Below are 69117 nucleotides of genomic sequence, written 5' to 3'. Positions count from 1 at the left end.
TGTGAGAAAGAGTATGGGTGTTTGTGCCGTGGACTATCACTCACCTGGTGTGTGGCCTGGGGGCAGGGGGGGTCAGCTCTAGGGCCTCCGCGGGAGAGAGGACTGCCTCGCAGGTGCTGGGAGGAGAGCTGACAGTGGGACCCACAGAGCACCACGCCTTCCCTGAGCACACCGTGGTGCCAGCGCTGAGCTGACCCTTCCTGCAGGAAGCCCCCAAAGCCTCCTGCTGCCATCACACCTGCAGGGCACCCAGGGATCCGGGCCTCTGGACCAGAGCAGGAGAGGCCCAGGCCACAGGGTGTGTGGCTTAGGGACAGGACCTCAGGGCAGCCTGTTCAGTGTGGCCAGCACACCCAGCGTGGGCTCCCCAGGCGTCCCAGCCAGGACACAGGCTGCCTGTCAAGCAGAGCGGGAGGGAGTCCTCCCGCCAGCTCCTGGAACCCGAGCACAGACAGAAGTTGTGTATACAGGATTTTAGTATTTCCTCTCCGGCTCCAGCCCCAATTTGAGGGCCTGTAAAAGCTTGAATGGCGTCCAGTGCCGAGTGGTCTGCCCGAGCCGCCCGGCTGAGTCAAAGCAGCCCACACAGGGATGGCGCCTGGGGAGGGAGGGGGCTGCAGGGAGGGGCAGGGAACCCCTGCGTGGGGGAGGGGAGGTGGCCTGTTAGATGGGTGGGGGCGGGGCGGGGGCCTGAGGAGAGGTGGGAGGAGAGCCAGGCGTCAGCTGCGGAGGGGGTGCTGGGGCCAGGGGACTCGGGGTGTGGAGCGGCAGGCGCCACACCCACATCCAGGCTGTGCCTGGCCTTCCAGCCCCGTGGCCCAGCTGTCCCTCTGCCACCACCGAGCCAACCTCAGGAACCGGGGTGCAGTCCTGGGGAGGGGAGAAGGCGAGGAGGGAACCTTCCTGCCCTGAGCCTGGGAGCCTCTCCCACTTCCTTGGGGTGGGGTGGGGACACTCCCTGCAGCTGGGAGGTTGGTCCATATGCTCCCCTGAGGTCAGGAGGCTTCTAGCCCTGAGTTTGATTCACGCCCCCAGCACCACCCTCCCTGATGGAATCCTGGTTCTGTGAGCTGTGTGAGTCTGAGAGCTCCGTCACCCTCTCTGGTTTGTAAAACTCAGGATGCCCAGGGGCTACATCTTTCTGCCTGCCAGTTCCAGCTCTTGGAGTCTGAGTTGCCAGAAGCCAGGCAGCTGCAGCAAGGTGCACAGCTGGGTGGAGGGAGGAAGGCCAGCCCTCTCTGGGACACAGCGGCCAGTGAAAGTGGAATGTCCCTCTCTGGGTCACGGCAACCAGTGAAGGTGGAATGCTTCAGGGCTCACCTGAGCCGGGTTTGGGGGAGCTGGGTGTGAGGGATGGCCACGGGCCTCCAGGGGCTGCTCCGACTCAGCACGGAGGCCTCTGTGGACCTGGCCCAAGAGGCCCTGGGGCTCAGGTGGAGCCCCTGCAGCTGCTGGCCACACAGCTGCTCCTCAGCTTGGAAACCAGCTGTGTGTGCTTTCCTGCATGTGTGCCCCTGGGACCAGATCTGACCCCCTCAACTCATCAGTGGCTTGAAGTGACACAGACATGTGGGCCTGTCTCTGTCCCCAGGGGAATGGGTGTGCTTGAAGTTAATAATGATACTGGTGCGTTTAATGATGGAGGCGCCTGGGCCCTGCTGGAAGCGGGCTGTGTAATCAACCCACAGCCCCATGACTTTTCAACCTTCCTTAAGTAAAACCAAACTCCAGCATCCTGGCCCCAGGGGTCTCCAAAGACAGCTGTAAGCCAGCAGGAACCATGGAGTGGCAAAGCTCAGGAGGTCCTGCCTGCATCCCCTACAGGTAGGGGACCTGCAGCCTCTCAGCCCAGTTTCTGGAGGACTACCTGGGAGCACTAACCACGCTGGGAGCACTTGCAGGACCAAGACTGCAGCTGGTGTCTGGACACACAGATGCTGACGTGCAGGCTGATGACCAGGCACATTTCTTCATGGGTGACCCGAGGGATTTGTTGTTCTCTTATTTTGAAATAATCATAGATTCACAGGAAGGTGCAAAGAAATGAGCAGGGAGGGCCCCGTGTGCTCCTCATTCCTCCCGGAGTCCCGCAGCGCCAAGGCACAGGGTTAAAACCAGGGAAGGGGCGTGGGTGCAGTCCTGGGGTTGCATCTCGATGTCCACTCTAAGGATCCAGGTTACCTGTGTTTCCTTTGTGGCTTGTGTTTTTGGAATCAAGCATAAGAGCTTTGCTGAGCACCAGGTTCCATAGACTTTCCTCTAATGCTTTTTCAAGTTGTTAGCTTTGCATCTAAATTTGCATTTAAATTCCTGATTCATTTTGAGTGAATTTTTGTGTTGAGGTTTTGGGGTTTTCTTGCCTCTGAGTATCCCGTGGCTGCAGAGATTCTGAGCCATTTTGGCCATACCCAGTTTTGGCCCTTGGGTGCTGCTGGTGGAGGGAAAGGAGGCCTGCGGAACGGTCCCTTCCCCACAATTACTGTGCTGTCCTCAGCGCCTTGCATGTCACATTCTGGGGTGGGGCGTCTGGATGGCATAGTGAGATGCTCCAGGATTCTGTCACAACAGCAAGGGGCAGGGGGTCCCAGAGTAGAGAGGGAGGGAGAAGCGTCTGTGCCCCCTCCTGACTCAGGATGAGTCATTACAAGGAACAAGCACCTGGCATTAAAGCCATCGCCCTCTCAGGGCCTATTTAGGATGGGAAAGCACCATGTGTCTCTCCTCCTCTCACAGCTGCTCCACAGAGCGCTTCTGACCCCAGAAGTGGTGGTGCGGGGGCCCACACACGGACACCAGCTGGGTGCCACTTCAGCTGAGGTCTGCAGATGTCCCCACCTCAGGCGCCTGGCCCCACCTCCGGGTGCTCTGCCTGGACTGCAAGCCCAGTTCTTACCACGACTAATCTGGAGCTCAGGAAAGCACTTTGCCTATATTCACCCACCAGTTACAGGGCCGCTAGGAAGGGTCTGGATGCACAGCCAGAGAGATCATAGGGCAAAGCCTGTGGAAGGGGCCAGCACTCTTGTGACCAGCCTGGGCACCACCCTTCAACCAGGAGCTCTACTACCTGAAGCTCTCTGAACTTTGAACCTGTCCTTTCAGGGTCCTGTGGAGGCTTCACCCTGCAGCATGACCGAGTCCATCATTGGCTGAGGCAATCAACTCAGCTTCAGAAACTGAGTGGGCTAAAGCCCCCACTCTCTCCTGCCTGGCCTTCCTAGTGGGCGTCCTCATCCTGTGGCTCTAGGCTCCAGTTGTTAGTCCTCTCCTTAGCATACTTAAGACCCCCCTACCACGGGGAAACCCCACGGTTTAGGAGCTGGTGCCAGGAAACAGCACCATTTGCTACCACAGAGTCCCCTGTCCTGACTGATATAGACACCAAGTGGGATATTGGAAGAATCCAGGTCCCCAGGCTTGGACGGGCAGCACCATGCTAGACTCTTCCCATCACCTTCCTGCCTGTTCTCACTACCCTTGCCAAGAGAACAGGACAGCAGGGGCCATAGCTGGCTCTACCTGAACCCTCTGCTCCAGCAGCAGCTCGCCAGGCCCTGCACCCATGCATCTGGGAAAGGCCACCAAGGCCTGCATCAGTGCACCTGAGAGAGGCCACCAGGTCCTGCACCCGTGCACCTGGGAAAGGCCATCAGGCCCTGCACCTGTGCACATGGGAAAGGCCTCCAGGGCCTGCAGGCACACCTGGGAAAGGCCACCAGGGCCTGCAGGCCACCCCGAGCTGGTCTGCAGGAGGTGGGCATCCCAGGCCACGGCACAGAGAGCCTAGTGGCCAGCTCCGAGGCCTGTCACACGCAGGATGGCAGGAAAGCCAGGGCCAAGGCCAAGGCCAGGGCCAGAGTCTGGTCAGCAGGTCGAGCTGCAGGCCAGAGGAAGGGGACTCCAGGAAGCAGTTCTTGGTCTCAGGGTAGCCATGCAGAGAGCATTGCCCAGGGACCACAGGGCAGGGGCCACCCGTGGGCTACAGCCCGGGGGGCCTGGCTGGCACCGGGCTGCCTGTGCTGGCTCCTGTCATGAAGTGTGGCCGGGATCCGACCTTGAGTGGCATCTCCGACCTGTGAGTGTCAGCTCCCTGAAGACTGCACTTGCAGGGGATAGAGTGGTGTGTGGCCAGGCCCAGATGAGGGTGGCCCCTCGCCACTGCCCCCGCTGCCCTCCCGCAGAGAGGGAGAGTTGCCACAACCCCACCCTTCCTTGGCGGGTTGCAGCCATCTCCTAATGCGGCTGCAATCAGAAGAACTTCCTAACTCTAAGTGCTTTTCCACCTGGCATCCAGCACGAGGGTTTTCCTAAGATTGTTTCTCAATATCCTTAAAAAAAAAAAAAAGTGACACAATTTCATTGTAGAAAATACAGAAAACCAACCAGAAAAAGAAAGAAAAACTTTAATTCCCAAACCCACGGGGGACCCTGGAGCTCAGCAGCAGCAGACTGGGAGGGCACGGGTGTGGGCACCACCGCACCAGCCTCGCCCTCAGAGCCAAAACAGCCTGGACGCTCTTGGAGACCACTCGTGAGTTCATCAGGAGAGGTCAGCCCCCCTCCTGCCCCAGGACCCAGGAGTGGCAGAGGCACTGAACGAGGCCATTCACAGAAACTCAGGGGCCAATAAAGGCGTGGAAAGTGTGCTCCATCCGCCAGGAAGATGGGAATCCTCCCCCACCCAGGAGCCTGGCAAAGAGTCAATAGAGACCATGGCAGGCAGGGAACCGGGCAGGGAACCGGGCCGGGAACCGGGCAGGGTCTCCCGCGGCGGCTGACTGAAGTCAAAACGCTCCTGTCACTTGTGGCAGCCCCCCTTTCTGGCTCCCCCCACAGCACCAGGAGGTAAAGGAACACACAGGACATGTCCCCAGCACCCTCTCTGTTCATCCAGTATTTAAGGGCCGTGGACCAGGCGTCCGCACGCAAGCACTAAGTCCCCCTCCCAAAGGCGCCATCCAGAAGGAGGCAGAGGCCTAGCTGTTCACATGGTGATGAGTACCAGGAGAAGGTCAAGCAGGGGAGGGGACCCGTGCAGGGGACCTGGGGGGTCCAACTATGGGTGCCAGGGAGGGCCCCAGGGAAGGTGGCACTGGGTCAAATCAGGAAAGGTAAGGCTGAGAGCCCTGGGATGTTCCTGGAAGAGCGTCCCAGGCAGGATCAGCCGGGCAGAGGCCTCGGGGCAGCTGGGTCCGAGGTATTGAAGAACCAGGAAAGGCTGCGGAGGCAGGGGTGGGCGGGGGAAGGGGCAGGGACCGGAGCAGGCAGGGGCAGGGGTGGGCAAGGAGAAGGGCAGGAGCTGGGGGGGAAGGGGGAGGGGCAGGAGCAGGAACCGGCAGGGCAGGGGCGGGGACAGGAGTGAGCAGGGGCAGGGCGGGCAGGGGCAGGGGCAGTCATGCACAGGGGTGAGGTTGGGCAGGGGCAGGGGCCTGGGGCCCCGGGGGCCTCTCCAAGGACTTGATAATACCCAGTCAGGTCCAGCTGCGTGTGGGCAGCAGGTAGGCATTGGAGGCCATCAGGCCGCAAGGGGAGTGGCCCCCAGGATACAGGCAGAGAACCACCAGGACAGCAGGGTAGCCGAGCAGCTAGGAGGGGCCAAGCAGGGACAGGCCCCAGAGCCCAGGACCCACGGACCCTAGGAGGCGCCTGTGACCACCATCCATGAGGACAGGCTGAAGGAGAATGCTGAGCCCTGGCCCTGGAGAAGGACTTCCGATCCCTGAGGGTGGGAGTGCAGAACTAGAGGGCCAGGAGGAGCCAGAGAGTGTGATGGGCCCCAGCAGCTGTGATGGCAGCTGTTTCTCAGGGAACAATGGGCCGCCCCGACTCGCGCTCCCCAGCAGGCCTCTCACGGGGCTGGGAGAGCTGAGGGACCCCTGTGTTAATCGATTACTCCACAGCGTCCAGTCCTGCCAGGGCCTGCCTGCCTGAGGATGCCCAGGCCACAGGGCTGGAGTGGGCTCCTTGGAACAGCACTCAGCCCAGGGAGGAAGCCAGGCCTGGCCAAGGGCCCGGCCAGAGGAAGGCCACAGCCCTGGGAGGCGCCCAAGGGCCTGGGGAGAGGACAGGCCAGCTGAGGCCAGTGCAGAGCGAGAAAAGCAGATGGGACGGAGTGTCTCCTCCTGTGCCCTGTGCGGGTGACGCCTGGGAGGAGAGAGAGCACGTAGATTTCTAACTCGGCCTGTGGTGGGGACAGAGGCCTCTAGAGCAGAATCCTACAGCGGGGTCCTGACACTCTCCCTTCCTCCCACAACCTTACAGAGGGACAGACTGAGACCCTGCCCCCGGTCAGTGAGTGGCCTCGGCACCAGCGACAGCTGTGTCCATAGGGCTCCCAGGCTGTTCCCTGGAATCCACATGTGGAAGCCAGGCTGGGAGGGCAGGCAGGAGAGGTGAGGCAGGGTGGCCCAGGATGGAGGAGGAGGAGAACAGAGGGCTTGGGCGGAGGAGAAGACCAGCCAGGTGGGCCAGGAAGACGGCTCCATGGGAGGCAGGCCTCAGGCAGGCCCAGGACCCTATCGCCTGGGACATTCTGCTGTAATGCTCCAAGGGCTGCAGCTGGAGGGCGCAGGACCCAGGCCACATGGTGTGCTCAGCCAGCTCCAGCTCCCAGCTCCTGCCCCAGCCCACTGCCCTCCTGGCTCCCTGTGCAGGACCACCCAGGAGTAGGAGGACAGGACCCTGGGGGCTTGCCCTGGGCAGAGGCCGGGAGGCCTCAGGGCCTAGGTAGCAGATGCCAGGGTCCTACCCTGGGGGACAGGCTGTGCCCTGAGGGAGAAGGGGCACCCGGAGCCCTCGGGAATGGAAGTGAGACCAGGGCCTGGGGAGTGGGCTTCGGGCAGATGTGAGGGAGCACTCATCTGTGACTTCTCTGGGGATACTCTGTTGCTTTTGTTTTTTTTAACGATTCTGGAATGTCCCTGCTCCTCAAATATTTCCCAGCCTCACAAGCCAGTCTCTCAGGAAGAGAGTGAGGCCCTCTCTGTGGGGACAAGGTGGCCTCGGGCTCAGTGGAGCAGTCTGCGCGCAGTTTTACTCTGAACTCGGGTGCTCAGGCAGCACAAGGCAGTCTGGGGACTCAGGGGGACGCTGCCAGCCGGGGGCCTCGGGGTCACAGGGCCATTGCTTGTACTCCCAGGACTGACGACCTCCCAGCTGAAGCCTGGTGGGGTCCCCTGCTCGCGTGACACTGGAGGCTCTGTCTGGGTGTTTCCTCGCCAGCCTGGGTTGGGCGTCCAGCCAGGGAGCACCACTTAGCCGCTGCCCCTACCCTGCCTGTCCCCAGGAAGGAGCTCTAAGGGAGGTTCGGAGGGCGGGTGGGGAGGGCTTCATCAGAACAGCCCGTCCAGGTCCTCCTGGGACCTGGACCTCTGAGCCTGCCAGAAGGGGGCCAGGGCCTCCAGCCAGCTGCTGCCCTCAGGCTTGGCTCCTGTCCAGGTCTGTCCTCAAAGGCAGGGACGGCAGCCCCAACAGATGGCACCAGTGCCGAGGAGCTGCAGATCTGCCGGGGTGGGGGGCCATGCCTGGTGGGATGCGGAGGACGTCCTGCCCTGCTGCCCCGCGGGTGGCCACACAGCCCTTGCCCTCTCAGGGCACTAGCCTCCGCCTTGAGTTTGAAGACACCGCAGCCCTCTGTGAGCTGGGCAACACCAAATCCAAACATGCTGCCAGCTCCAGGAGCCAGTGGTCCCACTGCGTGTTCCAGGAACCCCCTTGGTGGTCCACGAGAGGTCCGTGGTGACATTAAGAATAAGCACTGGCCATTTACAGGGTGAACAAGACAAGGCTTGTCCACTCAGAAAAACAGGCTGTAAAAGGGATGAAATTGTGATGCCTGCCACACCAGGGTGGACCTTGTCCTTGTGCCCAACAGAGAAGGACAGACGCATTGCGCAGTCCACGCACAGGTGTCTAAAAGAGGCACGATTAGGGGCAGAGGGCAGTGTGGCCTTGCTGGGGTGGAGGGAGAAGGGGACCACTATTGAGCGGGCACAGTTCTTGTTTCTGATGACCAGGGTTGGAGAGGAGATGATCACATGCCACGTGAATGTCCTGACTGCTCCTGAGACACAGTTACAGATGGCTGAATTGGGGCTGATTGGAGCTCTGTGGTGAGCACTTGCCCAGCACTTGGGGGGCACTGGGATCCGTCCTCAGCACCACATAAAGACAAAGAAATAAACAAAGGTGTTGTGTCCATCTACAACGAAAAAAATATTTTTTTAAAACAAATGGCTCAACTGACATTATCTCATGTGTATTTATTTTACCATGATAGAAGTTTTTAAAAAAGACTATGCACCCCAATAAATTTGAGAGACACTGAGTCACAAAGTTAAGTGAGCGTCCTGTGGTGGGAATTTTTGGGGCCTTACAAAGGGGATGCTTTGCTCTGTGGGACCCCATGAGAAAGTGCGGAACCCTGTGTTCTCAGCAGGCGTCCCCCTCAGTGCTCCTCCCCAGAGCTCCGGGGGGCCTCCTGGGCACCTGGACAAGGCACCGAAACTTTGTCCAACACTTGCCCTGATTCTAAATGTTAGAATAAAGGTCATAGCTATCCCAAAGCGTTCCTAAAAACTTGCTTTTTTGTTCTGTCTTCTCCAAAAATAGAAATTTCTCCATTTGGGGACTTGGCAATATTTTTAGTTCTTTATTAAAAAAAAGAAAAAGTGTGTGATAATGTGTGTGTGTGTGTGTGAGAGAGAGAGAGAGAGAGAGAGAGAGTCTGTGTTTGTGTGTGTGAGCATACACATGTGTACAAGAGGTCTTCTCCAGAAGCTTCTGGTATCAAGGCTGGAGGTGAAGCCCGCCTGCTGCCTGCCCAGGGGCTGTGGAGGTGCCAGGCAGGGACCTGGCCTGCGGGTGTGGCCCGAGGCACACTCTGCTCCTCCTTCCCAAGGCTGCCCCTCTGCTGCTCTGGATCACTGCTGGTGCTACTTGTTGCCCAGGACACCCAACTTTCCCGGAGCCCCAGCAGTTTGCCCGGCTGGCCATTCTGGCTGCTCCTCACCTGTCCACTGGCCACCACCGCTCACAGGCCTGGGTTCAGTGGTGACTAGGGAGGGTGTCAGAATGAAGGACAGGCTTTGAACACCAACTGGGAGCCAACTTGGGACTAGGTGCTGCCCAGAAGTGAGCTCAGGGACAGGAACATGCCACGAGCCCCAGGTTCCCTGCTCTGTGGGTGTGGACACTTACCAACTGCGTCAGCAAACCCTCCACACACCTCTGTCCTGTGCCGGGTGCTTCGGCAGAGAGCTTCGGGTCCCCTCAAGCAGACAGGGCAGAGAGGGATGGTCACCAGCAGAGGGGCGGTGACACTCTGAAAGTCCAAGCCAGAGCTGTGGGAGGCCAGTCCCCAGTCCTGGGGCTCTGGGTGGGTGCCCACCTTCTTCCCTCGGGAGTGGGGTAGACATGTTTTTGTTTATATGAGAAAAGGAAGGATGATCCTTAGGTCCTGGGCCTCGGTCACTGCTGTGGGGTCAGGCAGGGCTTCTCTGTCCTCCCCAGAGCCAGGGAGCTGGTTGGGCCGGAGACTGAGGCACTGGGCCGGGGCAGGGGCCTTGTAAACAACCTGCCCTGGCCTGGGGGACCAGGGGCAGAGACAGGAGGTATCCCCATAGCCGCTCATGGGCCTTTGACCACGTCCCTATGGTGTAACCTCAGGAGCCATGAGACCAGCTCAAGGCCATGCTGAGCAGTGGCCTACAGCATGGGAGGGTCCAGCAGCAGGGGGCCCCTGGAAGAGCTACCGCAGGGGGCTGCAGGACGCAGCTGCAGGGGCAGGGCCTGAGCCCACCCCGCACTCTGGATAACCAGGAGGCTCCTGAGCAGGGTGACTGTCCCCTGTAGAGATCAGTTCTCAAGGCCCAGCTGCGGAAAGCAGAGAGTCCCTCCCACACGTCTCCCTCCCACTTCTACAAGGCCACCTGCCGGGCTCCTCTCTCAGGGTTTGGATGAATGAAGCATTTGGTGATATTTGTGGAAGAAAGGAAACTCCCAAGTGAGTGAGCTCCGTAGTTTCCATCCTTTAATTCACCATCCAAGAGCAAAAACCCAAGCCGCTTCCCAAGGTCCGCTGGAGGGCTGGGGATGCAGCTCAGTGGTCTTGTCCAAGTTCCAGCCCCAGTCCCCAGACAAAACCAGACACGAGGTCCTTCCGAGAACTTGGAGATGCATGGACCCATCTTTTCCCTTAGGACTTCTTACTACATCCGGGATCAGACCCGCGTCCATGGGTCTCTGAAAGTCAGTACTTACCCATCGGGGTTCCCTGGGGAGGCTGGCTCAGGGGAGGCAGTCTGTTGGTTCCCAGGGACCAGCAGGGGGACCCAGAGGAGGGTGAGACCTGCAGGGCACTGGGCAGGGCCCTCTGTGCCTCCCTGGGGCCAGGCTGCAGAAGGCATCAGGATGTGGGCATGGGCGAGGACCTGGGGACAGTCCCCTGGGTCTGGCTCTGAGAGACCAGGCTGCGTGTCACCTGGCTGCTGGCAATGGCCCTCTGTGGTCAGGAAGCTGCCTAGGAGGAGGGAGACCAGTGGAGCCTTTGTCCAGCCCCTGGCAGGTAAGTGTGGCTGACCACTGCAGTCACCTGACTGGAGTCTGCCCAGGACCAGCCCAGCCCTGGGGCAAGAAGGGCCGTGAGTGGCTACAGCTCCCTGCAGAGCCCTGTGGCCCCTGGGACTCACCCAGGAGTAACCCCCCCGGCCTGGGGGAGGGCAAACAGTGAGAGTGGAGTCACCTGGGTAAGACTGGGACACAGGGGGTGGCAAGATACAGGCACAGAGCACCCGGAGGCAGCCACCTGCTCCAGGACGCAGCCCTCTCTCTAGGTCCTCCCAAGGCCCAAGGTGAGAAGCAGCCCAGGGCAGCCCAGCATTGGGGGCTGTGAAGCTGGCTTTCAGGGGCAGCTCACTCCCAAGGCGCTCCTTCCTGGCCTTGGGGTTGGGGGCAGGAGGCTGCTGTGTGCACAGGTGGGCTGCTCGTGGACACACCCACAGAGGCCCTGTGGGCTCCAGAGACGGCCCTCGACCCCATGGCCTGTGCCTGATGGCCCAGAGCAGACGTGCACACACACACAACAGATGCTGAGGCCAAGTCCTCAGCCAACTGGAAATGCCCCTGGAGGCCCAGGGAGTAGCTGGACTTCAGTGAGGGTCAGCCAGCGTGGCTGCATGCCACTGCCCCTGGCCCCACCTCCCCTGGGCAGTCCTTTCCTATATCGCACCTCGGTTCCCTCCTTGCGGTGGGCTTTCACTGTCTGGTCTCAGGCCACCCAAGGAGGGTGGACTGGGCCTGGCAATAGGACCAGGAACGGTTTTCGAGTACAGGGTCCTAAGTGAGGCCATCCTGATCTGAGGACGGGCCCTGTCACGGATTGGCTGGTCTCCTGGGCTCAGTCTCTAGCAAAGGACCCTCTGAAGGTTGCAAGGCAAAAGCGTGGGGCTCCTCACCCGGGTCAGGCATCCTGCCCTCCTGACACTCCTGGCCAAGGCCACGTGGATCCTCTGCCCTCATGCTCCCCACCCTCGGGCCCTCCACCTTCAGATGAGGCCACCTTGTCCCCAGCTTCCCAGCCACAGAATCCGCTGAGCACAGCAGGAGTGTGCTTTACATGTCGGGCTTTTACTTCAATTTGAAGCAGATGGTTGAACACATGTGAGCAGCTTTGGCCTGTGAGCTTAAGAGGGTGCTGGCCCCGGCCTAGGTACCCTCCCTACGCGGCCATCGCCTGGTCCCGTCGTCCTCCCCCTCCCACCTGGCCTGCCACAGACCACCGGCCTCTGCAGGCCGCCACTCGTTGCATCAAGGAAGCCTGGGGAGATGGCAGGGCCACCAGCGTGCATGTCCCCTGGGCAGGTGGCCTTGGGCTAGTGCCCGGCTAGAGCATGCCACCTCTCCCCAGCCACTCCTCAGGGCCAGAGTCTGGGTGGCCAGGGTGGGGCAGCAAGGGAAGGGACCTTGGCCCCTTCCCTGCCTCCCTCCCAGGCCCAAGAAGGCTTCTCCTGAACTCGCCAGCCCAGGGCCCTGTGTGGACCGCACTGGCTCTGTGGGCCAAGTGCTCTCGAGGGTCACCCTGTCCCTCTGTTTCTCAGGCTCCCGGTGGAATTGCTGGCTCATCTTTGGCTTGAGACAGGTGGACTCTGGCAACAGGAGGGACGAAGTCCACAGAGCCACAATGTGGCCTTTGGCTGCTGGGCTTCAGCCCCTTGTGCTCGGTGTCTCTGTTGAATCTTTGGCAATGAACTTCTGCAGCTGAAGAGCTTCCAGACCTGAGCGGGAGGAAGACTGGGCCTCCCACAGGCAGAGGGCAAAGTGCACTGTGACCGCCAGGCAGAGGGCAGGAGGGCGGGGCAGGCTGCCCAGCCTGGACAGCCCTGAGGGGCGTGGGGGCCGACCCAGAGCATCCTGCAGAGGGACGAGGTTGGCTTCGTGTGTCCACCTTCTCCTCACTCTTGGAAGAGGCCACCACGGTGTCCCAGCTGGTCTGCAGCCAGTCACTCCTGGAAAACACAACCAGTGGTCAGAGGCACCTCCCTGACCCCACGCCAGGTGCTCAGGCCTCGGCTGACTAGGGACTCAGGCCTCTGGTGGATGGGCCAGGGACTGCTCCATGGGGTAAATGGGGAGCCTCCAGCACCCACCTCGTGCTCTCCCCACTCTGGCCTGGCAGCCCTGAATGCAGCATGCTGGTCTGGGTGAAGGGAGCCAGAGCCCAGAGCCCCAGGGATCAGGCTGTGCTGACCAGGATCCCCAGGACACGCCTCCACGGTGCCTGAGTGGGGCCGTGCCGCCCGGTGGGGCTCCCCTGCAGGCCCCACAGGAATGGCCAGGGGCTCCTCCCACACTGTTCATGCAGGAGCCCCCACAGGGGTCAGAAGACCCACCAGGGGTGGTCAGCTTGTGACCTCATACACTTCCTGACGTCTCCCCCTCTGTCAGACGGCACAGCTGGGGCAGATCAATACCCCCCAGCTTTCTTCTGAGCAGGAGAAACGAGGTCTAGCCTGTGGAGCCCTAACCCGGGGACAGGCCCAGAGCCCATGGGCCCTCCAGGGAGGAGCCAGGGGCACCTGAGAGCCAGCAGCCCTGACCCCCGGCTCTCCTCTCTGCAGCTGGACTTAGTACTGTCAGGTGCCTCATCACCAAGAAGGGACAGGAGGAGGGGTCTGGGCTACAGGCCTCTGGGGAGGCCAGGGCCAGCAGGAGGCTCTGCCAGGCTCCAAATCCACCCGGAACCCAGAAAGAACACCCTGTGTCCCTCAGGGCACAGCATGCCCAGGCAGAGCTGCACAGAGACAGCTTGCCACAGCCCTGAGCACAGGCCACGTGCCTGTGGGCAGAGCCTCTGCACAGCCACATGGCCGCTTCTCAGGACCCTCAGGTGGCACCACAGGCTCTGGCAGAGGTGCCGGCCTGGCAGCACCAGGACTCGACCCTGATGGGCACTTGGGCTGCCCTGCTGCAAGAAGGCCACGAGCACAGGAGGAGCCGCTCACCACAGACCCTGGACAGCCTCTCGGAACCTGCAGGCCACAGCCAAGCTGGGGCCCAGGAGCCATGCGAGTCTAGGCCAGGCGAGAGCCAGGGGGTGGAGGGGCAGCGGGAGGGCAGCGGTGGCTGAGGCTCCTGGCTGGCCCCACAGGACTCTGCTTTCTGGTTCTCTGTCTGAGGGGGAGGATCAGGAAGCGGAAGGGAGACCCGCGGGGATGGCCCTGGTCTATGCTCCACGGGATTTGCAGCTGGCTGCCTGGGCGGGCTCCCCTGCGTGCGGTTCCAGCCGCCTGTGGTCTGGGGAGGAGTGGAAGGCTGGCCGGTTGGAGCCGGGCGCCAGCCGCAAGCCCTGGTGGCGCAGACCCCGCTGCAGCCAGGCTCCACCCGTGAGGGAAGGCGGCCAGCCTCGGCTGTCCGCCCGGGGCCCACCCTCTCTCTGGTGTCTGCGTTGGACCTGCCTGGCCAGCTCCTGCTTCCACCAGGAACCAGCACAATGTCCACCCAGGGAGTCTGAGGTCAACTGAGGCGTGACAGGAAGAGCACGCGAGGCCTCAACCCCAGGACCTTCTCTGCAATTAACAATTAACCTGCTGCGTGACCTCGGGTAACCCACTCCCCTTCTCTGTGCATTAATGCCCTCCTTGCACAGCTGGAGGGAGTGGGAGAGTGAACTGCAGATCGCCAGCCAGGGGGCATCCCACGCGTCTGGGCACCACGGACCCCTGCCCATCTTGGGCGGTCACCAGGCATAATATCACAGGGAAGGCTCTGGAAAGTCCTGCAGTGAGGACAGGCAGGAAGGTGCTCTTCAGGACACAGTCCTGCTGCTAAAGTCAACTGTCAGCCGCCGCATGGCTGAGCCTGGACCCCAGCCAGCCAAGCGATGGGCCTTCACCCGGGAAGCCTGGACCCACCTGTGCACTGGAGCATTCTGCACGCTGTGCGCTGTCCCTGTCCTGCTGATCCCTCACCACCGTGGGCTCGCCCAGGTGGGGCGTAGATGTGCTGCTCCCCTCCACCTGGTCGATGCATCGGAGGCAATTCCACCACTTTGTGGGCATTTAAAAACTAGTTGTCCTGTCTCCCATGTGATGTAACCTGTCCCCTGTTCGCTCCACCCATCTCAATCTGGAGTCAGCCTGTGTATGCTGGAAAACACCCGGGGCCAGAAACCCTGAGTCTTCTTCTTTTTTTTAATTGGTCTGTCCCAAAAGAGCAGTCAGATCTCAAAGGAGGTTTTACAACTAAAACCTAATAGAAAATCAGGGAGGGCATGGGGACGGCTCGGGAGCACTGAAGGTCCTTCCGCCTCCACCTCAGCACAGCCACAACTGGGCCACAGAGAGGTTCAGGTTGGCGCTGAATGCCGCTCATGGTCCAAGAGGCAGCTTCGGGGCCTTGGGCAGGCTGCTGGCCTCTCCAACCAAGCCTGGTTTCTCATGTTTAAAACAGGCCCGGCAGGAGTGCTCCCCGGTCAGCGGCAAATACATCTACGATGGTCAAGTCACACCCTGGTGTGACTTGGTGTGGGGGCCTGGTGTGCCGTGAAGTAGAGAACTGGACCTTCCTCCACCAGTTGGCTTTCAACCAAGTCTTTTTAAAAACATGAATACAGCTTTAACCCAGGTGTAGTGGCCACACCTTTAATCCCAGCAGCTCAGGAGGCTGAGGCAGGAGGATTGAGAGTTCAAAGCCAGGCTCAGCAACTCAGCGAGACCCTGCCTCAAAATAAAAATATAAAAAGGGCCAGGTTCGTGGCTCAGTGATTAAGCACCCCTGGGTTCAAAATAAATAAAACCCACAGTTTTAAAAAGGCCGCAGGTGGTACCCAGGAACCCACGAGTGGGTAAGCAAGATGTGGCACGGTCACCCCAGGGAAGTGCTGAGACGCACCTCAGCGTGGGTGAGCTGTGAACAGTGTGCAAAGCAGGGGCAGCCCAGTCCCCATGGAGGGTCCCCACCTGGGACGTGCCCAGCAGTGGAACTCCTCACTTACTGAGGCCAAGGCATGTGGCCAAAGCTCCGGGTCAGGTGACAGAGGAACAACCCTAGCTGGAGGTCCAAATGCCACTCAGATGGGGCTGGGGCTGAGGGTCAGTAGCTGCAACCTCCTGTGCTGAGATGCGGCCACTGAGCACCCACACTTCCCACGCTGTCCCCGAGCCTGACTGGAGGCCCTGCCCACCGGCATGTGGTGAGGTCCCTGCTGTCCCAGCCAGGACGGTGAGGGCCTGCTCCAGCCCAACCCCCAGCTCCTGCTGGAGAGCACTGTCCTGGTCCCTCCCATGGCCCCCCCTGCTGAAGTACTGTGCTGTGACTAGCGGTCCTCCCGCCTGCCCCCCCCTGTGCCCCCAAGGTCCTCCCAGGGCCCAGGGACAGAGTGAGGGAGTAGTGCTCAGAGCTGCCACTTCTTGAGGACGCCACGCTCACTTGCTGGCTCATGCTGACCTACAGGGTCCCTTGGCAGGCCGCAGAGGCAGGCCCAGCCCTCTGCTGGCCACACGGGCAGCCAGGGGGTGAGGGCAAGTCTGGAATCTGCTGTGTAGGTCAGCAGAGGGGAGAATACATCCCCCACCACCACCGCAGCCCCCTCCAGGGCTGGCCAGCAGCTGTTCCTGGAGCCTCCTCTACCGAAGGCTGCACCTGAGGCCACCGGACCCCGATAGGACAGCCCAGAGGCTCGGGCCGGGCCTTCAAGAGAGGAGACAAGGGGTGACCGTGCCCAGCCCTGTGACTCTGTGACCTCAACACCTCTCCTGCCCCTGGTAACTAGCATGCCCAGGAGGTGTGGCCTGAGAAATCGACAGGCATGGGCACTCTGTAGTCTGTAAAGCACAGTGCAGAGGCCAGACCTGGCCACCTGATCCTGTGACCTTGACACAGGCAATGAGAGAAGGCTGGTGGGGACTGAGCAGCTGGCAGGGGGGAAAGACCACCACCTGTTGTATCAGGGCCACCCTCGGGAGTGAGCTTCGTGGCTGCTTTACCTGCTCTCCTGGGCTGTTTCTCTCAGGTTCAAGGGCAGCATCCCTTCTTCAGGGAAGACCAGGAATATCTGTGCAGGACTCATGCCCTGGAGAAAGGAAATGCTCCTCCCAGCAAGGCCCCACCCTGATTCTGGATGTCCCTGGAAGATGAAAGCCCCAGTACTTTGGCAGCCACTGTGCAGTCACAAGGCAGAGCAGGAGAGGCCTGAGGCCTCGGAGCTCAGGGTGAAGCCTCTCCCTTCAGGTTTCTGAACTATGAGGTGTGTGGGCCCCCGGTAGACTCAGCTGGTGCTCAGGGTTTGTTATTTGAAACAGGTTTTTTTTTTTTTTTTGCTAATTCAAAGGAACAAGGGACAAGCAGGGGGCCTGGGGACTTTTTGACTGGGTGACACCCCTAACAATCCCCTACAGCCTTGCCTTCAGCACAGGGACTGGGGGCTGCAGTGGGAGGACAGGGGTCACTGGTGCACTGAGCCACCAGCAGGCAGTACCATGGAACAGGCCACGTGAGAATCCCAGGACAACGTCAGAACGCACAGTGAGCTCCGGGAGAGAGGGTCTCATAGCACACACACGCCACCACACACGTCCCTTCCACTGGGGCCCACCGGACCCTGTGCCCACCGCAGGTCCCCCCACTGGACGTCTGTGCTAACCTCAAGTCCCCCTGCTGGATCCTGCACACCCCTGTGCCGACCCCAAGTCCCCCTTGCTGGACCCCTGTGCCGACCCCAAGTCCCCCCACTGGACCCTGTGCTGATCCCAAGTCCTCCTGCTGGATCCCTGTGCTGACCCCAAGTCCTCCCTAGTGGACCCACACACCCCTGTGCTGATCCCAAGTCCCCCTGTTGAACCCCATACACCCCTATGATGACCCCAAGTCCCCCCTGCTGGACCCCTGTGGTGACCCCAAGTCCCCCCCGCTGGACTTCACATATCCCTGTGCTGACCCCAAGTCCCTCCTGCTGGACCCCTGTGCTGACCCCAAGTCCCCCCAGCTGGACCTCACACACCCGTGTGCTGACCCCAAGTCTCCCCTGCTAGACTCCTGTGCCAACTCCAAGTCCTCCCTGCTGGACCCACACACCCCTGTGCTGACCCCAAAGTTCCTGGCTGGAGCCCCGTGCTGCCCCCTGGCCCCCGCTAGGCCCGTACACCACCGTGCTGAGGCCCACTGGCCCTGTGTGGTCAGGGAGGGAGCCACAGGGTCAGGGAGGGCTTCCAGGAGGAGCCGCACCTCCCAGGAGGAGCAGAAATTCACAGACAGATGGGGCGACGAGCACAGAGGCCCAAAATAGCCCCTCTGGGCAAGGACCTCGGAGTGGCCGGAGGGTAAACTGGGACACAGGAGTGACCAGCTGGGGCAGGTCGCTCAGGGGACTGTCAGGTGTCCCAAGAAGTCTGGCCCCATCGCGCCTGCTTAGGGACCCTAAGCAGACGCATGGGGCAGGAGCCCCTCAGCAGAACTTCGGGTGGGGGTCAGGGGGATCAGTGGCCTGTGTCCTGGGAAGAGTGGAGGGCCCTGCAGGGGGATGCACAGCTACTTGGCCTCTAGGGTGCTCCCCAGTGGGCTGGGGCAGGCTATAGGAGAGGCCAGCTGGAAGACTGGGCAGTAGGGCCTCCCACCACCAGGTAGGGGCTCCAGGCTCCAGGGGAGGCAGCCCTGTCCTTTCACCATGCCATATCCCTGAAAACCTCAGGACTGGAATGCGACTTTGTGTCACCAGGCCAGCACTATGCTGTCCCAGGGTCTGGAGGCCATGGCCACTCCTCTCCCAGGTCCTCCTCCCTGAGGCCCGTGGAGACCAGCTTCTCAAGGAGCAGGCGTAGATAGCCCAGTGAGCTCACAGTCCATGCTTTGAGCCACTGGTCCCTGGGCACCCCCAGGAGCTGGCTGAACAACCCTCAAGGAGTGAACAGGGCCCCTGAGGTTAGGACCCTGGGGCCAGGCACCTGCCCCGGGCACTGCTGAGAGCCACTGCAGACTAAGCCCAGAGGCTGCTTGGGCCCATGGCGGCAAGACCCTCAGCCTGAGGTTGTGCTAAACATAAACATTTGGACATGCAGGGCTGCTGGGCCCCCAGGTGGACCTGGGAGCAGAGAGCAGGCAGGAGTGGGCATGGGCCTGAGCACAGGGCGCTTCCTGCACTCCTGGGGTAGGGGGAGCGGATGGTGGGGAGCGGCCAGGGGCGGAGAGGGGCAGGGGCTGAGGAGGAGGGGAGCCCGGTCATGCCCCGCCTGTGCCCACCCACCTCCAGCACCAGGAGCCTCCCCCTGCACTGGACCTGGACCCCCAGGCCAGCTCCCAGCTGCCAGCCCTGCCCAGGACCCTGGAGCCAGGACAGACAGCCCATGGCTGTCCAGGAGGTGCCCAGACTCCAGGCCAGGTTCCCAGGAGTGCTGGCGACAGTGGCAGAGCCGGGTCTTAAAAAAGGCTCCGTGTCATGCTGCAATCAGCCGTGGCCTCTGTGTCTGTGCAGGCGGCCATTCTCTGGGGGCCAGTGGGGGCCGCACCTCCCCACCTCAGCCCCCCTGTGTGTGGGGGGTCAGGGTGCTGGGTGGACACATCTGCCACCACGCTGCTTTCCAGGACCTCGGCCCCGATGGGCAGCCCCACCGTGGCCATCAGCAGGCACATTCTGACCTGCCCGTCCCCTCCAGCCCAGCTCTGAGGACACCCAGCCCTTCCACCAGCTCTGAGGAAAAGGAGGGGGAGCCAGGCAGCAAGCAGCAGAACGACAAGGTGGCCCTGCCACCAGGGAGGAGGGAGTCACACCTGGCGTGAGAGAGAAAGAAGAGGGTTGGAGCAGAAATCAGAGCCAGCGCAGGGGAGTGGGCGCCCGGAGGACGCCGCCCGCGGCTCCCCAGCAGCCTGGGCTCACAAAGGACCTTTTGCACGGTTTTCCCTGCTGCTCCAAACCAGCTGCTCGCGCTGCTGGACGCTGAGTGACGACGGCTCTGAACGGCTTTCTGGGAACAGATGGCCGGGGAGAGCTGGGGAATGTGCCAGCGCAGGCCGGGCAGGCTGCCAAGGCCGCGGTGACGGAGGGCCTGGGCTTCCAGCTCGCGTGCTTTCCCCTGCCCTCTGCCCTCCGTGGCGCCAGCAGGCCTTCCCAGCCAGCGCTGGAACATCTGGAGTCTGGGCTGCGGGGGGCGGGGGACCCGCTGTTCCCAGCTCCCCGCCCGGCAGCCGCCTCGCAGCCCCGCTAATCAAAACCACAGGCCCAGCCGAGCCAGGCCCCAGCTGCAGCCCAGGCCGCCCGCCGGGTGACCGACCCGGTGTCAGGCCTCGCTGGCGGCCCAGCCCTGGGGGGTGCCGATCGCGGATGCCTCGCCCACCCCTCTGCCGCCTGGGCTGCTGGCTCCGGCGCCTAGCCACCGAGTCTCCGTGCCGCCTGGGGCTGCTTACATAAGGGTGGGCATGTGCTGGGACCTCCCGGGCACAGGCCCAGGAGCAGAGGAGCCGGATCTTGGAGCCCAGGAGACCCGAGGCCTCCAGCACACACTGGAACCCAGGCCCTTGCAGTCAGGGCCTTGAGAACACGGCACCTTAGCCCCACTTACAGGGCAGCACAGGTTAGCGCTGCAGTGCTAGAGAAGACGCAGCCTCCACTCAGAACCTCAGTCCTCATTGCCTCCTGGCTGGTCAGCACCTGTCCCCCTCCAGGCCTACCCTCCTGGGTTCTGCCTGAATTTCCAGAAATTCACTGAGCCTTCCCAGCCCTTCCTTGTGTGGACCTCCTTCAGTCCTCTCATAGTGTGGCAAGGAAGGTGTATGTGTGCACTCCCACTTCACAGATGAGAGCCGGGTCAGAGAGTTCACTAACAGGCCCAAGGTCACACAGCAAGAAGTGCCAGTGCTGAGACTGCAGTGCAGCTGTCTGGACCCATGGCTCTGCGGTTCCTTTGTCTCCTGATTCTGCAGAGGGCCTCCTGGTGTAGGCTCATGTCCCTTGAGTGCTCCAGAGATCTGAAGAACCCCAGGGCTCTCTGGAACCAGCTCCCACCCCATAGGCAGCCCTCTCCAGCATACCAGGCCCAGTGCTACCGAGCCTGTGGCCTCCAGAGGGGAACCTGGCTCACAGAGGTGCCCGCGCTCCGCGCTCCGGGCTCCTAAGAGTGGTACAGGGGCAGCAGAGGGGCCTCCCATGCCCAATGGGCTTCCACTCCCACCCAGCCCTGGGGAGACGGTGGGGACCTGACTGCAGCAGGGGCAGCACCCCAGCCTCCCCCCCAGGGCGGCCCCGGAGAGGGCCCTGCTCACCTGAGCTCTTGGCTAATACCCTGCCCAGGCTTAGCAGGCCCTGCTGAGCATCCAGGTTTTATGACCAGAGGGCATGGGACGGAGTCTCCAACCCTCCTTGCTGCACAGCCTTGTGGGCATCTTGAGCAAGTGGGGTTCAGCTCAATCCCTCCCCACAGGACTTGGGAAGGAGACCCTCCTACCCACCATGTCCACGTGGGAGGCAGGCCCGCACCTGCTGGCTGGGTGACCCAGGCACATTCCCAGGCTCCCGGCCTCCGTCCACCATCTCCTCTGGGAGGCTGGAGGGGTCAGTGAGGCACACGGAGAGCCTGGCTGGTCCTGGTCCTGGATATCAGGTGTCACTGCATCCACAGGGCAGTGGACCCCATATGTAGCACCCGTGGTGCCAGAAGTGAAGTGACAGAGGCCTGTCCCTAAGGCAGAAAGAGGGGCTGAGCCCCAGCAAGAGGCAGCGCAGGAAGGCCACTCACCACAAGGTCCAGAGACAGCACCAGGAGCATTCCTTACCCCACAGAAGCAGAGGCCAGGCTGGACGGCAGTGGTTCTGCCTCCCACCCTCAGGGCCAGGAAAAGTACAGAAAGGATAGGCCTTCAGGCACCCCCGACTCTGACCCCTGGCTCCATGACCAACGTGCCCTGATGCAGCACCTGGCCTGTCCCCAGACGTTCTCCAAACACTCAGGCCACCTCTCCAGTCACCAAGGAGAGCAGCAGGGAGCAGAGAGGAGACTTAGTGTGACCAAGCTGACCCGCTGGCCACCAGCTGCAGATGCCACGGGTTGAGTACACACCTCCGGCCCCGAGGACCCCAGGCTGGTAGGCACCCGAGTCCCTCGCTGTTCAGCCCTGGCACAACCTTCGCCTCATGGCTCGTCCTGCCCCCACCCTGCCCAGGCCCATGGGCAACTCCAGGGCAGGGATGTGGTGACAGTTTGTGGCCAGGGCTCAACGCGTGCATGCCAGGAGGCCAGCAGCAACGCTGTGGTTCTGTAGTAGCCTCAGCGCGTGGACAGGGGTGTCCTGGGCAGCAGGATGCCGGTCCCCTCCCATCCCAAGTCCGGGCAGACTAGATGTGGGGAGCAAGTCTCGCCTGCTGCCCTCATCCTCAGACGCCCCAGGAGTGGCTGCGGGGACCTGCCCGGGGCCTGTGCAAGCTGCATGTCTCTGGGCACCCCTGCTTTCCAGGCCACCTCTCCTCCCGGCGTCTCTGCTGGGCAGCCTCTGACCACAGGGGCCTCCAACAGGGCTCTGACCCGAGTTGGCGTCCTGGGAGGCCCAGAGGGAGAGACCCCCCCCAGGGGGAAGACACGCCCCGTCCCCACACTCGTGGGTGTGGATTTGCAGCTACGAGGTCATCAGGGTGGCCAGCGATGGTGTCAGTGGCCTTCTGAGGGAAGCAGGGCCATGTGGCAGGCTTGGGATCTTGCCTTGGTGACTCTGGCCAGGTTAGGCGGTGGCCTGAGGCCTCACAGCTGCAAGCACTGCCTCCTGAACACCTGGCTGCAGAGCCTGAGCTCAATAAACCTCAGTTCTCTATAAACCACCCAGCCCACGGCATTCCGTCACAGCCTTAGAAAGCGGATTGAGACAGGCTGTCGCCCTCCTCACGCACTCTCACGAGCTCGGTGCCAACACAGATGCACTGTGGGCCCCCGGCTCATGGCGTGGCTCTGGCGGAAAGGGACAGGGATAAGCCAGCCCGTGGGAGTCTCCAGGGAAAGATAGGAGATGCCCTTGCAGCTCCAGGAGGCCATGAGGACAGCCTCGAGAGAAGCCGGAGCTCAGTGTCAACAGCCGGCAGGGCCAGGACTCTGTCCCAGGGCCTGCCCAAGGCCAGGGTGACGGGAGACCCCAGGCTGATCCAGACCAGAGAGGCAGAGCAGGCCCCTGGAGGAAGGGTCTCGTCTGGCTCCCCCTCCCCTGCAGGCCCAGCAGGGCGCCAGGGACCTCCCCTTCCTCCGGCCACCTGGGCCACCCCGTCACCTTTCCTGACAGCCCTGACCGCCTGTGTGAGGAGCAGCAACTCTCCCGTTGGCTTTCCCTTTCTCTCACCCCGGCCACTCCTGGTTCCCAGACACACCAGGCCCTAGTGTCCACAGCCACTGGGTGGCACAAAGCATGTGGCAAACTCCCATCCCCACTGTGCCTGGCACAGGAGGGTCCTCTTGGCTGCCACGGGAGAGAGGGAGGTGCCTGGGGAGCTGGAAGACCCGCACATCTTGCCCTCTGGGGGTGGACACCAGCTGAGAGGGTGCCGGGCAGGAGGAGGGTGTCAGGCCTCCCTGGGGCATGGCCTGATGGCATCTTATCCTGCCTCCAGGTGCTCCGCCCCTCACCCCACCTCTGCACAGCTTCCCACAGAAGCCGCCCCTCACATGAGGGGGAAAGACCCCATGGCTCCCCACACAGGGTAGGGGTCAGATGGGTGGCCACAGAGGAGGGAAATGAAGCCACTCACACCCAGGACACAAACGATGGGCTCCTGTCAGGCCACAGCAGCCCCGTGTGGGGAGGCCAGGGCCACCGGGACAGAACGCCCTCCACAGCTCCAGGCCCCTCGCTCCAAGTCCTCCACCCAGAGCAGACCTCTGCCCAGAGAGGCTCTCCAGTGAGCCTGGGGCTTCAGAGTGGTACACATGTCCCCAAGGCGCAGGGTGAAGGGGACAGCAAGCCAGCCCAGGGACATAGAGGGAGGCAGAGAGGGTGACAACTGGCAGTTGGGACTTCGGTACCCAGAAGGTGGTCATGGGCCTGAAATGGTGGCTGAGAGCCCAAAGGCTCCAGGGGCCACCAGGGTCCTGCTGGGAAGGAATCCGACTCTGGACACAGAAACAGCCACCCTGGGAGGGCTGTGGGGTCAGATCTCAACTGTGAGAGGATGGGGTCTGGGAAGGCAGCCGTTACAGCCAGCAGCCCCGAGGCGGGCCAGGTCAGCAGGGGGCCCTGGGGTCTTTCACAGAGGAGATGTGTCACTGTGGACGCAATCTCAGCCTGGGACCTCAAAGGCCAGGGCCAAGACAGTCGCACCCCTCCCCACAGTCAGCCGGCACCTCCTCAGAGCCGGGAGACTCACCAGGAGGCAGGAGGACCTCAGGCCTGGTGCAGCTCCAGCCCCCAAACCAGGGTTGGGGAGGCGAGGAGACAGAGGGGAAGAGATCCCGCTGGGACCCAAGGGCAGCAGGGCCAAGGCCGGAGGGTGGAGGGAGCGTGTGCACTGGCCCCCTCCTGCCAGACACCCCGCACGCGGGAAGGCGGGCCTCATCTGCAACGTGGCCGCAGGCGAGCATTCCCAACATCCCTGTGGAGAACAGGGGAGAACAGGGACGCTGGCAGGGCCAGGAAACAAATCCAACTGCTAGGACCAGAGCCAGGACTTCCAGGTGCACTGAACCATCACCCGCCACCTCAATCTCTCAGTGAGCAGCATGGGGGTCTCTGAGGATCTTAGAGCTGAGGCGATTCCAGGGGCAACCATGCCCAGGTCTGCTGGGCATCTTCCCTCATCCCTGGACATCCAGCCTCCATCTGCCCAGGACCCCATGGCTCCAGGAGGTGAGGGGCCAGGGGAGAGAGGGCCCGCTGCGCTGCCTGTGCTGCCTGTGCTGCCTGTGCTGCCCATCCACAGCTCTGGGACGTCTGAATGCCGGGCTGAGCACCCAGAGCTCACAGTGCCCACGCCACCTGCTTCCCCAGGGGAGAGGCTCTGGGCTTCCTCCCTCACGCACTTGAAGGCTCCTTTCTAATCAGCCCATGTGAAATCAACTCGGGATGCAGCCTACAATCACCTGGGGGACAGCTGGGGGCCTGGGAGTCCTTGAGGACTTCCTGCTGGACCCAGAAGCCTCTGGAAACTGGGGGATCCAGAGGGGGCTGCCTGCAGGGCCTGGGGGAGGCGCAGGCCAGCAGAAGGGCATCTCCTCGCAGACACACTGGGTCCACTCTCTGACCCCCTCCAGCACAGGGGATAGGACCCAGATGGTGGAGGGTCCAGGCCATCTGGGAAACCAGAGCTGTGCCAGCGGCTCACCTCCTGCAGATCTCCCAACACGTCAAGCCCCACACAGGCACTCCCTCTGCCCCAGTCCTGTTCCCCACTGCATCTGCCTGGTGGCCTCCGAGTTGTCCCCACGACCCCAGCTCAAACGCCACTTCCACTGGGATGTCCTCTGGAGCTCCCTTGGGAAGGGCCCCTCTCTCCCTGGTCTTCCTGGGCCCCCAGGACAGGCCACACTGTGCCACCCTCGCCCACTTGCAACAGGTCTACCAGCTGTCCTGTGAGCTGCATGGAAACCAGGACCCCACACTGGTCACCCTGGTACCCTCCTAGCTTGGTCAACACAGTAAACCTCCCCAGAACGCGTGGATGAGTATCGCTGGCCCACATGCACAGCCTCAGAGCACCCACAGGCCAGTCCCACTCCCGAGGTCAGCAGAGGGTCCCTGGGCTGTGACCTGCTTGGGGGATCTCCTCCCAGTACAACTGGCATCTAGCAGGGCTGCCGGAAACTCAGGACACATGTCACAGGGGCTCCAGGACAAACAGTCTTCCTCAAGTGAGGAACGAGAATTCAGGCCCAGACACCCCAGGTGATAGTCCAAGGCCACCCGGCATCTCCATCACCAGAGGATGGTCCCACCCACAGTCCCAGGTGGGGGATCCCTAGAGCCGGCGTGATCGTCTGCCCCATGGGAACCCTGGGCATACGTGGGGCCCCAGAGTTCTTGCCCCTGGGCCCGCCCTCCCCGGGGGCTGTGCCCTGCGGCTGGCGCCTACCTTGCGCTTCTTGGCACGTCCCTCGGCCTGCAGGGTGCGGGTGCAGCGCTGCACACACTCGGAGAAGCTGAGGTTGCTGTGGTCAGCACTGTAGTCGAGGTCTGCCAGGCGGGCCAAGGACAGGATGTAGTTACAGGCGATCCTCAGGATGGCCAGCTTGGACAGCTTCTGCCCATAGGAGTAGCACGGCACCTGGGGGCAGGGGAGGAATGAGGAGGGCCGCAGGACGGCGCCCCCACCCCACCCCTTGGCCTGGCAGCACAGCAGGGTGGCCATGGAAGGTTCGGCTGCGCCTCCACCCAACTCCATAGCTGTGCTAAGCACCTGGGCTCCTCTGCTGAGGAGCCCTGGGATGTGTCAATGTCCCATGCTGCAGGGGGACCTGAGGCTCAGCTCACCCCTCGTCAGTCTGAACAGAAGCATGGTGGTGTCCCCGAAGTATGGCATCACCTGACTGAGGAGCTGGGGACAGCAGAGCGGGAACAGAGGGCAACGCCGCGGGGGCCCCACAGCAAGACCCTCTGGTCCACACTCTCAGTAGTGCCAAGGACAAAAGTCCCTCTGCCAGGCCCCAAGGATTAAGCTTGAACACAACAGTGGCCTCACTGAGATCCACCTCAACCCCGCTTTGTCCAGCAGCGTTCCTGGACCTCGTCACGTCCGCCATACACCAAAAGGGGCCCCTGCCCTCCACGGTGTGCTGACAGCACCAGCTGTCCTCGGCTCTGGGGCTCTAGCGCTCGCTGCCCTGTGACCTGGGGAGGCCCTTGTCTGCAGAGCTCAAGGTCCTGGATGAGAGGGGAGGGGAGGGGGGATAGTAGAGGATAGGAAGGGCATCAGAATACAACAGACACTAGTATGGCAGTATGTAAAAAAGTGGATGTGGAACCGATGTGAATCTGCAATCTGTATACGGGGTAAAAATGGGAGTTCATAATCTGCTTGAATCAAATGTATGAAATATGATATGTCAAGAGCTTTGTAATGTTTTGAACAACAACTAATAAAAAAAGTAAAAAAAAAAAAAAAAAGAAAGAAGCATTCAAAAAAAATAAATAAATAAACTTTTGAAAAAAAAAAAAAACGTCCTGGATGAGGGAGTAAGGGACACATGAGTGGCCCTTCCACCTTCACCAGGTGGCTCCAGGAAGTTTGGAACCGGGTTCAAAAGTCTTTTGTCACTGATGATGCCACCACACATGCATCTCTGTCACTAGGGTCAACTCTTGACTCTCCCTCGGCCAAGTGGCATGCTCTGGGCAAGGGGCATGATCTCTTAGAGCTTCGGCTCTGCGTCACACCGTGAGCAGGTCTGCCCTCGCAGGGCGTGAAAGATTCAGTTCTCAGCGAGGCCTGGCAACAGTCAGCAGAATCACCACAGCCGGAGCTGCAGAGGTCCCCAAGGCAGCGGCGCCAAGAGGGCGCACAGCAACAGCCCTGAGCCTGGACATGACACTTGCCCAGCCCGATCCCTGGGGAACCTGCGACTAGGAAGCCAGGGCGGGGAGCAAGGCGACAGAGAGAAGCCAACTCTCCTGCGTCCCCCTCCCAGCCCTGGACGCAGCTCCAAACCCATCCAAGAAAAGCTGGCAGAACAATGTGCTTTGCTTGTCCCCGGCCCGAGTCCAGAAAATCCGACTTTATCAGCTTGAACAAACAAACAACACCATAGTCCTGGGCAAGGAAGGGGTCCCCGGGGCCAGCCCAGCACCTCTGCCCGCTCCTTACCCGGGAGGTGGTGTCTGCATGTGTGTGGTGTCAGAGGGGAGCAGGAGTGTCCAAGGACCAGGCGTGGCCCTATTGTCACCCAGAGGCCACTCTGGGAGCTGCCACTGCGAAGCCTGCTCTGTGCCCTGGGACCCAGAGCAGCTGGGCTCTACCCAGAGTCACTGCTGGACCACAGAGCAACAGGTGAGGTCAAGGTCAATGCAGGCAGGGCCCATGCCGGTTCTGGGCCACTTGTGCCCCAGATTTGTCACTCTGTCACCTTGCCCTGTCAAGCTCCAGGTCTAACCAGGAGAAAACAAGGATTGAGTCCTGGTGGACCTGGCAGCTATTCGAAGGTAGAGTGACCATTTAAAACCTGCCTGGGGGCTGGGGCTGCAGGTCAGTGATGAGCACTCGCCTAGCATGTGTGGGGCACCGGGTTCCATCCTCAGCACCACATAAAAATGAATTTGAGAAAAGGTATCATGTCCATCTATAGAAAAAAAATGCCCCCAGATGAAGACAGAAGTCCCATCCGCACAAAGGAAACAGATGACATGTGGGGCCCAGGTCATCAGATGAGGCTGGCAGGGTCCCGAAGCTTGTCTGACCTGAACCCAGAGCAGGGACCTGCCCAGGGCGGCAACATTCCCAGAGTGCTACGCCCCCGGACACTAGGCGACCTAGGACACCACCAGTACCTAGTGTCCCCGCACATCAGTCCCTGGGGTGAAGTGCCCTACTCAGAACCCTCAAGGTCCCTGTCTGTGAAAGACCTTTAGCATGTCCGTCGCCAACCTCCCCCATGGCCACAAGGCCACAACAACAGCCACTAATCCACGGCATCCTGGTTGAGGGCCACAGACGGGGCCAGACCGCCCTGGGGCCAGATGCTGGTCACTTGTGTCTGCTCTGTAAGTGTCCCTCCAGACAGAGGACAGGCAGCCGTTGACAGGCAATAATAATCCTGGAGGGCACCATGGAGAGAGGCTCGGCAAGCAACCCCCTGGCAAGCAGACATGGACGGGGGGACCCCATCTCTCACCCATCTGTGGAGCCCCTGCAAGCAGGCCTGTCCCCCACTGCCTGAAGGGGTGTCCCCCTTCCCCCTGTGGGACTGAGAAGTGAGGGAGGTGCTAAGCGGGGGCCACTCTCCTCATGCCCCCTGTGGTCCCACCCTGCGTCCACTCGGTGAGAACCCCTGGAGACTCCAGGAGCACAGGGGAAGTCGCCCGGGCCCTGGCTCGGCTCCTCCTTAGTGACAGAGGCACCTCCTGAGGGTCATGGCTGTCAGCCTTTGCTGTCATTCCTCTGTGAGGGAGAATGGACATCCACACACAGGCCAAGTGCTCAAGAGGCTCAGGCCCTGGCCCTCCCGCCCCTGCCCAGTAAGGCTAGGCTTTCCTCCACTGTCCCACTTGGCTGGGGCACTGCACCAGCCCAGCTGTGCACACATGGCCTTCACGGAGGCATGGACTGACCACACGTGCCTGCCACCTGCCACCCTGGCCACCCCCTCCTACAGTCTACCTGCAGCCCCCGCACAGGCACTCTTCCTGTTGGATGGGAAGCAAATCCTGTCCGGCCTCCTTGGGCTGAGGGTGGACAGCACCCAGGCCTCGGGCAGACGGAGGAGCAGAGTGGCAAGAGCAGGATGCTGGAGCAGCTCAGGGGCCGAGGTGGATCCCCCTGCAGGCCAGTAGCACGGGCTCTGCAGGCCGCCCTGTGTGGCGCCATGGAGGCCCCACACTGGAGTGTGAAAAGTGGCATGTCAAGGTGAGGCCAGGCCACTGCAGAGGCCAAAGGCTCACAGAAGCTTACTGGCCTCAGGTCACCAGGTGAGGGGGACACAGGGTGGGGTGCGGGACAGCGGGGCAAGTGACTTAAGTGACTCGCACAGTAAGGCGCTCACCGGGGCAGTGGGGCGAGCATCTCAGGATGGGTGGTCTCCACTGCTGTCAGCAAGGTGACTGAAGGACTCCTGCTGCAGGGTGACACCAGCCCTGCCAGCCCGGAGCTTGCAAACGCGGAGGAATGCGCTCTCCCTGCCCCTCTGCCCCTCCTGATTAACCCGCTCTTTGCAGAAAAGCTGTGGATGAGGTAAATCTTTGCACCATTCAGCAAATGAGGCTCAGAGAGGGAAAGCAACTTTCCCTCAGCGGAGAGAGCGGCGGAGGCCAGCTCCAAACCCACCTGGACTCCCAGACCAGTGCTCTTTCCACTGTTCCAGGAAACCATGCAGGGAAAGGAGCCCCAGCCCGAGCCCAGGGGCGGCCCTCATCAACCAATGCCCCAGTTCCAGCAGAGCCACCTCCAGCCTTCCCAGCTTCCCGGGTCCATTTCCGACACTGGGGGCTGGGCCTACATCCAAGTACCCTGCCCACTGGACGGGCAGGGTGGTGAGTGCCCGTTATAGACGGGAGACTGAGGCCACTTGAGGAAGGAGCTCCTCTGAGGCCCAGGGCCCTCCTCATCAGGCCAGTGCTAGCATGGTAGGGACATGCCCTCCTCAGACCATGGGCAGGTGTCCACTGCTGCTAAGCAGCCTTTCTAGGGAAGGGACAGAATGGTGGCAGCAAACAGCAAAGGGCTGGAGCAGGTGCTGCCGCCACTGTCGGCATGTACTTTGGATTCGTGATGAATTGTGCACAGGTTGTGCCTGACTACAATGTGTGCACACACTCACTTGCCCTGAGAGGGCATGGCTGGCCTTCTGACACCCTGAAACTGACCCTCCCACAGAGCCTCCCCACGAGGGCTGGAGTGAGAGGCCAGGCTCACACTGTCGGTCAGCCTAGCACCGTCCGCCCATGCCACGATGCCACGGCACTGAGAGCTGGCCCCAGGGGCATTCCAGAGACCACTGCTGTCTCCTCTAACCCACCAGGTGGCCTCAGACAAGTCTCCTCCCTTCTCCTGGCCTCAGCTTTCCTTTACATAAAATGGGTTCATCCGAGCCTGACAGGAATGGTGAGATCAAACAAGATGGTAGCCATGGATAATGGCCTACGCCTGGGATCCCAGCAACTCAGGAGGCTGAGGCAGGAGGATCACAAGTTCAAGGTCAGCCTCAGCACCTTAGTGAGACCCTGACTCAAAAATAAAAAATATAAAGGACTGGGTAGGTAGCTCAGTGGTGGAGCGCCCCTGGGTTCAATCCCCAGTACAAAAAAAAAAAAAAATCAAATAAGATGGAATTCACTGTCGAAAGACATGAAAGCACAGGTCGGATGAGGTGCAGCAGGCACCCGAGAGCATCTGTCCTCTCCTGGAAAGCGGAAGGCGGTGGGGGGCGGGAGGGCCTCGGGGCACCCACTCACTTTCCCCCAGGGATGAGATTCTGGACACACAGCGTCTGGCTCAGGGGGGGTGTCCTAGCCCCAAGGGGGGCAGGTGAGCAGGGGGCAGCCCCACCCTCCCAGGGGTATGGACCGCAGGCCACCCCAAGCTGCTATTCTACCCAGGCACTCAGGCACGGAGCCCAGGACTGGGCTGACAGCTCCACTGGCCATTGCCCAGGGTCCCAGCTGGTGTGCTACAGGCACTGGCCCCGCCTGGTCTGTGATAGCCACCTGACTCCTACCCAACTCACTGACCAAACATCTCCTATGAACTCAAATAAGACTCTCTGGTTCAGAAACCACAGAGCCTCCTTTCTCTGGGAAGGTTCAGTGTCCTTCCCATGGACCAACGCAGGCACCACTGCCCCACCCTACCCACAGGAGGAAGAGGAGAGTATGACCCCAAAAGATGTTTCTGAAATGTTTTGTGGTTGGCTAAAGTCCAGACAGGTTGAATAACTTTCCCAGAATCAAACAGCACATCAGATTCAGAGCAAGCAAAAAACCTCACCCATCAAGTCCACCCCAGCACTTCCCAGGACCAAGGTGGTGTGGGGGAGACTTAACCCCCCTTTTCTACATCCCCCTTCTCTCTAAGAAAGTGAGAAGCCTGGAGGCCCAGGGCAGTATCTGCTTGGTCCAAAGTGGAAATGTGGGATTGTAAACCATCCTCCTCTGTGGGCAATGCTGGGTTAAGATCTCCTCGCCTCTTAAGAACACTGTCCATTGAGGACTGCCCCCATGCCCTAGACTCACCCCCAGCTAGCTCCCAAGATCCCTGGAGAGAACCTGCAGCCAGCCAGTGCCTCCGGGGGAAGCCCAGCTCTTCCAGGAGATGCAGGGCAGCTGTGGGAGGAAACTCCTGGAAGGTTCCCCCCAGCAGTGCCTGAAGCCGCCCCTGGGGAGGGTCCTAGGGGTGCCAGGCAAAGGTGCCAGGCCCGGACACAAGCCCTGGGCACAGGGCATTTCTGCTGAGAGCTGGGGATTGAAGCAGGGCTAGCAAGTTCCTCAGCAACCCATGACCATACCCGACACTGCTCTGGGCCTGGTGGCCACCAACCAAGGACCAAGATCCCAACCACCCAGCTTTCCAGAGGGAAAGGGTTCTCCTCCCCTGCCCAGCCAGAGAAAGATTCCGGTATTCCCCAACTCTGTTCCCCAGAGCCAGGTGATTCCGGGAGACACATATTAGCTCATGTAAGTGATCACACTGTGTGGGCTGAAGTCAGCCCCAGAGATAGGGTCTCCAGGGAGCCAGGACCTGCAGGGCCAGAGATCTCCAACCTCCACTTTGTGAACTAAGATCCGCACAAACGCTGATTGCCCAAGCCTGGCTGGGCTCCGGAACAGCTGTCGTTCAAACACACCCCCTCCCTGCCAGCAACACTCGGCCCCCCACCGGCCCACTCCCGCAAGGGTCCTCAGGGTCCCGGGCGCCCTGCGGCATGAGGAAGAGCGGGTTACCTGCTTCCTGAGCGCTTCGAAGGCTGCGCTGATGGTGTGCACCCGCGTCCGCTCCCGGGCGTTCGCCAGGAGCCTCCGGGTCTGCTGCAGGGCTTTGATCTCCGAGGAGGCGGCGGTCGCTTCGCCCGGCCGTTTCCTAGGCGACGCAGAAGAATCTGGGTGGTTATTGTAAATTACGTGTGAAATTGTCGAGTAGGAACTTTCCCCCGGGCGCGTGGGGGGCGCAGGACGCACCGAGGAGTCCGCGGGCGCCGAGGGCACTGGGGGCGCTGGGGGTGCAGACAGTGCCGGGCGCGCAGGAGGTGCGCACAACAAGATGCGGGGACGCAGGCCGGGCTCCCGAAAAGGCTGTGCCTCGGGACCCCCAAGTGCCTGGCCCTGGGGTGCTGGAGGCGGCGGCGGCGTGGGGAGTCCCGGCCCCACTGCGCCCAGAGCGAAGCCGCGTTTCCGCGCGTCAGAGACCTCCGGCGCTCGGGCGCCCCCGCGGTCCCCTCCAGTATCCGCGCCCCCACCTGGGGGAACAGCCGGCGCCACTGGGGCTGGCACCGGGGCAGAGACCGGGACGGGCTGTAGCCTCTGGGTCCTGTCCCGAAGCCCGAGGGTGGCGGCGGCGCGAGGCTCGGGAGCTTCCAAGTCCAATCGGAAAGTTTTACAGCCATTCGCGCGCCGCGCCGGCTCCTTGCCTTTCCGCTTCAGCTTCTTGAGGCCGTTCAGCTCCTTCACGCACACTGTCTTCCACGGCCCGTCCTCGAGGACCGGGATGTGCTTCATGGTGCGGACAGCGAGCGAGACAGCGGCGTGGGGTGCCCGGGACGCGCGCCCGCTGCGCTCGCCTGCACGCCGCGCGGCTCTGCCCGGCGCCGCTCCGGGCCGCGGAGTCGGTCGCGCTCCCCTCCCCCGCCCCCGCCCCCGCCCCCTCGCCGGGCAGCTGCGCCGCCGGCTCCGCGGGGCCGCCGCGCCGTGCGCTCCCGAGCGCTCGGGGTGTCCTCCCGAGCCGCTGCCGCCTGGCCGGCCTTCTGCGGAACGCCCGCTGCGCTCCGTCTGTGTTTGTTTAGCCTCGGTTTATACAGAAGCCAGTTCGCGAGATCAGTGAGCGCCGCCCGGAGAGGAGGCAGCTCCCGCCGCCGCCCCAGCCCGCCGCCGGGCCGCGAGCGCCTCTAAAGAAACAGGAAGCATTTTTCAAAACAGCTGGGCTGCCGGCCGCCTCCTTTGTCCGCGCGCTCTCGGCCTCCCCCACCCCAGCCCTCCTGCCAGACCTGCCTCCCTCGGCGCGCCCTCCCTGCCCCCGCCCCGGGCGGGCGCTCCCCTCGTCCCGGAGGCTCCCGCACAACTACCCGGAGCACGTGGTCCTTCCCCAGGCCACCGCAGGGCTTCGCCACCCTGCGGCGCTGGCCTCGCGGTGACCGAGACGCAGCACCGACCCTCCCCACGCAGCATCCACCTCCCGCTGAACTTCAAGGGCGTCACTCTGGAGGGAGGGAGGGAGAGGGCTCCGGCGTTGCCAACGACCCCTCCCCACAGCGACCCCTCCGCCCTCCCACTTGCGAGAGCAGGGGAGCCAGCAGGGCAGAGGCCGAGGCATTGGGAAACCGAGGCCCAGAACGGCACGGGAATCGGGGAGAGGGGGGGAAGCTTGGCTCTGGCCCCCTAGGGTTGGAGAGAATCTGAAGAGCTCTCACCCCGTTCCTGCTGCACCCAGGTCTACTCCTCTGCAAGGAGTGACTGGAGAGCACCCAAGTCTGTGGCCACCATGCTGTGCCGAGGTAAAGCCCCAGGAGGCGCTACCTAGGTGATAGCTCTGGTAGGTGTGTTGGTCCTTACTAATAACGGGCAGATTTCCTGGGCTTAAACCCCAGCCCTACCACCTAACCGAGTGACCTTGGGAGAGCCACTTGACCTCTCTGTGCCTCCCTCTTCCTATCCATAGTCAGGGGTCACAGTTGCACTTGGTGTTGAGCATGTACATGCGGAGCAGGCAGCAGAGCCTGGCACCAGGTGAGCCTCACACATGCCCTGCAAGGGGCAGACGTCAACCTCCCAGAACCCCAAGCCCCCACTAAGAAGAAATCAAACTGGGGGACCCTCACAAGGCACACCAGAAGCCGTCTCCTCACTGTGTCCTGCAGGACCAGCACAGGGCTCTCCCCTTGCTGGTCCTTTCTCTGGGCCGCTTCCTTCTGTAGGCAGCTGGGTTTGGGAAGAGACAGACAGGGTGTGCTCCATCCTCGGGAGGATGCTGGGGGTGGGAGGTAGACAGCAGGGGGACACAGCTAATGGGTCCTGCATGTGCCAGGGCCTGGGCAGGTTTGGAGGCAAGACCATGGAGCTGGACCAAGACCCAGGCCAGGCCTTGCTTCTTTCACATGAGCCATGACCAAGCAGGGCGTTTCTTTCAGAGGCCCTTCTGCCTCTGAAGACCTTATTTCTGCAAAGCCGAGCTCTCAGGGTAGCTGGGAGAGAAGCCACATCAAGGCAAGGCGACTTTCACATGAGCCTTGGAACACAGGCTGTTGCCCATGGTTTCTTTCTACTCGCATCACACCCCATGCGTCCGGGAGGCACCCTTTCCCTGGACACCCACATCTTCCTGCACCTCCGGTCTGTCCCAGGGAGGAGTTCTCACCCCTGCTGTTTCCAACCTTTGCTACCGGAGTGCTCTGGCCTTTGGTGAGGGCTCCTTGCCCCCTCCTCCTGCACATCCTTCCTTGCTGCCCTTGCTGGCCTCTGTAAGGCTTGCTCATGAGTGTGTCTGTCACTTTCCCTGCTCTGCAAAACTGCTGGATTCCTGCTGGGAGCCCTGTTGTGGCAGGTCTTTTTTTCTCCCTGTCTCTAAGAGTAGGTGCCTGGGAAACCTAAAAGACAAGCCCGCACTGTGTCCTCACTCTCCTCTGTCTGGAGAGCCAAATTCCAGCTTGCGCTTTCCCTGTTCATTCAGCCACACAGCACACATAGGAGAAGCCAAGCCCCCTTTCCAGAGCCACTGAGGTCCTCTCTGAGCCTCAGCTTCCTTCTCTGTCGATGTGGACCATGATAGAGTGCCCTGCAGAGCTAGTATAAGGACTAAATGAGGCCATGAGGACAGCATTTAGACGGTGTCTGAGGTCAAGTGCAGGTGGCCGGATGTGTCCTGGGTTGGTGCAGCAGTCCAGGCCCCTTGCAGCCCAGACTTGGGGTGCAGTTATAGACTGGAACGCCCCAGCTCTTTGGGGCGTGTGTGAGAAACTTTCCTAAGACTGGATACCATTCCTCGAGAGGCCAGCCATGTTCAGGAAAATCCCATCTCGGTTGACTGAGGGCTCCACCCAAGCTCCTTTCTAACTCCCCCCAGAAGGAAATGACAGTGGCCTCCAGAGGCCAGAAGGAGGGGATAGGATGGCCAGCCATGCTGGGCAGGGGGAGAGGGGGCTCTGGCCCCTCCACCTGCCACCCCTCTGCTGGTCAATTGTAGGCCCAGGGGAGCCTGGCGAGGTCCTCACTCCCCCTTGCCAGTTGTGAGGCTGTGCAGCCTGGCCTCTCTGCACCGCCTTTTGTCTGGGTGTTGTCCCCTTAGTCATGAGGTATGTGAGGGAACAGGGACAAGGGCAGATGGCCCAGCTGACGGGAAGGGCCCTGTCATTGCCACTCTCGCCTGCAGGGACACACCCCTCCAGGTGCCCTTAGCTCTGCTCACACCTGCAGCAAGCTCAGCCTGGCCCCTCCCTTAGCAGCAGATTCTGCCTCTCTCTGCCTCCTTGAGAAATGGAGCTGCGCCCCCTGGTGGTGGGTGCTGTGGGACCGCACACACTGTTGTCCCCACTGGGAGCCTTTTGCTGGTTCTGGACCCAGGGGTGGCCCTGTAGTGATATGGATTCACAAACTCGTAGAACTGCAGGATAAAGTGGCTCCAAGGCTCCTGGTGGCCCCCTAGGCCTCTGGATGGTACAATGCAGACACCCTAAGAAAACCTATGCCCTTCATTAAGGTGTTCCCCAGTGAATTAGTTTTTTGCAGTTACTCTGAAGAACACAGTGGTATCACCACTGGAAGATTCCGTGTCCCCTAGACACTGGCCCAGGGAAAAGGAATGAATCAAGAACAGGAAGGGAGCTAAAGTCTGTGTGCCTAGCCCCCGCAGCGTTGCTAGAAGCCAGTCGCTAGCCATCGCTGCCAGGCGGGGAGGGAGGCCGGCTCTCTCTCATCCTCGGGGCCACCAGGGCAACCCACTCTACAGACAGGACAACTGCATCTCCTAGAGAAAAAAGCACCCACAGAGAGAAAGTGACAGAAACAAGGTTTGGACCCAGAACAAAGCCCAAGCCCAGGCTTTGAACCCTTATGCTTCCCTGTCTCCCAAGAACCCAGCAAGGGCCACCTGTGGGCTGGCCTCTTTGGCTGCAATCCTGGGTGGGCTTCTTGCTGTCAGGTCTCTATCGAAGCCACTAGCCAGCCCAGTGCCTCTCTGGCTCTCTCCAGGTCAGCCTCAGATGTCAGGGCACCCAGGACAGTTGGCTTCTCAGGCACATGGAGCCTGGGTCTTAGCCTCTAGATGCCAGTGCCCTCCCTGTGCTGCAGGGTGGAACTGGACACACCCCAGGAACCAGGACAGCTCCCCATGGCATCCTGGGACCACCGTCTCCTTGGCTGGGTGGATGAACCTCAAGGACTTGCTCCGTGAAGCTTTGCGTCCTCCATCCAACCTCTGTTTCAGGCTGTTCAGATGGATCCAGAATGGGTGTCCACTAGAGAAGGCCCGAGGAGTGGGATAGAGGCAGGGGGGCTCTCCCTGGGAGCTGTGCTCAGACAGCCTCAGGAGTGAGGAGGAAGGAGCCCGTTGACCTGGTGGGGCCTGAAGTGCCACCCTCCTCCTGCCCAGGCCAGCACTGCCACTAGCCAGCAGGACCCTGCATCTCAGGATGAGACCATCCAGGCTTGCTCTCCAGCCTTCCCTCTCCTTCACCCAAGTGGCCATCCCCATGGGAATGGCCATCCCCATCTGCATGGGAAATCAAGTCCCAGGGCTGGGACAGAGGCTGAGTGAGGGGCCTGCAGGAGGGAGGGAGGGAGCCCTGGTGCCTCCTCCCTGAGACTGCTGGGTCGACCATGAGCATGTGCTGTGCCCTTGGAGGAGCAGGTCCCCGGGTAGGGGCGGTACCTGGGGTGGGGCTCCATCCCAATCGGCCATCAAGAGGTCAGCAAGTGTCGGGAGGAGGCCCAGTGACTTCTCCACGCAGTTGGCTGGGGTCCTGTCACTCCTCTGATGACGCCTCCCAGGGACTCGCTCCTCTCAGCAGTGGCAGGAGCTGCCAGGGACTCCTCGCCTCCTTGCATGTGTGGGAGGAGGGACAGTGACTCCGGGATCCCTACAGCTGCCTCAGCCAGTGGGGCCTGTGGAAGTCGGTCCTGCCCCAGTGTCCTGCCGGCTGGAGCTCAGCTACCATGTGAGGGTCCAGGGGAGGCTGCTGGAGAGAGCGGCCAGGTGGAGGACCGTGAGCTGGACACGTCTCCAATGTCTCCTGGCCTGATGATTGAGCAGGGCAGAGGGCTCAATGCACAGTCACTCGTGGGTCGGACGGATCTCATCAGGCCAGAGGGGCTGGTCAGCGTGAGCTTCCTGCCACCGGGAGCCACCTGGGAAGGACAGGCAGTTCCCACCCCTTCCTCATGCGCCGTGACTCTTCAGTACCACTCGCAGAACACCTGCTGACACAGGGGACAAGCGGTGAACAGAGTGAGCCCTGCCCTGGTGGAGCGGGCATTCTGGTAGGAGAAGACCCGGACGGAGCCCACCTCCAGGAGGTGCAAGTCCCCTCAGAAGGACAACACACGCCCAACCTTGTGCAGAGTGAGAGGTGCCACAGGAGGGATGTGGGGCCAGCATGCAGCAGAACAGTTCTGTGGCCTTCCTGAGGCTGATGCTTTGGCTGTTCCCCTCCAGGCCTTCGCTGTCATGTCACCTCATCACTGAGGCAGCTTGAAAACTCCCTCGGTGCAGGCTTCCCCTGGGCAAGGGCTGTGTGGTTCCCCTGAGGAGGGGGGCAGGCAGGAGCCGTGCCTGGGTGGGTGGAGCCAGCCAGCTCCACAGGTGGGAAGCACAGAGCTGCCCTGTGTCCAGGGTGGGGTGACCCCAGCGCAGAGAGCCCTGCCCAAGGAGGAAACCCTGGCAGCCAGACCTTGCTGGGGAGGACCCCCAGAAGGCCCTCGTTGCAGGCCGTCAGCTGCCTCTGACCACCCTCTCCTGGTCTCCGTCCCTCCCAGACCTGCACTGTCCTCCTCGCACCAGCCTCTGCCAGCCAGGCAGGATGGCTTTCAGGGGCCTCCCGGTGCCCATTGAGTTCTCTTTCAGCCAAACAGTATTATAATCCATTATAACAGCTTAATGTTGTTCATGGAAATTTTGTTCGTGTTCCTTTATTAGTTTATTTTGAGTTTATAGTTTTATAAGAATTAAAAGCATGAACCCTAAGAGTGTAATTCAAGCTGGGCACAGTGGCGCAGACCTATCATCCCACAACCTCAGAGGCTGAAATGGGAGGATCGCAAGTTCAAAGCCAGCCTCTGCAACTTCGCAAGACCCTGTCTCAAAATAAAAAATGAAAAGAGTTGGGGAGACGTAACTCAGTGGTAGAGGGCCCATGGGTGATTGAACCAGCAGAGAGAGAGAGAGAGAGAGAACACAATTTCTAGGGCTGTGGGCAATGGTTTCCTTTCAGGACAAGGATGCGCATTACCAGAGCCCTGGGAGCTCTGGGCCAGACCCTGCCTTGTGCGGCTCTGACTTGGTGATCTAGGGGCAGGGACGCATGCTCTTCCCAGGCCCAGAGCACACACCCTGGTGTGCCCCATCTCCTGCCCCCCCACCCCCCTCAGCCCTGCCCCACCCAACCTGGCACCCCTACCCTTCCTGAGCCCTGCCAGCCTGGGCTCCTCTTCTGTAAGTGGAGAAAAGAGGGGAAGAGTGGAGCCCTCAGACTCAAGTCAATCCCAGCCCTGGCAAATTACTGTTTGTCATAAGCCTCCTCCAACCCAGAGCACCGCAGTGGGCAGGAAACACCACGTGAGAAGGAAGCCTCCCACTGCCCAGCCTCCCTGCGGGCAGGGAAGCCCCTGGACAGGACAGACAGAGCCCTTGGAGCCCCAGAGCGGGTCAGCGGGAAGGGGGAGCTGGGGAGCAAGCCAGGACTCATTAGCTGTGCTCACGAGGACCCAGAAGTCAACAGCTTGAGAGCTGAGCTTAGGCTGCTGTCCCCGGGGAGTGCCTCCTGATCCCACAGATACAGATGCGGTGTGGCGAGATGCGCCTGTGTGAGAACTTCTTCATCTTCTTTCTTAAGGACAGCGCCTTGGGCTCCCCGAGGAGCGCATTCCTTCACTGTGAGGTCTTCCTTGCCATCTCCTGCAGGCCCCAGAAAAGAGGAAACACAAACCCTTGGCTGCTTCTTCAGAGCAGCTTCTCAAAAAACCTATTTTTATAGCTCTCTGAAAAAGTCCCATCGATGGCAGCAGCCAGAGAACATGAAGGGGCAGGACCAGCCGACGCCAGGCACATTTATCAGCACAGGGAGAAGTCACTGGGCCCCAGCAAAGCCTGGGACAGCTGTGGACCTGGTGGGCTCCAGGCCTGCGGGCACCTCCCTGCAGCCCGAGCTCAGCACAGCTGGAGCAAGGCCCCAGCACTGTGCGTTTGTCACGCAGGCCGTGTCTGAGTGGTTGGTGGAGCTGCCTGGAACCCTGGATGAAAGGGATGCCAGGTGGCATGGGGTCCCTTGGGGTTAGGGTTTTTAACACCCTCTGTGGCTGCTCTGTCCAGCCCTACCCTCCCATTCTGTGGGAGACTGTGTCCCCACACCCCTTGTTTGTGGATCTTGGCAGCCTCTCAGGAACCTGACTTCTGTTGGTAGACAGCATGGGTTTGATGTCTTAGGATGAATATGTCCCAGCTGAAGACTGTCCTTAGAAGGCAAGGCACCGAGCTTCCGGGGTGGTAACTTGGTTAATAGCCCGTGCCCTCTAAGTACCTGGTAGTCGAAGTGGTCTCCTAACCTGCACCAGTCAGCTCAGCTAATGCAGATGATGCGGGCCCGGGACCCTCCGCCTGTCTCCCCAACTCTAGTGGTCAGTTGGTCAGGAAGGATCCATGGGTGCAGCTAACCATTTGAGCATAGGACAATTAGACACCCACGTGGTCAATGGAGTTGTCCTAGATGAATCCCTGGCCACCTGGTTTCCGCCCAGCAAGCTGCGGGGAGTGTCGGGCTGTTCTCGCCACCCTGGTGTGCCCCATCTCCTGCCCCCCCACCCCCCGCAGCTGTCCTCTGGCAGAGTCCTTCTGTGTGTGCCAACACCTGGGACAGCTTTCCTGCCCACAGGCTTCCCTCCATCTGCAACAGCTCAAGGGCTACCAAAGCCTCTCCTCATCTTTCAGCTGGGTACGCTGAGGCCTTAACAGAGCAAAAGTCACTTGACCTCATGCTGGGAGGGACTCCTGACCCTGCCTCTCAGGCTGTGCTAGGTGCCCTGGTCCATTCTGTGTAGCTGACCCTGGTCTCATGCACTGATCAGAGTAGCCCAGACAACCTCTGAGGACCCCAGAAGTGGGGCAGTCCCCAGGGCAAGGCTGGCAAAGAACTTGCAGGGGCGAGTGGGAGAGGCTGGGGTCCATCGGGAAGAGTGCCAGGCTGTGGGAGAGGATTACTGTGGGGTGAAGCATGGGAGCACTAACCAGGGGCCCAGCCACTTCCCGGGGACAGTACAGCAAAGTAGGTCATCTCTCTGGTGTCCCAACATTTGCCACACTGACCCCTGGGAAGTGCACCCTGACCGCACAGGCTCCACTGTGAATTTACTCTCCTTCCGGGAGCACAACCCATTACCCGATGAGTCCATAACAAATGACCTGGAGGAGCAGAGAGAGCACAGGCTGTACACTGGACAGCCCTGGGGCGGACCCTGGCTGAGCTCCACCAAGGTTCCTGTTCTCTCTGGGCCTCAGTTTCCCTGTTTGCCAAATCAGAGCTAGAAGGCCTGGTCCTCCTGGTGTGAGCAGGGAAAGGGACTCTGCCTGGGAAGGTCTCAGCACAGGGCTCCGTGACGCAGGCTCCACAAGGCCATGAGCGACACCACACCAGCCTCTGGCCTCAGCCTCCAGGCCTCTCCCAGGGAGCCTCCCCTGACTGCCCAGCCCTGCATTCGCCCTTCTCTGGACATCGGTGGGGGGGGGGGGCCTGCCTATGCTCTGCAGGGACAGCCAATTCTCCAAGGGGCCAGGAGCCCCTGAGGGTCAGGTGTTCACAGCCCCCAGCATCCTCCAGCAAGGCCTTCACGGAGCCAAACACTGGCTGCTCAGGTCTTGGCGACCCCCTCCCCGCCCACCCCCCCACCTCCCCCACCTCCCCCAGGCCCATTGAGCCCTGGTCTGGTTTGTTCCTGGTGCTGTCTCCACGTCCCCGGGCGCTGTTTGCAGGAGGGAAAAGTCGAACACACACAGCCCAGAAAGCATGCAGTTGCTCCGGGCCGGCTGCCAGGGATTGAGTGACCTGCAGCTTCCTCCCCAAATCACATTCCGCTGGCACAGATCTGGCCCCGCCTGACGCCAGCCTCCGAACTCGCCCCCAGAGCAAACATTTCCAGTTGGCAGCTGGGCCTTGTTTTTCTGAGGCTCTAATTCAGTCTCCCTTTTACAAAACAGAAAACAAAATGCACAGGACCAAAAAATGAGGCAAAATAAATTTTGAAAGGAGGGGGTGTAGGGAGGCGTTTGCTCCAAGGCACATGGGAAAATCGGAGCTGGGGGCCAGCAGGGGCTTTAAGACGCAAACACATGCTGCCCGCCACCCGCCTCTGCCGGCGCTGGGGCTGGGGCTGCTGCGATTCATTCAGGTCGCTCTGAAAGGCCCACTCTGTTCCCATTCACAGCTGCTGGGAGGGGCGGGGAGGCTGGGAAGGGAGGCTCTTACAAAAAGAGGGTGGTCCGGGTTATGGGGTCCGAGTCTGTTCCAAAGGGGAAGTTAGAGGAAGAAAAACATGGCCATCCAGATTTTAAGCCCAGTGCAAAGGCATTGGGCACTGGACAGGCTGCGTGTGTGGGTGCTAGCGTGTGCGTGTGCTAGCATGTGCACATGCCTGGGCAGCAGGGACCAGGCCGGCCAGGGAGGGCCATGGCTGGTGCCCAGGCCTGCCGTGGGGTCGGGCAGAGGCCAGGTGTCAGGACAGGGGAATGTGGCCAGGGCGTGTAGGGACAGGACTCTGAAGGTCACTCAATCCTGGGGAGGAGGTGGGCTCCATAGCCTCTCTAAGGACGATGAGAGGATGGTACAAATGTAGAGTCTCTGTCCATCTCAGCCCTCGGGAGGGCCATGAAGCCAGAGGGGAGCGGGGAGGGGCTGTGGGTTAGGAAGGGCTGGGTGGGGAAGAGGACAGAGTGGCAGTCAGCAGGCCCCAGAGTGAGGGCAGCCAGCCAGCCTGGCGGACCAGGGAGCCTGTGGGCAGGGCTGCAGGAACCTCCTGCTCAGGAACAAGGGCCAGGAGGTGGTGTGGGAAGGAGCCTGGAGCACAGGGCCAGGGCTGAGTGGGTCACCGGCTTGGCAGCGCCCTGGGGGCAACATCGACCTCAGGATCCAGAAGTGAGAGGCCAGGACTGGCCGAGCAGGTCAGCACAGCTGGGAGCTGGCACTGGGAGCTCATGTGGAGATCACGACCAGTCCCCACCGCACCACCTCCTGACACAGGGGAGACCCTGACAGCTAAGGGACCCCAGAACTAATGAGTTCCCAGGATGAGGCGCCTGGTAGATCCACCGTGTCCCTAGTGCCTGGCAGGGACTGTGGAGGGTGAGAGAACAGGAGGTCGCACAGGCCTAGAGAAAGTCCAGTGACCCCTAGGGTGGTGCACCGCCTGTGACCATGTCCCCTGGGTATGGACTACAATGAGCCTGCTGCCTTCTGTCTGTAAGGTCAGGGCCCAGCTGCCCAGGCTACCGAGCAAGTTGCCTCTGGGATGCGTTCCCGGGGATTCTCGCAGGTTCGAGTTTAGGGGTTCCTGCCCTGGACAAAGGGGCCATGTTCTTTGCCCTTCCTGGTCTCCCCACTTGGCTGCAGCCCATCTGTGCAGACCCCAGGAACCACAGGGCTTCCCACTTTCCCTCTATCATCAAGGAAAGCGGTTAGCAAACCTTTCCAAGGATGTGTTGGCTTTGATTCAGGACATTTCTTAACCCAAAGAAATGAGTCTCTAATGGTGGAAATTCTGGCCCGGAGGGCGCCACAGGGAAAGGTTTGGAGAGTAGTTGGAAAGCTCTCCAGTTAATCTTTTCAAATTCACTATATCATTGGGCTGCCCCAAGGGCAGTTAAAAAAAAAAGTAGTTCCTTCATCCCCTCTATTCAGGGTTCTTGAGAACCCTGCAAATGTCCTTGTAAGCTGACACTTGGAGCTCCTGGGTTTTAACCATATTTGATGTGTGTGGATTCCTCACAGGGATTTTGCTTGTTTGTTCTGGGTTGCTTTTGACTTCCAGATGGCCCCTCTCTACCCAGCAGGAGCTCCTCTGACACCTGAGCAGCCCTTGCCCCGGGGCCTGGTGGGGCCCAGTCACTTGCTGGCTCATGGTACAGAATGTCCCCACTCCTCCTGTGCATCTGCCACTCTGGACCTGGGCGCAGACTCCCCAAGAAGGCCTCGTCCTCCTCAGTGAGGAAGAGACTTAGAGGCCACAGTCAGGGCACTCCCTGTGCTCAGACAGCTGCTCTGCTTCTAAGCCGTCCCCAGGAGGATCTGAGAGTAGCAGCCGCCCATGACGGACAGAGCCGGCTCTCTCGGCCCTTCTCCCTCCCCAAACACTGACCTCTGTGTCCACCCCAAGGGCAGCCTGACCCTGACGGAGCCTTGTCACCTTGCATACTCCCAAGGGCCCCCTGCCCCTACCCGCTACACACCAGAGACCAGAGGTGGCTCCTGCTGGCCTTCAGAGGACCACAGAAGGCTGCCTGGGTGGAAGGGACATGCAGTTGTGAGTGTGGAGGGTGGCCCTGCGACGCGGGTAGGGGACAAGGAGCACTTTTTTTGGGGGGGACCACCAGAGCAGGGCTTCTCGGGAATCCAGCCGCAAGCTGGGCACACGTGCTCCTGCTCTCCTCTGCACACGCTGCACCCCACCTTCAGAATCAGACCCGCTGAGACCCTCCTCAGCCGGCTGTAAAGAGAAGGGTGCACATCACCCTGGACAGAGCCGTAAGACAGACCCGCAGTGGGCCCAACTGCCTGCCCCGGCCCTTTCCCTGGACCACAGCATGGCTCTTTTCTCACGGCCTTCGCCTGTGCTTCCTGCCTGCTGGCCAAGCATTCTGCAGGAGCGCCCTTCCGCACCAGCACCACGGAGGACAGCTTTGTTCCTCGGGCCCTCTAAGCCCAGGGGACAAGGCCGCCGCTCCTGCTCACCCTCCATGCCAGCCGCATGACGCTGCTGCACGTCTCTGGGCTCACTCTCGGCCCACATACAGAGGAAGGGGACAGGCAAGGGGCACGCTACGCAACACAAACATAGCACCTGTTCCAGAGCAGAGGTGGGGCGTGGCCACCTGCAGGGGGCTGGGAGTGCAGACCCCAGACCCAGGGCAGAGGGAAGCACTAAACCGTGTTACCTCCGGGGTGCTGAACATCTGGCTGACCAGAGCCTTTGCAGAACATCTGGATGTGTGAGCAGCGGGGCCTTGGCACCCACTGCGTGAGAAGCTGCTTGGGTCTCCTGGAGTGTCTGCCTCACACTGGAGCTTTCCTCTGCCTATAGCAGAAAACCAGATGCCAACTGGCTCAGCTTTTAGCAGGGAGACTCAGCCCACCAAGCCGTGGGGTCCCGAGACAGGGCTGCTCAGCAGCTGCTAACCCAGCAGCCGCACAGCTTCACCCAGGACCCCGTTTCTTGGTTCCCTGTTGTCAGCTTGACTGGCACCCTGGCTCCCCTGGGGGGTCCCAAGAGGGCCAGCACAACTCCACTTTCCCCATCAATGTCAGGAAAGTGGGGTCCCGTCTGTCCCTGCATTCCTAGCAAAAGGCTTGCATCTGCTCTAGTGGGAAAGGACGGGGTCACAGGCCATACCTGAAGCAGTTCTGAGACCAGAGGATCCTCTAACTTCGTCACTCACACCGTCCAGCACCAGAGGTGGAGCCTTCCTGGACACGAGTTGGAGCGTGGGCAAAGAGGAAGGAGGGTCACCCGTGTATCGCCACAGCTGCAGTGAGCAAGAACCCCGAGGCACAGCACTGAGGCATCCCCTCGGGGTCATGGTGACCCTGGACCTCTGTGGCCCTGAGAGTGAGCACCTCCTTCAGTTTTGCACTCTAACCCTCCTCATCTACCTCACCCTGGGGCCAGCCCCACTGCACAAGGAGTTACCCCAAAACACAGCGGCTGCAACCAGTAAGCATCTCACAGTTTCTGCGGGGGATCTGAGAGTGGCCAGCTGGGGCCAGGGCCTGGGTCTGACAAGGGCAGGGTGAGTGGGGCTTCAGGAGGGTCCTCTTCCCAGATGGCTGCTGGCAGAAGGCCATGGGCCAGCAGGGTGGGCTTCCGCCCAGAGCAGATGCATTTTGTGACATTGTCCCCCGCGACACATGCCAGGGCTCTGCTGCTCCTGCTGCTCCTCCGCCAGCCACACTCACGGGGGGGGGGGGGCAGCCACTACCCACAGACAGAGGGGTCAGAGAGCTGGCAGACACCTCCAGAGGCGCAGTGAAGCAGGGGAGGTGACACGTGTGCCGGCCCTGTGATGGGTGCCCACGGAGAAGTCAGTAAGACTGACCACTAACATCACCCAGCCAACAGCAGCCTCCACTCTGGGGAAGAGGGTCCCTCTCAGGATCCCGCTGGGAAACCTCGGAGATGGGTTCCAGGTGGTGAAAGGTGGCTGGCCACCTCCCGTTCTGGGAGGGGTGGTCCCTTCCCTCACACCGGTGACTGGCTTAGGGTGGCGGTGTGCCCAGAATGGCCAGGACCAGCGGCTTCCCGTGGAGCAGTCTGGGGAAGGCTTGCCTGGACAAGCCCACGCTGAGGGCGTCCCTTCGAGAGCAGTCCAGGGGGACATGATTCTTGAAGACTGATTGGCACCTTACGACCCAAAGGAGGAGCTGGGAGACCCTCTGGGAGATGGAGCTGGAGTTCGGATGTGGTACAGCCGTTGAATGAGCGGTCCTGGGACTGCTGTCCTCTGGACTCCTCACTTTTGGAGATGAAAAATGCCCTTTTGAACACTCTGGTGGCTTTCCCATAGCGTGTGGCCCTGTGGCTCTGGCTGCTGTGTGAGGTGGCCCAAAGGTTCTATGCCCCTTTGTACCCCTTTGTAAAAGCCGGCCACCTTCCTTCTCTGCATTCTGAAGGAACATGGCCCCACGTGGCCGTCACATTCCTAGTGCTCCTGCCTTGCAGAGGTGGGACCTGCTCTTGTCCTCAGCCCTTATGTCAGAGGCTGACCTCCCCAGAGCTGCCTCGGGTCCTCTGCCCACCTCTACACTCAGGAGCTAGTCATCTGTCTCTGGAAGGGAAGGGCTCCGCTGCCAAGGTCGCCCTGCACTTGGCGAGCGTGGGGTCAGTGGGCAAAGCTGCCTCTTGTTCCCCCACTCTCTTCATTCCCCTCTGCCCGATGCCCATCGTCCCCTCCTTTCCCTTGAGACTTGTGTCCTGCACAGGTGAGGTCAGGACATAGCCCATGGTCCCCAGGCTCCCTCGCAGCTAGACATCGCTGTGGTGAGAACATCCCTCCGTGAGGTGGCAGGGGAGGTGCCAGGCTGTGCCCCTCCCCTGCCCCTCCCCCCTGCAGCTGAAGCAGGCAGTTGTGTTTGGGGTGGGCATTTGGGCTGCAGGCAACACCCCAGGAACAGCAGAGAGAGGAGGAGCCTGGATCCCCACACTGCCCAGGGCCTCCTGCTCGAGGCATTCAGGCAAGTGAAGCTTCCCTCTCGGGGAGCCACTGTTATTTTGGGGGTTCACCATAGCCTGCCCGTTTCTCCAAAGCTCCTCCCGGCCCCTCTCTCCTGCTGTGCCCTCTCTTCCTCTTCTTCCTTCAACACTCTTGTCCTTCCAACCCTCAAATCCCCTCCTCTGCCCTTTTTCTCTCCCTCTCCAGCCCACTGGCCCTTCCTAGTCTTCCTGCTCCCACACACTGTGAACGTGCTCCTATCCTCCAGCCCCCTTCCAGGGAGGTGTCCACACAGGCAGCCCTGTCATGTCCAGCTCTGTACCCTGAGAATGGCTTCCTGCAGGGAGTGGGCAGACAGCCAGCCAGGGCACCAACCCCAGGCCCACCTGTCCTGTGGCCGGACGCCCAGGGCCTGGCTCCTGTCTCATGATCCTGCAGTGACCATGGTGCTGCGTGGCTCTGGACGCTGGCCTGGCTGGCACTCATCTGGCTGTGCCCTTGGCTTCCCCAGGGGAGGATGCGCTTAGCCATCAGGGCAGCTGAGGCCAGCCTGACTCTGCCTCCCTTCCACAGCCCAGGTCAAGCCAGAAGAGGGGCTGAAAGGACGGCCACCGTGCAGCCCGTGACTCCCCTCAGCCCTGCTCTCTGAGCCCTGTGCCAGCCTCCACCCCGATGGCCCTCCCCGGTGACAGGTGGTGCTTTGCAGACAGGCCCTGGCCCAGGCCCGGGGCGTGTCAGCTGCTCAGGGCTCCCTGTCACCCTGCAGCCCGGGCAGGGGCAGCCCCAGCTCTTCACCTGGCTCAAGGGGGCTTAGCGGGCTCGAGGCTGAGCTCACACAGCCACAGCGGGCTTGGCGGCCGCGTGGGCGTGAGGCCTGGCTGTGACAGGAGAGGTGACCGGGCCGAGCGGGTGGCAGAGCACAGAGCTGCCACACTGGGCCTCACTCCCACCCAGCAAGGAGAGTCAGGCACTGGCTGGCCTCAGCCTACTCCCAGGAAGGGCCCTGCCCACCCCACCACCAAGCCAGGCTCCCTGGTCTGAGCAGCTCCCTGGCAGGAAGGTGGGCGGCTTCAGGCCACCTACGGCCTGTGATGTCACGTGTGCCATGTCAGGGCAGATCCTCCCAAGGCCTCCCATCTGGAGTCACACCGTCCTCCTTGGACACCAGGACAGGGAGGGATCAGTGTCTGTCCTGCTGGAGGCCAGGCTGAGGGAAACCGGTTCACAGGCAGCAAACTCAGAGTGGGAGCTGCTGAGGGGACAGGGAACTGGTGGGGCCCAGGTGCCACTCTCTGAGCCAGCAGGGCCAGGAGAGGCCCTCAGCCAGGCTGGGCCAAGCGTGCTGTGAAGACATCAGGCAGACGCCAGAGAAAAGGGGCAGGCAGAGAACACACCCCACCTCCACCTCCTGTGCTTCCCAAGTCTGTCCCCCTCCCGGGAGTGCCCTCTGGACGCCTGGTGAGGCTCTGCCAGAGGACAGCCCCCAGGCCCCAACAGCAGTCCCCAGGCCCTCCTCAGAGCTCCAGCCCCTCCACGCCCACCTGGCCCCCACTGCTGTGCCAGCAGATGTCCTAAAGCCTGCTGCTATCACCCCACCAGCTGGGACAGCCTCAGGGGCAAGCTGAGGTGGCAGGGCTGGGCCTGGCTTGCTCTCCATGGGCGGGTGGCTGTGGACCTGAAGGCCTCTGTGGACCTGCAGGCCTCTGTGGACCTGCGGGCCTGGCCTGGTGGCTGGCTTCTTCATGGGGGCAGTTGTTGAGTGAACACCTAACAAGCCTCCATCATGGACCACCACCCGCCACCGTCCCCTGGCTCCTCAATGTCTCAGAGCAGAGTTACGGGACTGGCCTTCAGTGTGGGGAGAAGAAGGCAAAGAAGTGCAGACTGTTTCTGGTCCCCTTGGAACAAATAAATGGAACAAAAGCACCCAGCAGGAGGCCAACCGAGAGAGTGGCCTGGGGACCACCCCAGCTGGGGCCCTGGGCCACCCAGTGCCAGGTGGTGCTGCGAGCTGCTCTCTGGTCAGAGCCAGAGTCCCCTGCTCCAGCACCACCTCTCACTGTGTCACTTCCAGTTCCAGAAGCTGGTGAGAGTGACAGAGCCCCGGAGGAGCCCAGACCCGCCCACCATGAGAGCATTAGTGCTCTGGAGGCGACATGGAGGTGGAGACAGGGTCCCCCTTAGGTCTGGCCTGCCTGTGGGTGGCCTTCTGAGACCTCTCACCCAGGTCTGCACATGCTCAGTGTGCAGAGTGCATGTCAAAGTGATGTTCAGTCTATGGGAGCCTGAGCTCCTGGGCCTTCCAGATGACCAGGATGAGTCCTCGGGAAACCCAGGACTTCGCCCTATGCTACCGACTGCTTCATACAGGGCTGAGAAGTCAAGGACAAACATGGCCATCTTCCAGGAGAGCCAATTACACCCCGAGACTTTTTTCTGAGGATCAAAATTACCAAACAAGAGAGTCCCTTGTTTGGGGCTGGGGACACAGCTCAGCTGGTAGAGTGCTTCCCTCGAATGCACAAGGCCCTGGGTTCAATCCCCAGCACCACACACACAAAAACTTTCCCTCCTTCTGAGACAAGCCTTTCTTCCCTATTTTAACATCTCTAAAAACTGAATGTGTTGATGTGGTTGTTTAATGTGGCTGTGTTTCTTGCTCCTCAAACAATGATGATAATTAAATGTCACTAAATCCTGGGCACCCCATGCGGTGCGGAGCTGGTGGGTCACACCAGCCATTGGCCCCTGTAATGGAAACCTAAGCCTGAAGACGTGTTCTCATGCTGACACGTACTGAGTCTCAGAGGGCCAGACACACAGGGTCTTATAAGAAAAAGAATGAGAGGGTGGCGTGTCACTGTCCCACCCCTCTGGGCCAGACTTGGAGGAGGACACACTCCAGAGACCACCCAGCCACGCCCATTCTCAAACCTCCTCTTTGGAGAAGCACGTGGAGTCCTGCTGGGATAACCCCGCTGAGGAGGAGCCTGGGAACCCCCTCCATCTCTGAGGAAGGAAGCCTCCAGGATGGGCCAAGCCTCCTCCATCCTTAGGGATAAGGACCAGGCTGCTGTGAGGCCAGCCCAAGGAGCTTGGCAGGATGACTGTCTCCCCCAACTTTGCTGTGCCCCCAGACCCTGACACTGGGTCCTAAAATAGCCTCCCGACCCTTCCTTCACTGTCTTCCTAGCCTAGGTAAGGTCTGCTTCAGTCACCCACCACACCTGACCCAGGACCCAAAGTAGACCTCCCGCCCTCCAGAGGAGCTGACCTGGGCTTCCTCTGAGCCTCTGGTTTGCATGCTCCAGGCCCCTCCTCCCACTCTGCTGCCCCAGCCTCAAACATCTGTCCAGGTGGCCCTTCACACAGTGCTCCTTGGTCGATGACCAAGAAGCCAGTCTCCCTTAGGGGCAAGACTGGGTTTCCTGGTGGCTCTTTTCAGGTCTCCACTGCCAAGGGCCTGACAGCATCCAGCATACCACCAGCAGGAGGCCATGCGCCCAATCTGGATGCCTGCAGGAGATGGGGGTTGGGCTCTGGAGCAGGGCTATGAGGTAGCAGGGGTGACACCTGGGAGCCCCGCCCAGGTGAATCTGCCCCTTGCTATTCTGGGCCACCAGGGTTTCCAGTTTTGACCGGGCCAGCCTGGCAGCAGGGACACACCAGCCTCGCGCAGGCCTCTGCTGCCACCTGGTGGCCCTGGCTGAGCTAAGCATAGTCTGCAGGGGCCTGGCCTCTGTGGCTGGGCAGGCTCCCAGCTCCCTGGGAGCACTCTGCAGCAGGCTCACAGGCCCCAGCTGCTCCCACCAGGTGGCCTTCAGCGACCTCCCTGCCTGCAACGTGGGGACCAAAATACGAACCCTACTTCATGAGGACTTTGTGTGGATTAAATAGTGCATGAAACTTGTTCAGCAAGTGGCAAAGAACTGGCCCATAGGAATTTCCCAAAGCAGGCTGGGCACAGTGGTGCTCCCCTGCCATCTCAACAACTCAGAGGCAGAGGCAGGCGGATCACAGGTTCAAGGCCAGTCTGGGCAACTTAGTGAGGCCCTATCTCAAAATAAAAAATAAAAAGTGCTGGGGGTGTAATTCAGTGGTAGAGTACCTCTGTGTTCAATCCCCAGTACCAAAAAAAAAAAAAGTCCCCCAAAGTCATATTGCTATCACTATAAAAAAGAGATGCTTGCTGAGCACAGTGGCACACACCTGTAATCCCAGTGAATTGGGAGGCTGAGGCAGGAGGATCGTGAGTTCAAAGCCAGCCTCAGCAATTTAGCAAGGCCCTAAGCAACTTAGCGAGACCCTGTCTCTAAATAAAAATATAAAAATAGCTGGGGATGTGGCCCAATGGTAGAGCACCTCTGGGCTTAATATCCAGTACCAGCCCAAAAAAGACTCCCAAAGCTGTAGCTATTTGTGGGGAGCCACATTGAGTGACCATGCCTTCCAGTCCTGATGCACCACAGGGATCTGAAAGATCTCCGTAATCTAGCGGGTAGTGCCAAGACTCATGACTCGGATAGCAAGGAGGTCCTTTGTGGGGGCGTGCCCCTGGGGTTAAGTTACATTCACCTGTCCCTTGTTGTCCTGCCCTTTCTGGATTTTTTTGGATAGAACTTTCTAAGAACAAGAGTCCCACCAATAAAAGCCCACTTCCAAACGTGCTCACTCTCTCTCGACAGCCTCTTGTGTCTTTCTCTTGCTCTCCCTCTTGGGGAGCCTGAGACCGAGAGCCGGGGAAGCCATCCTGAAGCTTGTGTAAAGGTAAAGGGTGTCTGTGTTTTATTTCATGTCCCTGGAGATTCACATGAGTTCAGCTGCCCGCGCAGGTCGGGGGCGGCAGCTATTGCTACTACGATTACTATAAAAAAGAGACTCTTGTTCACCCTCTTGTTCCTCACTCCTGCCACTGGAGGCCTGGCTGAGCAAGACTTCTGGGAGGGTTGAGGTGGGGTCTCCGTCCACCATGCCCTCCCCAGGCCCTGGGCTTCTCCCTAGGCCGCAGTGGTTCTGACCTCCTCCACACACTTTCCTGTGTATCCCAAGACTCCCTCAGGAAGCGGGTTTACTTGTGGTCACAGAAGTGACAGACCCAGGCAGGTGGTGATGCCCAACCGTATCCTTTTCTGACTGGGCTGGTGCTCCTTCTCCAGTGGTGGTGGCCAGGGACAGGAGCTATCCTCCTCCATGAGTGGCTCCTCCACCCCACCACAACCATGGTGCTGTCCAGGAGACTCACCCTGGGATGTGCTAGGAGGCCTCGACCTCTGCAGAGCAGAGCCCGCCCAGGGCGGCCACTGGAGGCCCACGCTCCCCATGCCACCTTCTCCAGGGCACTGGGCAGGCGCAGGGGCTCTGATCCTTGGTTGATTTGGGAAGGTGGAGAGGTGTTCAGAGCAAGGCCTTGGCCCACGTCCCTGGTGCCACCACCATCCAGAGCAGGACGGAGTCCACCCAGGAAGGCTGGTTTTTCTGCACTGTCTCCCCCTCCTGTTGACGATTTCCTTGCTGAATATTTGAGGGTTGTTTGTGATTATAAAAGCCTCCATGTTTATTGTAGAGACTTGAGATAATACAAGAGCATGTCAGAGGGAGACACACCCACTCCAGCACATTCACTCGCTCAGAGACGCTGCTGAGCAGCCGTGTGCTGGGAGAGGACGGGGACAGAGGCCCCTCTGCACCTCCCACCAGCGCCCGGGGCCGGGCCTCCCCGAGACAAGCACTCACAGTCTTTGGATCGGCTTCCCTCAGGCGTTTTCTGAATATATCTAAATCTGCACCTAGTTATTGTAAACACTGAGGTCATACTATCAAAAATATTCCATTGTGTGTATTTTATTGACTATTCTAATATGTAACTGTAAAATTATCCATTTAATCTCAGACTGTCGATTCTTAACTCATTTCCAATCTTCCTGTGATTGTAAATAACACTATGTCTAAAATGCTTTGATTATTTTTTCTGACCAACTGTGATTATTTCTTTAGGATATTTTCTTAGAGAATGAATCACTGAGCTGGGTGTTGTGGCGCACACCTGTAATCTCAGCTGCTCAGGGGGCTGAAGCAGGAAGATCACAAGTTCAAGTCCAGACTTGAGTTTAGCAAGTCTCAAAATTTTAAAAATAAAAATAAAATAGGGACTGGGAAGGTGGCTCTGTGATAAAACACCCGTATTCAATCCCCAGTACCATAGAAAGAAAATAACAAAGTACAGTCTGCCTAGAGTTCTGGCGTCTGCTGGGGATCCTGGAACCATGCCCTGTGGATAAGCATGGACTTCCTGCCATTAGAAAGTATGCTTCCCTGGGTGCCACAGCCTCCCATACCAGTGGCTACTCGGAGGCTGAGGCAGGAGTTTGGGGCCAGCCTGGGCAACATATCCAGATTCTACCTAAAAAAAATGAAAAAATTATGTTGTGATGCGCATTCCTGTGTATGCATCTTTAAGAGTTTTTACTTTTTTTTTTTTTTGGTACTAGGGATTGAATCTAGGTCACTTAACCACTGACCCACATCTCAAGTCCTTTTTATATTTTGGACAAGGCCAAGCTATGTTGCCGAGGCTGGCCTTGAACTTGTGATTCCCCTGCCTCAGCCTCCAGGTCACTGGGATTACAGACGTGGCCACCACACCCTGTAGTTTTTACATTTTTAAGATGTTACTTGTCTCTCAAACTCTCTAGTTCTCTACTTTGAGAATAAGAGCTACATGCACAGACTCTGTCCGAGTTCACGGTGGAGTTCCATCTTCTGGAAATTTCCTCTGTCCCCCTCAGTCTTCACCTCCCATGAGCTCACTCCTCCCTGTGCTCCGTGTGGCTTTCTCTCGTGGCCGTAGTTTCCCTCCATCCTTTGCGTCTTTGGTCCTGTTCCGGCTTCGGAGGGCGATACTGAGAAGCCGACTGGGGGCTCAGGGTGAGCGCCAGGTTGAGCCCCCCTTCAACTCTCTCCGTCCTGCAAGGCCACCAACACTACAGGAAGAGGTGGTGCTGAGGATGTACCTGCCAGGCAAGCTAAGGCCCTGGGCTTCCCCGGCACCGAATAAATAAGAAAGTGTGTGGGTGTGTGTGCACTCACGTGTGTGTGTGCGGGTGTGTGAGTGTGTGTGTGTGAGTGAGTGTGTGGGGGGTGAGTGTGTGTGTGCGGGAGCGAGTGTGTGTGCGTGCGTGTGTGGGTGTATGTGTGTGTGTGTGTGTGCACAGGTGTGGGTGTGGGTGTGTGGGTGTGTAGTGTGGGGGTGTGTGTCCCACACAATGACAGGGGAGTCATGCGAGGGGCCACCGTAACCTGCCTCTGGAGGATGGAAACCAGAGACGAGAGGGACAAGCTGGGATGGCCATCTCACAGGCAGAGCTGACGCTCCGGGTGAGGAAAGCTGACCACCAACGGGAATTCTCAGGCAGCCCCGGGGCCCCAGGGTTAAGGCCAGGGCTCCCCAGACCCCCTTCCTCTGCAGCACCAACTGCCCCCCCAGGGCTTGGACGGGCTCTCTGGAAGGGTCCAGGCCTTGGGGCTGAGCCCACTGGTGCAGGAGGTATGGGCTCCGAGAGAATGAGAGGCTCTCCTGAAGCTGGCCACTGAGCTCGAAGTCCTTCCCTACTGGACCCCAGAGGGACAGAAGCAGACCTCCGCCTCCACATGGAAATTAGAAAATGGCTCTGGGGAAGCCAGAGGAAAAGAGCAAATGTCTTGGACATTGGGCTTTCTCACCCTGGGCCAGCATTGTCCTGCCTGGACGTCAGGTGGCCAAGCCCCACCCCACAGTCCCACTGTGAGAGCCAGCTGCCCACGGGCATGGGACACATGCAGAGCACCTGTCACAGTCGGGACAAGCACTGTGCGTGAGAGAGAAGCCTACCCCCGAAGCTCAGCACTAACCTGACACCTCCAGAGACCTGAGAAAAGCTGCTGTACATCAAACAGAAACCAGATGCTTTAGAAATAACTTGGAAAAGTTTTTAGCCAAGAGTGGCACACGACTGTCATCCCAGCTGTTCTGGAAACTGAGGCAGGAGGATGGCGAGTTCAAAGCCAGCCTCAGCAACTCAGCAAGGCCCTAAGCAACTCAGCGAGACTGTCTCAAAATAAAAAATAATAAGGGCTGGGGATGTGGCTCAGTGGGTTCAATCCCCAGTACCAGGGCGGGAGGAACTTTTAAAGGTAAAAAAAGAATAATAACAGCAATGAAAAACTCAACAGGGAGTGTGGAAGGTAAAATTGAGGAAATTTCCCCAGAAGTAGGAAAAATAAAAACAACGGAAAGTCGAAGAAATGAGAATAGGAAGGGCAATATCCCAATCACTCTTTTGGCAATCTGGAAAGATTAGAGATGGAAAAAAAAAAAAAAACATGAAACAACAGCATCGACAAAAAGAAGGAACAAATCAACAGTTAAGCAGGTCTGGTGCAGTGGCCCACACCTGTAATCCCAGTGGCTCAGGAGGCTGAAGCAGGAGGATCAAGAGTTCAAAGTCAGCCTCAGCAAAAGCGAGGTGCTAAGCAACTCAGTGAGACCCTGTCTCTAAGTAAAATACAAAATAGGGCTGGGGATGTGGCTCAGTGGTTAAGCACCCCTGGGTTCAATCCTGGTACCAAAAAAAGAAAAGAAACAATTAAATAAATGGCTCAGAACAGAAGGCTGCACATTTCCACCTGTGCTCAGGAAAATGGTAAAAACATACCCATGTCACTGTGAGCACACCATTGAGATTTCAGAGCCCTGGAGAGAAACAAAGAGATGACAAGCTTCGAAAGGAGAAGCAGAACCCATAAGAAAGATCCAGATCAGAATGGTGTCTGACTGCTCAACCCAGAGAGCAAGACATAGAAGCAATTCCACACAGAAACTTGTCTCCTATCTGGATTTATAAGCCCAGCCAACCATCAATCAAGCAGGGAGGCCAAAAGAGGTTTCCAGACAGGCACGTGCACCCTTCTCTCCAAGCTACCGAAGGGTGTGCGCTACCAAAGCAAGAGAAAAATCCAGAAAAAAGAAGCTGGGCTCTAATACACGGGCGCTCTGGGCCAGGAGAGTGGCAGGAGCTGTCACCTGGTGGTCCTCCCTGTGGACAGGCGTGGCCCACAGTCTCCACCTGTTCCACCTGGGGACAGGACAGAGCTGGAGAGTGGCCCAGGACCCTTATGCTCTCGCCCATGTGCTGCCAGGACAGAGGGTCCTGGACAGGCGGGCCTCAGGTGGGATGGTGGCCTGGGGAATAAACGCAGAGGAAGTGAGCAGGTGATCAGAGGAGGTCGGAGTGACCTGGCTTCCCCCTCCCCCTCCCCTCTGATGGCCGCTGGGCTGCCACTGCCTGCCTGGCTTCCCCTGGTGTTCTCCTCCAGCGGGTGTCAGGGGTGGCTCAGCTGGGGCGTGCTGCCTGGCTGGAGGTGGACCCTGGCATGACTAGAATCACCATGATGCTTCCTTCAACTCCCCTCCCCCACCCCCCAAAATGGATTTCCTCACTCAACCACAGAAGAGCCTTCAGCCAGCGCCTCCTTCTCCCAAGGCCCACTCCTGGGCACCCTGGGCCAGCCAGGTGCCCGTCACTGGCTCGGTCCTGGTCAGAAGGAACAGGGTTAACCCCAGGGAGGGTCTGGATACTGAGCCCACCTCCTGTCTCCAGCTCCTGACACCACCTGCTGCTGGCTAGGAGGCTCTGCCAGGCTCCTTCTGGACAGCTCAGGGCAGGCTCCGGCCCTGGCAGGCTCCATTCCAGGACAGGCCTTCAGGGTAGGCTGTTTGTATGATTCAGGGGGTTGGGGTTTGTTCCATTTTAGGAGAGAGAAAGGGGAAAGAGGAGGGAGAGGAGGAGGATGGGAGGAAGAAAAGGAGGAGAAGGAGAAAGGGAGGAGGAAGGAGAGGAGGAAGAGGAAGACGGCTTGCTCCTCACTCGCCCTGGGCAGTGGGGGAGGCAGACAGAGAGCACGGCAGAGACCCAGCAGCCACAGGCCTGGCACCATGGGGCTGCCTTAGCTTAGCTCGGAAGCCGGCAGCCCTGTGGTGTTGTGAACTGTGGGGACTCGCACCGTGAACAAGGGGACTACGGGCAAGACAGGTGTCTCCGAAACCCAGCCTGGAGAGGTCTTGAAGAGCAGGTAGCACGCCAGTGAGGAGGCGGCGACTGCTACACACTGTGACATGTCAGGAGACCCGTGGCTGCCAATAGGTGGGCTGCAGCCCTCTGCTCACCTCCCCGTTAATCCAGGGCTCCAGGAACCATTCCCAGGATTGGCACCTGCCAGCAGACCCTGGGCTCTTCGGGGACTCATGGAAGGCACTCTGAAGGGCCTGGACTGTGTCCACTCTCAGACCCACCCTCCAGTGTCAGCGTGCTCCACAGCCATCTCCTCACCTGCCCAGGGCCTGACTTGCTCTCCTAAGCTTCCTGGACCCCTGGGACCCATCTGGATGCACCTCGGCCAATCTGTGGTCCTAATATGGGAGAGAGGCCTCCACAGGGACCACCAGCCTGAATCACAGAGCTTTGGCAAAATCCAATATCTGATCACACCTCCAGCAACTATTTACAGAGAACGTGTAGTGGTGCGTGATCTGCGCTCGGGTGCTTTGCATGTGAGCTCAGATTAACCTCCACAACATCCTGGCTGGGTGGTAGCTCACTCTCCAGGAGGGCTCAGCTCAGGAGGCCACCTTCTCAGGGATCGTGCTCCAACAGATAGGGATCGGCCTGTCAAGGTTCATGACTGAAGACAGCAGAATCTTCTCGAGCTAGGAGGAAGGGCTGGTTCAACAATTTCTAGAAAGGTGGAGAAACAGGCTTTAGATGGCTTCCAGGAAACTCCTAGGGTCCAGCTGCTGAGCTGGCCTGGTGTGGAGCTGGCCCTCCTGCCAACTTCCCGACCCAATGGCCTCGTGTCCCTATATAGCAAAACCACTTCCCCGCGGCCCAGCTGCTTCACTGCTCACTGGACTCAGATCTCCATAAACCCAAATCCCACGTGGCCAGAGAGGCTGGGATTTCCAGGTCCCTCCTAGGGAGAGCCAGAGCCACAACGTGGGAACTGGTTTTAGGCAGCTTTTTTGCTGCGTAACCAAAAGACCTGATAGACCGATTTTAGGAGGATAAGTTTATTTGGGGCTCCTGGATTCAGAGGTCTCAGTCCGTAGACGGCCAGCTCTATTCCCTGGGACCCAGGGGGAGGCAGAACACCCTGGGGAAGGTGTGGTGGAGGAAAGAGGCTCAGGACGCGGAACCAGGAGGCAGAAAGAGCACTGCTCATCAGATACAAAGACATACCCGAAGGGCACCCCAGGACCCTACTCCAGCCACGCCTGCCTGCCCCCAGCCACACTGTTGATTCCATCAGGGGTCAGCCACTGATTGGATCAGGGCTCTCACGGTCTTCATCTCACCTCTGAAGGTTCTTCATTCACTCCTACATCTAAACCACACAGAGCTTAATGGGTGTTCAGTAAGCATGGCCAGCCCCAAATGACAGGCCGTCCAAGAGTGACAATGTGCTCAAGGGCTGGTCCCCTGACTGCCTGAGTCCAACAGGTGCCCTTGGGAATGTGGCACGCTCACCTGGAGGGGAAGACTGGAGGTCCTTGGCAGTGAGCCTGCTTTGGGGACGCTCTGGGGCAGGCAGTGCTACTCCCCGGGGACTGTGGGCCTAGGGGCTGTGAGCACCCCCTTCAGTCCCCAGCCAGGTGAGCACAGAAGCTGCACCGGCTTCCAGAAGCTCAGACACAAGTTGGTGCAGTAACTGTCTGTGAACCTTAATAATAGAACAGGGGCTTCTGCCGTCAAGCCCTCTACTCCATTTACTCCTAGTTTGACTTCATCGCACTTTCTGAAGCACTGGACTAGGACGTCACGAAATTTTTAAGAACTGGTCCTTCAATCACAGAGCTTGAGTAGCTGCACCACCAGGATCATTTCCCCTGCTGACCACCCTGGACCTGTCTTTCCTGGCCCTGACTCAGAAGCCAGGAGCCACTCAGCCCTTCTAACGTCACTTGTCCGCTAAAGCTAGCCAGAGGTAATCCTGACATTTGCCACTACGAGGACTTTAACGTAGTCACATCCACTCTGCAGATATCAAGAACAAGCCTCAGAGATGTCAAGAAATTTGCCCTCAGCCTGAAACTAGCAACCTACGCGGCCAGGCTGCTCCCTGGCCCTGGCCCTGGCCTGTCCACTGCACTGGGCCGAGACGTAGAACAGCAGGCACGGGGACTCAGAAAGGGTTTTGGGTATTGCTGAGGGATGGGGAAAGAGGTATATTAAATAATGTTCCTGGACAGGTAAACAGGTAAAAAACCCCAAAATGTCTGGGGAGAGAATATTCTCCAAAGAAACAGGACCAATGGGACTCACGTGGGAGGGGACTCATTATAGGACTTGGCTCCCATGATCATGGTGGCTAAGAAGTCCCACCACTAGCCATTGGAGGCCAGTGGGTCTGAAGGCCCAAGAACCAGGGGTCCAAACCCACAGGCTGAGAGTCATCCATTTCCAAGGTATTGATCACGATCTGTACTTGGTGACACCCAAGCTTGTCTCTCCAGCCAGACCTCTTTACCAAACTTCAGATTGGCATGTCCACCCCAAGCCTGCCCCTGCAGCGCCACTCTCCGCTCATCTCACAGCTGGGACCCCCAGCCACCCCATGCACACGACCCCGGAGTCAGCCTCATCCTCCTTCTCCTCCCTTCTCTGCATGGGACTTCTCTGTATTACCGCCCCTCTACTCCTTCCAAACGGACTTCCAATTCATCCATTCCTCTCCATCTTCATGCTCATGACCTCTGGTGGTCATTAATGGGGTCCGGCCTTCCTTGGGACACAGTGGGATGACTCTTTCCCACCTCACGTGAAGTCAGGCACACCTGTAGGGCTGGTTTGGTCAACAGCACATGAGAGGAAACGACTCCTGTCCCTTCTGGTGGGGAATCATAAGAGCCAGGACACTCACTCCTTTTCTCCTGCCATGGAGATTAGAAATCCTGTCCAAAAGATGCCCTGCTGCCTGGATCCCTGATGCTTAAGACAGCAGAGCCCCTCTGCCAACCCAGGAAAGAGAGCTAACATTTGCTAAGTTAGGCCATTGAGATCAGGGGCTGTTTTGTTACTGCAGCACACCCTGCCCATCCTGTCCAAGAGCCCAGCTCCACAACAGCCTGCTACTCCCACTCTCCCCCTCCACACAGCAGGCAGCAGCAGGTATAATCGGATCCCAGCATTCCCTCCTGAAAACCCCAAGCACTTTGTGCTGGACTTGGGTATCCAAGCTCCCTTCTGTGACCCCAAAGGCCATGCCATCTTGGGCCTGCCGGCCACCTGTGGTCTCACCCCCTCCTCGATCATTCACCCACCCTCCCCACCTCAGGGCTCAGCGCCTGCTGCTCCTTCCGCCTGGCACAGCTGATGCCCATGCCCAGTTCACATGCACCTGCTCCAAGGCCCTCAACATGGTGTCACCATTCAGTTGTTTCCTGGTTGCTGTCACCACAAGTCGGGATCACATTTTTTGTGTGTTTTTCACTAAAGAGAGCTCCTGGGGCCATGCCAGCCCCTGAACACTTTGTGTGTTGAGGAGTGGCTGATTGGGTGGGGGGACCATGAGAGCAATTGTAGGTGGAGGTTAGGAGGCCAGGACACACTGACCACTCCCTTTAGGCCACCAACCCAGACTCCTCTCCAGGTGCCCGTGAGACACTGGGGCCCTTGGACAGCCCGGCCTGGGGTGGGAACCACCAGGCTGAGGAGTGGGCAGCCCACCCTGGCTGGGGAGACAACTTGGCCGCTGTCCAGAATGGTCCAAGGTCGAGGTGGGGCACACGAGCCCTTTAGAGGGACAGCCTTGGGGAGACTCCACGGCTGGCTTCCCTTGCACTTCCTTCGGGGTGGCCAATGCAGGCCTGGCACTCCCAGACCCCAGCAACCCCTCTGCAGCCCCTCCGCAGCCTGTTCAGGAGCTGGCCGTCCAGCCCTCTCCCTGACAGCTCCTGGGTAGGAGCAGAGGACAGCATCCCTCCTCTCACAGACCAGACTCCGCAGCCCAGGGTGCTGAGGCCTCTCCCAAGGTCACATGGAGAATGGAATTCCCATCCGGGCCCATCCCAGGTTCAGGCCCTCCCCCAGGGGGGTCACACAGCTCTCCCACAGCGCTCCAACCCCAGCTCTGGGCTTTGACCTTGGCCCTGGACTCTGAGGCCTGGGCAGCCTCTTAAGGGGCCTCCTGTGGCCTCCCTGGAGCGGGCACTCACCTGCCTCTGTTCTGGCTACTCGGAGGCCTGGCTTACTCTCCAGACCCCACCGCTGGCCCCTCGGGCTAGGCCACTGCGTTCACCCCACCTGAGGACCTCAGGAGCCTCCCTCTGCTTGGAGGTTCCTGCAGCCCAGGGAGGAGCAAGGCGGGAGCCACCTTGAAGACCAGGCAACTGAGGGGACCAGGGACTCCTGTCTTCCTGTTGTTAGCAGCCCAAGGGGGCAGGAGAATGTGCAGAGATGAAAGGCAGGGTGCTCCCTGAGAAACGGCACTGTCTCTAAAGGACACGCCACAGGGCCAAGTGACAGCTGGTGGCACATCCTCCCTAGACAGCCTGGAAGCCCTGGCCTGGAGCCCGTGCCACGCTGGACCCAGCAGCCCTCCCGCTGCGGCCACAGTGAATGCCAGTGTCTGTTCCTCTCTGGGAAGGGCGGATGTGTTCTCTGATTCTATAGGAAAGCAGGAAACTCTGGGAAGTCTGAACGTCTCCCACAGCACTTGCCCCTTGTCCCATTAGCATGGCAGCCCCTTCCTCCTGGAGTCTGCGAGGTAGGGAAGATTCGCTGGGTCCTTAATTACAGAGGCCAGACGGAGGCGGGCACCCTCCAGAGCAGGGACATACTCAGCACCAGCCTGCAGTCAGGCCTGGCCTTATTTTAAGCAACCTGTTAATTTGGAAACCCCACCACCCCGTCTTGCTCCCCCTGACGGTGCTCACAGACCTCTCCGGGACTGTTCTCCCGTGCGCTGCCCTGGGCCTGTGCCCTCCCTGCTTAGCTGCATCAAGATTCCAAAAGGAGCCTTCCTGCTTCTCCGGTTTAATTGGATACAGGCTTCTGAGAACTCACTCCTAATGCCGCGGGCTGTTAATTAACATGCCGGGAAAACTTCTCCAGCGCCAATAGCTCCTGCACACTGAGGTCTCCAGAACTAGGGAGGGCGGGGATAGTTCCCAAGTGGGTTTGTGGGTTTTTTTTGGGGGGGGTATACTGAGGATTGAACTCAGGAGCACTTGACCACTGAGCCACATCCCCAGGCCTGTTTTGTATTTTATTTAGAGACAGGGTCTCCCTGAGTTGCTAAGCGCCTCACCACTGTTGAGGCTGGCTTTGAACTCATGATCCTCCTGACTCAGCCTCCGGAGCCACTGGGGTTACAGGTGTGCCCAGGTTGTGTTCTGTTTTGTTTCTTTGCAGTGTAGGGGACTGAACCCAGGTGTACTCTACCACTGAGCTACACCTCCAGCCCTTTTTATTTTAAGACAGGGTCTCATTAAGTTGCACAGGCTGGCCTTAAACTTGCAATCCTCCTGCCTCAGCCTCCTGTGTCGCTGGGATCAACAGGTGTGTGCCACCACACCTGACTTCCAAGTGTATTTGACTACCTCAAAGATCCATGTCCAGTAGATAGGACACCTCTCTGGTGGCCCCCCATTCAGCTACAGCTCCCTGGCCAAGGCTGGCCCCAGCATCAACTCGTCCCCACCACTGTCACTCCCCTGTTGAACTGGATCTGACCTTGGACAGCAGGTTTGCACAGCTGAGCTGAGAAGCCCGGCTCTGGCCTGAGCAGCTATGACTTAGGCACCTTTTGAAAGCACTCTGCCTGCAGCAATGGCCACAGGCACCTTCCTCGGACACCTGGCCCTTGGAGGGAACTTACACGGTGAGGAGGGCACTTAATCATCAGTTCATTGCGTTTGGGGTCTGATGGCTTGAGAAAGTACTGGAGTGAGCCAAGAACTCTGGGAACACTCCAGGCCAGGACAGAACTTCCACAGAGCGCCTTCCCTGCTCGGCTTCTCACGGGGACGGACTCTGTGGGAAAGAGCGGCCCAGTTTTTATCTTTTGACTTACACCACCTTTTCCTACAATATGACCTAAGTTTGAACAATACCTGCTTCTTTGTTTTCTTTGCTTGTGAATGTACATGTGTGGGTGTGAGAAAAAACAACACTCTCCAGGACAGGGCAGGGCAGAGCCTGTGCGGGGCCTGGGAAGGCCTGGGAAGGCAGGAAGAGAAGGTGCTGGAAGGCCCTGGGGGCTGGGTCAGTGCTGGCCCTCTGACCCTCCAACTCTGCCCTCCCACCTGTGCCCACCTCAGTAGGCTCTCATGTACCGTGCCCACAGCCCCAGCTTGCCCAGGACCAAGGGATCTCCTGGGGACAGAAAAGGGACCAAGACACAGGTGGGTCTGTGAGCAACGCCGCATCCTCACCTGCACACCTGGTGCAGGTAGAGCCAGCGCTGCCTGCTGAGAGGTCAGCCAGCTCCACTGATGGACACGGAGCACCCCACCTCTCTGCACTGTGAGCCCCTCAGAGGCCCGAGGCCCAGGGACCAGCGGGCTGTGCCACGTTAGCTTCCACCCGCACTCTGCAGATCCCTGAGCGCCATGGTGGGGAGAGGGGCATGGCCGCAAGGGTCCCACAGCCCTGGTGCCCGTGGCAGTGAGCTGGGAGCTCTTTCCTACCCTGGAGACTCTGGGGCAGGTGCCTGGGCAGGGCCCAGGAGCGAGCGAGCACGCGCGCGGGCGCACTCGCTCGCGCTCTCTCTCTCTCTCTCTCTCTCCCTCCCTCCCCTAGACCTTTCCTTCATGGTTTCTTTCTAGGCAGGAAATTTTGTCCTGGCCATGAAAATTTTCATCCCTCTCAAGTACTCTATTGTCTCTGAGATTATCTAGATCAAAATGGCCTCCTGGGAACATCATACATCAGATGACAGACTGTCTTCATGGAAAATTCTAATTTATGAAATGCCATTCTAAGTGTGAATGAGTGGTACAGCTCCTGGGTGGGGATATGCTTTGTCCCAAATTGGAAGAGCCAGGTGCTGTGGCACAGGCCTCTTATCCAGTGGCTCAGGAGGCTGAGGCAGGAGGATCATAAATTTGAGGTCAGCCTTGGCAATTTAGCAAGGCCTTAAGCAATTTAGCAAGATCCTGTCTCTAAATAAAAAGGGCTGGGGATGTGGCTCAGTGGTTAAGTGCCCTGGATTCAATTCCCAGTACCAAAAGAAAATTAATAAATACAAGTTATCAAATTGGATTCCCCTTCCTTCGGCCCTCCTCGACTCTCCCCCCTGAGCCCCAGGTCAGGAAGCCTCCTGGCCCAGCCCACCCTGCTCTTGCCTGGTCTCCTGGCTCCTGTGCTGCCCTCCTTTCTGCCACAAGGACCGCAGAGGAAGTGGGGCTCACCCTCGGCCCTGGGGCCTGCCTCACCGGGCCACAATCTGACCGTCTGGGCTAGCCATGCTGTGCCCCTAGATCCAGGGCTGGGACCAGGGTCTGGGCACAGTGGGGCACATGCTCTCCCTAGAGATCACAGCCTTAGGGCGGAGACACCCCAGGGAAAGGAGCCTGAGGCCCTGAGCAGCAGAGACCAGCTGAGAGGCTGTCAGGGAAGAGGCAGCCCGCAGGCCAGCCAGAGACTGAGCCCGGGCAGAGCCCACTGTTTCCAAAGGAGGCTGGGGGGGGGGGGGCGCGTTGAAATCTGTCCCCAGCCACTAGGCCTCCCCTCTGTGGCCCGAAGCCCCTGTAGCTGAGGCATCATTAACAGACACCTGTGGCCAACCCCCATCTGCCCCAGAGCCACCTGCTGGGAACTACTTGGGCACATCTGGCTCCATCCAGCTCCCCCAGCCCCTTCTCTGGCTCTGTCCCAGTGGTCCCTTTACCTTCTGAAGGTAGCCCTCATTGTACTAAGGCTTATAAAAAAAAAAAAAAAAGCCTTTTTCTCCCTTCTCCCCCCCTCCCCTCTCCCCTCCCCTCTCCTCTCTCCCCTCCCCTCCCCCTTTCCCCTCCCCTCTCCCCTCTCTCTTCCCTTCTCCCCTCCCCTCTTCCCCCTTCCCTCCCCTCTCCCCTCTTCCCTCCCCTCTCCCCTCTTCCCTCCCCTCTCCCCTCTCCCTCCCTAACAAGATCAGGGAGATGGGTATCTTTCCTTCCCCTGGTGAATTGCCCTTGGACACACCCAGTACTGGAAGGAGAGGCCCTGGAGCATCTGGGAAGTGATCATCTCCCAAATTAGCAGCACTCAGGGTGCCTTGGGGCCCCTCCTGGAAGGTGACCCTTGAAGTTCCTTTGAAAGCCCCTGTCCCTCCTGGTCGGGAGAGCCACAGCTTCTGGGACAGGAGTCCCCTGTTTCTCCTTTGGTAACAAAGCAATAAATCTTCTATTTCCTTTTTCCCAAAACCTCCTGCTCCTTATTAAACTGGCATTGATTGGCAGTTACAGCCTCGCCCGCATCTCTGGTGCGGCGCCTGGCCTCTTTAGCCTGTCCTCTGCTGGCCAATGTGGAGGAGGCATTGAGGGCAGCTCTTGAGAGCAGAGTAAACAGTGGCTTCCTCCTGTTCCCGTCCACCTTTGTTCCTCAAGGCTGAAGGGCCTGGCCTCGAGAGCCCCTTGCCTGGCCCAGCCTTGACCCTGATGGGAGGGACCTGCAGGGTGCTCCCCTGGGCCCCTGCTCTGGCCCAGGAGCAGGAGCCGTCAGGCAGCGGCCAGGCCCTCAGCTGGCCAGAGCAGACAGCTCTGGCACCCAGCTGCGCTGGCCACTACACCGCCAGCCTCTCCTGGCCAGGGCCCACACCTCCCAGGGCGGTTCCCTGAGCTCAGCCCTGGCTTTCTCCTCCAGGACATGGTGTGGCCTCTGGGAGGCTAGAACAATGCGGGCCTTATCAACGGCCAGTCCATCGGCCACTCCTGGACTTCCCTTCTGAGAACCCAGGATCCTTATTTAACACAGGCGCTTCCTCGCCTGAGTCAGCCCTGATTGTGTGCAGACAGTGGACACTCCCGCCCCGGCCCACAAGCCCTCCAGGAATGGGCCTGGCTTCCTTGGCTCCACCAGGAAGAGCTGCAGGCAGAGACCCCAGGAACAAATCATCCCTCTCAAAGCCCAGAGAGGGCAGGGCTGGTTCAAGGTCACACAGCAAGACCGGGAGTCCTGGGCTGTCCATGTCTTGCGCAGCACTTCGAAGAGACGGGAGGGCCAGCCCAGGAGGTGGGACGCCATCTGGGTTTGTCTATTTCAGCTTCCCTTCCACTCTTGCCTGGAAGGGTGTGTGTTCCTCCCCTGGGCACACACAGCAGTGCAGCTCCCCAGGAGTTAAGGTGACTTGGCCCAGAGGGGATGGCAGGAACCCCATGAGCTGGAACCTCGGTGTCACCAGCAGCCCTCACAGAGAATATGCTATAAGCAGGGGCTCCTAGTGCCAGCCCATCCTGTGCCTCTGCGACTGGGTCTGAACACTGACCTGTTCGGTGGTGAGACTCAGTGAGGATTTATACCAAATCTGAACAGGTTGGAGGCCGACCCCCAAGGAACACTGCACTCATGCCCCAAACTTGCCTGACGGCGTCCTCATTCTTCAGAGCATGGGCTCTGCACAGCTGTCTGGCCACAGCCAACTCACCACTTGGCTGGCCGGGTCTGCAGGGGGCCTAGTGGTCACCCCCAGCCCTGGGAGCAGGCGGAGCAGTGCCTCCTCCTGGGTTGGAGCACCGTCCACGTGCGCGATTGCACGTCCACTCCAGCCCTGTGGGCCTCACTCGAGGGCTGCCCTATGGCCCCCGGGCAGGCCTCTGACGGTGCCCGGTCCTCCTCTGATGGCGGAGCTCCCCCAGGTGGTGCTCCTTGCTCACTCGCTTGCCTCTGCTCTGTGCTGATGAAGGTGCAGCCCGCAGAAGCCCACATGGCCCTACATGGCCTCGCAGGGACGCAGGCCCAAGAGCCCTGAGGTCCCAGGGCTCTAAACCCGTGGGAGTCAACCCACTTGTCAGGCTTTGTTTGCCTGGGCATGGTGCTGGGGACAGGACCCAGGGTGCTCTGCCACTGAGCCGCACCCCAGCCCTTGACGTGGTACTTTGAGACGATGTCTCACTAAGCAGCTCAGGCTGGCCGCGAACTTGCCATCCCCCTGCCTCAGCCTCCCAAGTAGCTGGGACTGGAGATGGAAGCTACCATGCCTAACTTTTCACCTTGAAATCATTTTGAACTTTAAAAACATTGCAAAAACCTGGGCTGTCTGGCACACAAGGCCTTGGGTTCAAGCCCCAACACTGCAAACCAAAAGAGCAAAAATGGTACAAAGACGCAGATTCCTACAGAGCCTCTCCTGCACGTTGGCAGGTCACGTAGCTGGAGGACTCACCACTGTGAGGTTGGCCGCAGGCTGGGTTTTCTGTTTCCGTCAAGCCTCCCACATTTGTCACCTGATAGTCTAAGGAAAGAGGAGCTTCCCTCCCTCCTTTCTGCTCCTAATTCTGCGGTTGTAATCTGTGACAATGATTATTGTTACTCACACTGTCTCAGATCTGACCATTCGGAGCCCTTCAGTGTGGCTCCTGCGTCCTTTGGTAGTGTCCCCCCTGGCTCTTGAGTGATTTCTCTAGCTCTGCCTTGTCTTCCCAGCTCACTGCTACCTTCCCTGCCCCAGCAGAAAATCAGCCATGTCCCCCAGGAGCTCAGCTGCCTGGTAGAGAAAGGTACTTAGCAACCAAGGTCAGGGCGAGGGGGCTAACAGGCTCAGAGTACCAGGAGTTCCTGATCCAGACTAGGATCAGGACACAACTAGAGTATCCACTGTCCCTGGATACCCTTTGGGGGCCAGGTGCAGGACACCCCGTAAAGACCAAGATCCCAGGTGCCCACGCTCCTAATAGAAACGGCGGGTGTAGTCTTCACGTGGGATCTAGGGCATCCTCCCACACCTGAGGCATCTTGTACCCCATGAATACTACCTGAGCAGCTGTCTCACTGAGTCCTGGGGCTGCGACAGGGTACGTCTGGCCTGCAGGGCAGACGCAGCCATCGAAGATGCAGTATCGCAGATGCAGCCATCGCAGACCCAGCTGCACATCCACCCAGGAGCGGCCTCCTGGCCTGCCGAGAGCCCGGGGTCTGAGCTGAAATGAGGGCTGCAGGGGGACGCTCCAACTCAAGCAAGTGGCTTCGGCACAGCACTCCACACACAGAGAATTTGTTTTGCTTTTTAGAACTTTCTGGAAATTTCCCCCAGAGTCAGCCTGTGGGTGGCTGAATGCACAGAGGCAAGCCTGTGGAAGCTACCTCCATCCTTCCTTGTCTGCACACCTCTTCCCATGCGGGCACCTGGTTTCGCCGTCCCTTGCACTCACCCCCCCCCACACACACCCGGTCCTGGAGCACACTCAGGGGACTCTGGGACTTCTGCGGCCTTTAGAAGCATTTGTGCTGTTAGCGAAACAGGCTGAAGGTGTGCTGTGTTCAGAGGTGGGGGAAGACAGCTGAGTGGCAGGAGGAGGAGGAGAATTAGTCTGAATCTCATCTTCCTCGTCTGCAAAAGGGGGTAATGACTGTTTCTGGCTCTGGGACAATAGAGGGAACAAGAGGACACATGCTCGGGAAGCCCAAGATGGAGGGCCCACGGTTTCCCAGTTACCCTGAAAATGAAGAAGTCTCCCTTTGGTCCCGGTCCTATCAACTGACTGGGGAACCAGAAAGCCCTGAGGCTCCAGGGTTACCAACTCTTTTCATTCAGCTGCAACAAAGCAATCTCTCCAGTAGGTGGCAGCAGCTGCCCCAGAGCGGGTTCTCAGCAGGGGCCATCCACCGCAGCTGGAGAGGGGCAACTGCGGAATTCACGTCCGCATGGGGCATATGAGAAATGACCCACAGCTTCTCAAGAACGCATGCTGCACATCTAAGCTCACTTGAAAGGGACCCGCAGTGAGTTGAGAAGTCCTGCCCTCTGCAGCCCCCAGCCTGCCAGGCACCTGTGCTCCTGGGGGCTGAGGCTCTGTCCCCAGGCCGCGGAAGGTCATCCCTGGCTGGGGCAGGGGTCAGCCTGGACAGGACTTACTGGCAGTCCCAGAGCCAGGAAAGGATTTGGGGTGGACCCTCCCCCAGGCTCAGGGCCGAGGCAGGACACATGGACCCTCTGTGCATGGGGCTGAGAAACAGGGGTCCCAGTCCTCA

The 69117-nt window shown here is 59.8% G+C and overlaps 1 protein-coding gene across 2 annotated transcripts; it reads right to left on the bottom strand.

Moving 5' to 3' along the window:
* Window positions 1-10008: 10008 nt before the first annotated feature.
* Window positions 10009-32908, bottom strand: Atoh8 (atonal bHLH transcription factor 8). 2 transcript variants are annotated; one of them, XM_046455948.2, is made up of 4 exons: window positions 32035-32908; window positions 25523-25714; window positions 23822-24046; window positions 10009-12503 (listed from the first exon to the last, which is right to left on the bottom strand). In XM_046455948.2, the coding sequence occupies exons 1-4, from the start codon at window positions 32803-32805 to the stop codon at window positions 12498-12500; spliced, it is 1194 nt and encodes a 397-aa protein (XP_046311904.1). In that variant the 5' UTR covers window positions 32806-32908; the 3' UTR covers window positions 10009-12497. The 2 variants fall into 2 exon arrangements, with proteins under 2 accessions (XP_046311904.1, XP_046311905.1); XM_046455949.2 differs by lacking the exon at window positions 23822-24046.
* Between the last annotated feature and the right edge of the window lie 36209 nt (window positions 32909-69117).

This window comes from Marmota monax, unplaced genomic scaffold (genome assembly GCF_021218885.2).
Source record: "Marmota monax isolate L192 unplaced genomic scaffold, Marmota_monax_Labrador192_F-V1.1 WCK01_AAM20220418_F8-fsc00238, whole genome shotgun sequence".
Lineage (NCBI taxonomy): Eukaryota > Metazoa > Chordata > Mammalia > Rodentia > Sciuridae > Marmota > Marmota monax.
The sequence above is the reverse complement of the archived record's forward strand: the minus strand, read 5'-3'. Positions and strand labels throughout refer to the sequence as shown.

Coding starts and splice junctions, on each gene's coding strand:
- Atoh8 (XM_046455948.2), bottom strand. CDS start 32,805: ATGAAGCACATCCCGGTCCTCGAGGACGGGCCGTGGAAGACAGTGTGC. Junction 25,715..32,034: donor TCGAAGCGCTCAGGAAGCAG/GTAACCCGCTCT, acceptor CCCTGCCCCCAG/GTGCCGTGCTACTCCTATGG. Junction 24,047..25,522: donor GACGTGCCAAGAAGCGCAAG/GTAGGCGCCAGC, acceptor TGTTCTCCACAG/GGATGTTGGGAATGCTCGCC.